Source organism: Vigna umbellata, chromosome 10 (genome assembly GCF_029865625.1).
Source record: "Vigna umbellata cultivar VRB3 chromosome 10, Vumbellata_1.0, whole genome shotgun sequence".
NCBI lineage: Eukaryota > Viridiplantae > Streptophyta > Magnoliopsida > Fabales > Fabaceae > Vigna > Vigna umbellata.
Window position 1 is genome coordinate 13,673,373 of NC_142174.1, and position 72,089 is coordinate 13,745,461.

At 30.7% G+C, this 72,089-nt stretch overlaps 5 protein-coding genes across 7 annotated transcripts; 3 read left to right on the top strand and 2 right to left on the bottom strand.

Moving 5' to 3' along the window:
• The first annotated feature begins 1,689 nt into the window (after window positions 1-1,689).
• Window positions 1,690-8,077, top strand: LOC148191964 (uncharacterized). 3 transcript variants are annotated; one of them, XR_015782691.1, is made up of 9 exons: window positions 1,690-2,011; window positions 2,109-2,249; window positions 3,103-3,201; window positions 3,707-3,783; window positions 3,947-4,055; window positions 4,196-4,524; window positions 4,827-4,933; window positions 7,065-7,198; window positions 7,282-8,077. XR_015782691.1 is itself a non-coding variant. In XM_088100926.1 (8 exons), the coding sequence occupies exons 1-7, from the start codon at window positions 1,942-1,944 to the stop codon at window positions 4,917-4,919; spliced, it is 918 nt and encodes a 305-aa protein (XP_087957052.1). In that variant the 5' UTR covers window positions 1,690-1,941; the 3' UTR covers window positions 4,920-4,933; window positions 7,282-8,077. The 3 variants fall into 3 exon arrangements, 1 of the variants encoding a protein (XP_087957052.1); XR_015782692.1 differs by having other exon boundaries at window positions 7,076-7,198; XM_088100926.1 differs by lacking the exon at window positions 7,065-7,198.
• A 16,564-nt stretch (window positions 8,078-24,641) lies between these two features.
• LOC124833265 (LOB domain-containing protein 37-like) lies at window positions 24,642-26,001 on the top strand. Its single transcript, XM_047307694.2, has 2 exons — window positions 24,642-25,066; window positions 25,153-26,001. The coding sequence occupies exons 1-2, from the start codon at window positions 24,883-24,885 to the stop codon at window positions 25,686-25,688; spliced, it is 720 nt and encodes a 239-aa protein (XP_047163650.1). The 5' UTR covers window positions 24,642-24,882; the 3' UTR covers window positions 25,689-26,001.
• A 15,542-nt stretch (window positions 26,002-41,543) lies between these two features.
• Window positions 41,544-42,979, bottom strand: LOC124822081 (peroxidase 51-like). Its single transcript, XM_088101073.1, has 4 exons — window positions 42,819-42,979; window positions 42,532-42,732; window positions 42,261-42,426; window positions 41,544-42,041 (listed from the first exon to the last, which is right to left on the bottom strand). Exons 2-4 carry the CDS (start codon window positions 42,556-42,558, stop codon window positions 41,638-41,640), a joined length of 597 nt encoding a protein of 198 aa, XP_087957199.1. The 5' UTR covers window positions 42,559-42,732; window positions 42,819-42,979; the 3' UTR covers window positions 41,544-41,637.
• Window positions 42,980-49,897: 6,918 nt separating this feature from the next.
• On the top strand, window positions 49,898-51,815 carry LOC148191965 (glucan endo-1,3-beta-glucosidase 13-like). The gene is made up of 3 exons (XM_088100254.1): window positions 49,898-50,159; window positions 50,268-51,380; window positions 51,496-51,815. Exons 1-3 carry the CDS (start codon window positions 50,039-50,041, stop codon window positions 51,525-51,527), a joined length of 1,266 nt encoding a protein of 421 aa, XP_087956380.1. The 5' UTR covers window positions 49,898-50,038; the 3' UTR covers window positions 51,528-51,815.
• Window positions 51,816-63,469: 11,654 nt separating this feature from the next.
• LOC148191966 (putative N-acetyltransferase HLS1) lies at window positions 63,470-65,672 on the bottom strand. Its single transcript, XM_088100876.1, has 3 exons — window positions 65,173-65,672; window positions 64,852-65,024; window positions 63,470-64,754 (listed from the first exon to the last, which is right to left on the bottom strand). Exons 1-3 carry the CDS (start codon window positions 65,353-65,355, stop codon window positions 63,890-63,892), a joined length of 1,221 nt encoding a protein of 406 aa, XP_087957002.1. The 5' UTR covers window positions 65,356-65,672; the 3' UTR covers window positions 63,470-63,889.
• Between the last annotated feature and the right edge of the window lie 6,417 nt (window positions 65,673-72,089).

The window sequence follows — 72,089 nt, forward strand, 5'->3', positions numbered from 1 at the left end:
TTAGGAATGTATTTTTTTAATTTTGGCTTCATCTGAAATTCGAAACAAGTATTGCGGTATTTGATTTCAGAATGAAAAGTATGTTATTTAAAAAGAAGTTGTTGAAATTGAGTAATAATTATACCGTCAAAACTTGATGAACCTGTATCATTTAATTTATATGCCTTGAAATGTTTTTGTTTATGTTGTATTGAATTGTTTCTTGACTATCTAGTTATGATTGATTACAGTAATTGTTGGTATTTAATAAAATGTTGAAACAAATTATTTAAATCAAACAATTAATTGAGTAACATGGAAGACAAGGTATTATATGAATTGAGAGAAAGTTTATTTTGGTTCAATTAGAAATAAAATTCATTTTTTATTCGAATAGGAAAAAAACAGGATTAAGGTTTTTATTACAAGCATTGAATTTTCGTATGCAAATTTTATACATAATTGGCTCATGAGGTTTTAATTTCATTCAACTTATGAGAAAATTTTGGTTAGAAAAGTAAAATTTGTTTAGTACATATTTCAAAAATGAAAGTCGTTTATTGAATTTTGATTTGGATCTTAACATGTTAACAATTTTTTCATAACAATTTCTTTTACAACGATCACATGTTATTATTTTATTAGTTTGTTTGAATTTATATTTAAAAAAATATTTTAAAAAAACCAATCATAAGTTACCAATTGTATGTTATTAAAATGTTATAAAAAAATTGTTAAAAAAACATTATACTTTTGATTTCAATGAACAAATTCACAAACAAAAGCTATAATTTTATATTTTCAATATTTTACATGTTTTCAAATGTTATATATATATATATATATATATATATATATATATATAATACACCAATGTAATTGATTTATTTGTGAAACCTTAAAGGAAATATTGTTATATGCGTGGTGATGGCTAATAAAGTTTAATAGATTGAGTTTATTAGATATAAGTATATTTTTAGTTCTTAGACTTACATATAAAATTGGATTTTGTTTTAAAGTTGATATACAACTGGAATTTTTAGTTATTAGATATTGCTATAAACAGCTACATGTAAAACAAAACCCTTCGACTACAAACATCCATAAGTTGAGTGTCTCTTCACTTCCTCCTATTTCTAATTAAAAGTTTATTGAATTGATAGTCAATGATATGTCCAAGACAATTAAAAGTTAAAGAAAAAACTAAGAAAACCTCAATAATGTAATTAAAAATAAAAAGGACCCAAATCTCACAATAAAAACAATTAAAAGATTTAAAAGTACAAATATACAATTAAGCCTCAAATCAAAAAAGAAAGAGTCAAAATTTTCACGTGGCAAAGAGGAGAAGAATTTTTATATATATAATTAGGGGAAGGTAGCAGCACACTTCATACGATTTTGTGTGATAAAAGCAAGTATGCTTTTTTCTAACGAAAAAGAAAGTTTGTTTTTTTAAAGAAAAAAGTAAGTGTCCACACATTATGGAATTGATAATAGTATTTTAAAATAATCAATGATTTTATCATTATGATTATATGATTTTTTTTTTATATAATATAAAGTTTGGATACCTGCAGCGGATAGAAAAAAACGTGCAAAAATCCTACGGCTCAGTTTTGGATTGAAAAGGTTGGTGAGTGAGCGATATGATTGGGTGTGTGGTCTGTGGTTGTGGAAGGCATGGAAACTTTATCCTCCGTATACTTAAAATGTGGGGTTTCATGGCCCAAAAACTTTCCAACTAACGCTAAACAAAGTCAGAAAAGCGGGTCAGGTTCAGACTCTGGGCGCCAACACGCACAGGGAAAGCCACCTCTCTACTTCGCCATAAAAACCCGCGAAACATCCAAGCAGGCAACACTCTCACCCGCGCCTACCCTATATACTTATCACTTTTTCAATTCCTTTTCTTAGGGTTCGTTGCAAACGCCGCATTCCGCTCCTCAGCTTCACAGCGCCATGGAGGATGTTAGGGCTACCTCCGCCTGGGTCGCCAGCCGCTCCTCCCACGTCCTCGTCGACTCCGCAGGTTCATTCCCTTCGTTCTCAGCCCTCCTTCTTTACCTTCCTACAATGCTTTCGAAAATGATATGATAATGCGTGTTTGCCTCTGGTATCGTTTTCAGGGATTGAGAAAGTGGTGAGCACCATTGAGTCCATTCCCAAGGTTGAGTGGGATTTCGAAGGGATTCACTACTTCGATAATGGACCACTCACCGTCCAGTACTTGTTTGTTCTAGACGCTTTAAATTTTTGCTTCTGGCCTGGTACGCTGCGTTTATTTTATTTTTTTCCTTTTATATGCACATTTCTTTCTGCCGTTGTTAATGCTTAGAACCTTTTAACATTACGGCGAAGACTGTGACTGGTTAATTGCACGCCTGAAAGTACCTTAATCGTATTGTTAATGGCTCTCTGTTTTGGTATTTTCTTTTAATTGCTATATTTTTTTTGGTCACGCTAAAATGAGTTCATACATAGCAAGAAGATAGCGTGACAGTTGTCATTGATTGTTTGTCTATGTATGTTGATTAGGAAGGCCTTTATTATCGTGTTACAGAATAAGCAAGTCAATTTACCTGCAGAGCGTGTTGTTGAAACTTGATAGATAGGAACATGGTTTGCGAATATGCACGAGGTGGCGAATTTGGATTGTTATTTCTGTTTAACTGTGTCGGGTTTGTGTGTGTTAGCCACTTGTGTGTTACCAATAGTCAGTGGTTCTATTCTTGGAGTGGACTCCACTATTAAATATTGCAGCTTACAAACATATCCATCACCATAGCTTTCAAAATTATAGATCTTATTATTGATATTATCTTACATTTATTCCCCTGTTTATGGTATATTTGAATAAAAAGCCATGATAAACTTCAATTTTTGGTTGTAAATTATAAGAAATGAAGACCATTTAGATAGAATGCCTGTGTTAGTTTCTGATATACGGGAGATTAGAATATTATTGATTTGTTTCCTTGGTTAGCTGATTGGAAACAATTAATTCTCTTAACTGTGCCATAACTGTCTCATAATTTTAGCACATATATTTTTTATCCTTGGTTAACTGTGCCATCTTTTCTATTATTTTTAATGCTCACGTCTCTTCTCTTTTGCTACCAGATGAGGATTTGAATTATGACGATTTGGCATCTGGGTTAAAGGCAGCTCTTCAAAATGATAAATCTGCCTTCGATGCTGATCGCCTGCAAAAGTACACCGGTAGTCTACTCGGACCTCGTACTGTCTGTGTAGAAATTAACTAGAGTATTTAGTTACGTGCACACTTTTGAATGGAAATGACGAAGGTTTCGACAGTTTCGTAACTTCATCATGTTTGTATTATCAACTGAAATTAACGTTTGTCAAAGTTATATTAAAGACATAATAGATACTACATGAATAATTGATATTAATTTGGGTCACTTAAAGGAAATTACGCCCAAATAGTGAACAAATGCTCTTTTTATGCTGACAGGTCGGAGGCAATAATTTTTGTTTGGCACATGTATGCTTGCTTAAGATGGTTCAGCATTGACAGCATTGAAATTATAGCTTTTCATATGATAAAACCAAATAAGAAATTTGTGGTTAAGTTACAGTATTTTCAAAAGGCATCTTTATTTGTCTGCTTGGCCCTATGGTTGATGTGCTTGCTTCAATGCTTCCGATGAAGAAATTTTTTTCTACCAACGTAGCATAATTGAAAATGAGTTCATAATGTTAGGTCCACAATTGCGCGAGCTTTTGAGGTGGCCTAGACCCCTTCCTTTGGAAGATGAACGAGTTAGGTTACTTCATGAGGTAAAACAAATCATTAGCAGTGCTACCTTTAACACAACTACATCCATCTTTTTTTTGGTTACACTGTTTCTGTTGTATTTTCAATCCTGTTAATTTAGTTCTGGTATTAAGCATGTCTTGAAGTTTGATGGCACTGTGTATTACTGTCCGTTTCTTTTTCTAGGTTGGGATTGAATTGGAAAGGAACTTTGAAGGTAAAGCATCTAATCTTGTGCAGTGCTGTGGAAAATCAGCTGTGAATCTTGTCGCTCTAGTTGCACGCCATTTTCCTGGTATAGTTGTTTTTCGCTTAGTTTGTTTCTCAAATTCTGAAATATATATAATGCCCAATTTATGTGTGCTTCTGTTTGAAGTTGCTATGAATTGTATGCAAAGTATTTAATTTGTTGACTCCAATATTAATTGGTTCTAGGTTTTAGAGACCATACAGTGTACAAGGGACGCCAGGTATTTTTATACAAAAGGGCTCAGATATTTGCAGCAGATTTGTGGGGTGCATTTGGGGGACAAGGATATGGTGAGTTTAAAGACATCGGCTCTCTAACTATAATGGCGGACTATATTGTCCCAGCTGTGCTTCGGCAGCTTGGTGTTTTAAAATATAGTCCAGCACTGACCAGTACTATCGAGTCCAGTGGAGAAATAGGTCCAGGGACTGAGGAGGAAGTTGAACTGCGGGCTTGCTCTGTACATGCGGTGGAGAAAATGCGTGAGCTTATAAGTAAAAAGTCAGGAAGACAGGTTAGTCTTTTCTTACCGGAGTATCTCCACCTCATGGGCAATTTCCGATGCATGTAGAGTTGGATTTCTTCTAAGGTTATTTAAACTCAAGTGTCATAAATAAACAATTATTCACTGTTGGTTTGTTGCATGTCCATTTTTTAAAAAATAATTGAATCATTTTGTTAAATTATCTTTCTCCAGAAACATTTACACGCAAAAAGGAAATACTGCGCAATTTGTCTGTTATGGCTCATGTGTATTGTGCGCAAGTTGTTTATCTTATATGAAACTGAAAAGGCCTCTCTGACTTTTATATACAGGTTCTAAGTGTGGAGCTGGATCTTTGGCTCTGGGCTGCTGGTGTTCAGTGCACATCTCTGCAACACCACCGAACACTTTCAATATATTACTGAGCACATCATATATGGTAATTTCTAGTTATTAAAGAAGAAAATTTTGGCTGTTTTAAGGGTAATTATTTAGGATAGTGTGAATAACTACCTCCTTTTGAACTTATGTTTTTGGATCAGCTTTTGTAATTTTGCAAGAGATACGTTGCCTCGTGCCTTCAAATTTAATTTTGAATAGACTTTTTATTGAGATTTTAGGACCTAACTTATGTTTTTGGATCAGCTTTTGTAATTTTGCAAGAGATACGTTGCCTCGTGCCTTCAAATTTAATTTCGAATAGACTTTTTATTGAAATTTTTGGACCTTATAGTTTACCGCAGAAGGTGGTTAATATTTACTGTCAGATACTCAAATATAACTGCTGTGATAACCGAGGTTGCAACAGCAGGTGTCATTTTGACCTGTTTCAGTATATATATATATATATATATATATATATATATATATATATATATATATATATATACACACACACACAGGGATAGAGAGAGAGAGACTTCCTACCTTTTATCTTAGGAGAGTATTGCTTTTTAGTTTGTGGGGACTGTTTCATTCTGAGTGTAATAATCCTATAAGTACCCAAACTTGTATGGGTGGTCAATGTCATTGAGTACAACTCGCTTGCTCTTAGCAAACGCATGCAGGTAGTGTTGCCTCGTTCACCGTCCACTGAGAGAATATCTATTCAATACGGCCTATCTCAAATATTCGGTTGATCGGAATGGGAGTAGGACCCATCGATGCAATATATTCTTTCTTTCTACCCCATTAATATCATGCCTTGCCACTAGAAAAACAATCTTTTCTTTCTAGAATCCGTTTCTATTTACATAGGCATATTTTTGTATAACCCCGGATAACCTCTAAACGGAGGACCCTAGCTGCTTATTTCAACATAGATGTGATCCCATCATTCTACTGAACTCTAATTAACGCCCTAGGAGCATCTTCGGTTGTTTGAAACAAACTCTTCCAGGAAGGAAATTTTATTTCCCACTCCAAAACTTTTTAAAAAAATGTTTGTATATATCGCAATATTCAATATCATTTCCCCCCACCGTTTCCTGGCATTAAATTCTGGGTTCGTGCTGCATCCCATTTTGGTGACCAAGTTTTTATACGGACGTCTTTTTTTAGTCCTTCGCAATTGGAACATTTTCTTGGAACAAATAGGTGTAGCCTTTGTTTGATAAAATTAATTAGTAGTTCATAAGTTAACTTTTAGATAAAATTGATTATTTGATGGCCACTCAAGTCCCTTATCACCAGTGCAAGAGAGTATAAAAATATTTTTTAGAATAGTGAAAAACACGTATTCATTCCGATTTGTAATAGTAGATATGACACTTCGTTATGTGTGAAAGAAATAGTAGTCACTTGTGAGAAGTTTATGTGGCTCGATTGAAACTAACTGGGGTTTGAAATGGCTTCTAATTGTCGATTGGCCAAGACTCGTGAGAAAGTGACAATGTTAATTTTTCCGGTAAAATTATAACTACGCGCGAAACCAACTATGTAAGTCTTTCAGATATAGTATTTTGTTTAGATGATGATTACGAAGTGTGTTCAGTATCAGTCACTGCTGGATAAATTAGATAGTTTCTATGGTTAAACATGCACGACCAATTCAAGTTAGCTTAGGTTGATGACACTAATAGATATGATTCAAAAGGCTTACATGCACACAAAGTCTCCCGTTGAACTAAAACAAACCAATCCAGTAATCGTGTGGCTGTTGGTAGGGGGATTGAAAATTGGACGACAAACAAAATATTTAATCATATAAGTAGTGTTTAATACCTACGTAATGCAATACAGTTTATATTGATTATTTGATTGAAAGATTGCATTGTTTCTGTTAATTATGTTCATGTGGAATCAGAACTGGTGCAACCGAAAACTTTACTCAACCAGAAGGCAGTATTTACAAGAAAGTTGAATTCCCTTACCATTTAAACGCTGATTATTGTTTAGGGTTGACGAATTACTGATTCCTCGTGTTCCATCGAACGATATCTTTTTTTTTTGTCAACAGACATTTTTAATTATCTTCTTACATCGTTATCAGTATCAGTTTGCAGTTATTGTTCTACATTTATGGCTGGAAAAAAAAATTGCAGTTTATATCTAAAAACAATTATAATTAGGAATTCACCAGAAAGAGATCAACCTGCTTGATGCTATAGAGTATGAAGGAGAGTCCGTTCTGTTCCCCGAGGCTTCTCCCCATCCATAAAAGGAATCACTACCTTTAGACCGTACCCAGCGTTTCTCTAAGCGGGTATGGTTGTAGGAAATAAATAGTATGTGTGTGTGTTCAGTGTGAGGATTCTCTTAATGGTGTCCATGTACCTTCACTTTCAGAAATCAGGTGTAAATGCAAAAGGTGATGGTTTTTTACAACTACTAGCAGTGGCGGGTGGCAGCAACTTTGTTTCATCTTTTTTACCTCCCCTGTTCTTTAGTGGGTAGAACCACTCACCATCCTAGTAAGTTTTAAACTTTCATTCACATTTTTCTTTTTCTGTTTTATTTTACTTGGTTAAATGAACAGTCTGATTTCGCTTCTGCCCATGCATAATACTTTTGCTTAGGTAATTTTAGGTAAAGTCTATGCCACTCGTGAGGGAATAATATCTGTATTGCATATCGATCATCCGATTAATCCCACGAAATTTACTCCATCCGTGTCCGTAAGAATCACATTCACATCAATTATATATACACACATTTATATACCTATATCAGACTCAGAGGCAGAATGAATATCTCTGTACACCTAATAAAAAATAGTTCTATCTAAACAGTGAGAATTATATAAACACGAAGTAGTACTGTGAAACTTTGAAAATCTGGTTTTGTTTAAAAACGTCGGATAGAATAGTCCAATTAAACAGAATTTGTGTACTCGAGAATTGAGATGCCGATTGATTTGAAGAGGAAGGACAACCAAGCAAGTTACTTTAGATTAAGAGACATGGGGACCTAGCCATCAACATCATGATTTGTTGGTGGAATCAGACTCAAGCTAATCCAAATGTATGTTGGTAATACAGGGGCCCACATATCGGAATCTTTAGGATATTGCCTACATTTTTACCATGATTTTAGCTCTTTGTTTCTATTGTGGAGATTAATATATTACGCCTCTTTTTTTTTTCTTCTTTCTTTTCTATAATTGATGATGGTCCTCAATTCTGTACATTGTTTATTATTTAACATCTTACCTTCCAATATAAGTTAACTCAGCACCTTTCCCTGGGTAATTCTAACCATTTTATCTCAACAGTTTATACTTCACACGTCGGTCTGCAATAGTGTATAACAGTTCTCTCTCACTTTTGATAGAATCAGATCAAGCTATATCAGTGAATCATGTAAATTCAGACTACTATCTCCTTTACAGACTTACTAAAAAAGTAGTGTTTAACATAAAAATGTCATGTTCAGGCTTACAAAATTTAACTTGATTCATTTTCATCATAGGCCCTTGGTAAAAAAAAAGGACGTATGATGAAGCTAGGAATGTTTATATGCACGTTTTCATAAATCATAGGTAAAATCATGGCATGAAGCATAATTTGAAGGGTTTGGACGGCTCATATGTCAACAAGCAATGCTTGATGTTGATGCGCGGACCCCTTTGGAAAGCTTTTTACAAAAGAATAGTGATTGCAGTTTTCCAAAACATGGTTTTATAATTTACCCCTTTTGTTAGAGGTGAAATTTGAAATCGACGTGTGCGATGGCGAAATTTCTTGTAGAGATTTTATATTTATATGGTAGAGAGAAAAGAATCTCAATATCACATCCAAATAAAGTTACAAAAACCTCCCTGTAAAGTGTCAACCAATAACCCAGCAACCCAAATATATAAGCAATCCTGATGAGGCCCTAAACATTAAGTCTCTGTATTGTAAGAGTATAACACTGTTTTCTTCTATATGCAACCTCACTCAATTTTATATAATATATATTATAATATCAAGATAATTTCTTAAATTTGGCATCTTCTGAAAAAACTCAATAATAAATATCTCATTAATTCAACATCTTATTCATGAAAAACAACATTGGTAACTTAACTTTACTTCTTTACGCCATTGTGGTTTCTTGCACTTACTTTATAAAGTTTGATATAATAATCTCCTCCAACTAGTTAAGTTATAAGTGAAGTTACTACTGATGAGATAAGTTTATGAACTTAGTATATAATTAGCTACCATAGCATTTAGTATGCACTCAATAAACAACATTATGGATATTGTCTCATCATGTGTTTCATATCATCACATACATAAATTTTGTATGCATTTATCCATGTCATTAATAGAAACATTTTTTACCATACATATAAGCATACATTATTAATGTGATGTCATAACGGTTAAGAATTCAAATATAAATTTAAGTGTGTATAAATGCTAAACTTACATAATATAAGGAATAAGTTTCATTGTTTAAAATTTTTGAATTAAATGTAGTATCAATCCGGATTCAACTAAAATTTTATTATTATCGTATCTCTCTCTGGTGAATTTTTTCAAAACACCTTTTAGTGATATGAGAATTTTAAAGTTTTCTTATGAAAATTTAAGCAAACGTGTGTTTCGTTGTAATAACAATACTACAAGTTAAGATCATTAATTAGAGCATTTCTTATAATTTGATAAGAAGTTGAAGTATATACATAGAATATGAAAATTGGAAGGTTAAAAGGTGATACTTTTTTTAATATAAATGCCATCTAGGTAGGTCACCGTCCTTGCATGGATAAGTAGATTAGATGAGAACAACAAAGAAGAAACTTTGTCTCTGTCGCTAAAGTCAACACCGTGACTCAATGATCAGTCATCTGATAGAAGTTGCCTGCAATTCCATCCAATGCAGCCGAGGGGGACAGGATAACAATTCTTCATCATGAAATCAGAGACGTACTTATTAATATTTATAATATTTCGTTTCATTTTTCACTAAAGATATTATTTTCTATTTTGTTTTCTCTTTCTTTTCTTCCATCTATGAATATTTATCATTTCCTATGTAGTAAATTCTAACAAGATGTAATTAGAAAAAAGAAAGTGAAGCAAAATGATAAGGATGCCATGTCTGTCACGACAAGGACATGTTGATGCTTCTGGTTTAGAAGTGCTTCCTCATTCTCTCTCTTCTTCACTCATCGCAATGGACTAATTAACTTTTCATTAATGGTAAGTGTGTTTTCTTTTAGTCTAATTTCGTTGTTAAGGCACGTTCAATGGGAGTTTTATTTCACATCTCATTATCAACTCGCAATATTTATCATTGTCACAACCTCATCACTGCCAATTCCTACTCATTAATGCAATAAACTATTCTTTTATCAATATTATAAGAATACATGTTGAAATTTTAATCTGTAGAGTTTTTACTTACATCCAAACTCAAAAGGAACATGAAAAAGTATAAAAGTGGCATCTGAAACAAAACTAAAATCTCTCTGCAACAACTGCTACAATCGATAACCAGATTGTGTTTTTACATATATTCGAATATTTTAACCAAAATGTTTTATGAAAATAAAATTATTTTAATAATATTATATAAAAGAAACTAATGCTTTGATGTGTACAAATATACAATACAACCAAGAAAAGTAAAATTAACATCTAACTATAATTTTATAACTCACGATGCATATTAATATTTATATTTCGAAAATAATTTATATTAATCAAATTCTTTTAAACAATTATTATAATATCATTCAAAAAGTGCAAAGTATTTCCTTTGCTTTTATGCTTTGTCTTAATGCCAATTATTTTAAAAATATTTTGATTAAAAAATTTAGTAACTGGATTTATATTTATTTCAATCTCACATAATATGTTTTTAAAGTAAATTTTGATCTATTTGTATATTATAATTTGATCATAAATTTAGAACTCTTGAGGGGATAGTGAGTTAAGAATTACTCTTTTACATTTTATTGATTTTTCTTCATCACTTACTATTTTGGTTATTTTTATCTTCCATGTTCCTAGTTTAGTCCTTACAACAGGCGTATATCAAAGTTATTCTTATGCTTAAATTAATTACAAAATCTTGGATCAGTTTTGAAGTATATATTAATTTTACAATTTAATTATCTACCTTCTTACCTTAAGTATCTATAGGTTTCAATACTTTTAATTAAAAATTGATCCAATTATAGTCTAAAAGTTTCTAAACATGTTTTGTCTTGTTAATTATGTAAAATTTATGAAAATAATTTACATATGTTTTTATGATCTGTTTAAAAATATGTAATTTTAAGAGATTGTCTACCCAGTTAACACAGAAAAATAAATTGACCGATTGATTATACAGTACATGAATCATGTAATACAGTAACGGAACAGTCAGAAAAGTTGTAAAATCAACAATTTAAGCAGAATTTCCCTCACACCTCTTCTCTGACTAATTTTACTATCTTAAATGATCTTTAATTGTTTGGCGCATGGATGCACGCCATATTTTATTGCTCTGAGAAAAACAATGTACGAACAATTAATTCACCTGTACACATGCGTATACATTTTTAAACTACTAAAATATGCCCTGGAATTTTTCATTTAACAGCATCTCCCAATGTTTATTGTTAGACTAAAAATTATAACTTACCATTATCACGAGATAAATAATGTCATGTATATCATCTTCTACCGTTTTCACTCATGAAAACGTTCAAAGGTTGTGGTGCAACAGCTCGTTGATGAGGTGGGTGTCACGACCTCAACAAGTTCATGTGCAGAAATTGGAATGTTCAGAGGATGAGACTGAATGAGGTCATCCATATAAATGTGTGGAGGTTTTTCTCCCTGCATTCATCATTACGTGTCAATTATATTGTCTTCAAAAGCGACGTGTCACTTGCAGAGTATCACGGAGTCAATTCATTTAAATCTTCATTATGGCTAAGTTTAAAGATTAGTTTCCTTTAACGCTTTGTTAAGCATGAAAACTTCGAAACAGTCATAATACTCGTATATTGGGTTATCCTTTCTACCTCTATTTAATATTATGTTCCATTTAGAAAACGTGGATTAGAGTTTAAGGGGTTAAAGATCGTTAATTGCATAGTATTAACTTAATCTTAGTTTTAATCGATGCGAAATCTTTGACAGAAAATGTTGTGTTGAAGATGAAGTGTTCAGCGTCAAAGATTTGCTGCTTAATGGCAGTGGCAATCAGAGTGAGGAATTTGAAGCAAATATAAAGTTCCACACGCATCTTTTTATCTTGTTTTCGATGATATTTCTTTTCCCTCACAGAAAAAAAAAAAAAACTTACAATTTCAAGAAAAAAAAAATTCTTCTAACATCGATGTTTTCCTCATCCATTAAAATTGAACACGCGTTAGAAAAAACATAGCAAAATTTATAATAAAATGTGAAAATAATTATATATAAAATTAATTTTTGGTTAACTGATTTTGTCCTTAAACTTTAAAATAATTTTGATTATTATTTTTATCTAAAGCTTTAATTATATTAAATCTTTATACTTAATAAAGAAATGAATAAATATATTTTTTTCATTCAATAATAATAGACGTGACAAATGATAAATCACATTCATTTTTTAAGATGTTAATTAAAAAGAAAATTATAAATCGAATCCAACATGATTTATCTAATGACACATTTAAAAACATAACAATTAACACCATGGATAAAAAAAGGAAAATGACACTTGAACAACCATTTTTGACAACATTTAGACACGCGCACACGTGTCAAAATCTGAGTGGTTCAGTTGGAAAAATTAAATGAAAATGGACCACTCAGATTTTGACACGTGTGCGCGTGTCTAAATGTTGTCAAAAATGATTGTTCAAGTATCATTTTCCATAAAAAAACTATATATATATATATATATGTATTCTTAAATATAAATATCTAGCAAGATTAAAATTTGAGGTAAATACAAAAATCGAAATGGTATTATATTTTATGAAGGATGACATAGTTAAGCTATTAAATTTTACCATTTAATATGTCCCTGTCTAAATATTAGAACCTGACCTTGTTAGCCTATGCTAAAAAAATATTGATATTTATTTGTCCAATGAATGGAATGAATGCGGAAAAGCAACGGAATCGTCATTATTAGAAAAATAGAATAAAGAAAGGAATGAGACGTTGCTTAATCAGCTAGACGTGTCTTGTTTCTTATTTTATGAAAAAAGTGACACGACATCAAATAACCCCACGACAATGCAGGGTCGGTGGTATAGGTTTGCACAAAACACTGATAACAGTACTAATCTAATACTAAACAAATACTATAATGTTTCCCAGAGGCGTAACTAGGGTTTGTTTTTGGGTTCTCTATGAGCTATCCCATTTTTCTATGTTGGTCAACATAGGAAATAAATATTTGATGTGTGTCCGAATAGGATGTTCTTTTGGACATTTTTAACTGTGCTGTAAAATTCAACTTTTTATTTAGAAAAACGAGAATGGTAGCATGGTTTGCATTTTATAAAAGCTGAGGCAAAATCTGTGTGCTGCTTGTTGGGGAGAATAGAAACTAAAGAAAATTTGACTTTGGTGCAATTTAAATGTGTGAACTGCTACGCTAACACTGCTTCTGTTTCCTGATCTTACACCAAACCTTCAATCATTACTGTCTTAAATACAATATATCATTAGGCCCTTCTAATTTTATATATATATTTTTTGTACCCTTTTCCCACGCTCCTCACAGCCTTGCACTTGCTCCGGAATTATTTCTTTACGAGAGTCTTGCATTTGCATGTGCACGTCATTCTGTGCTCATTGGTAAAATACCCCCAATTTTCCAAACCCCAACCTAAACATTTTTACGTTCATTTAACACACGTAAGAAAGATAAAATATCATCAAATTGTAAAATTTTATAAGAAAGTAAAAAGTAAAAGAGATAGTATCAAATAAATATAAAATTTATTTATGTTATCATTAATCTTGAATCCTTAAGTGATATAATAAAATAATTATGGATAGCAAAACTAAATTTACTGTAATAAGACATGCAAAGTAATATTATCAATATTTCTTCTTACTATAATGAATATAACTGATAACTTTTATTGATTATTCTATTTTTCATCTCTTGTTAAGCGATAAGAACTATCTCAGATACTTATGCAATAAATAAGTTATAGGATTCTAATTTCATCAAATAAACGAAGAATGTTTTGTAATGCATCTTAGAAATAGATAATGAAACAAAGATTTGTTTGAAGGTATTATACTTTGTGTAATCTTTTCCACGATTTTAAAAATATCTTTGTTATAAAATAATACTTTTATTCTAAAAAACACAATATTTATTTTGTACGATTAACAATAAGTGATTTTTTATATAATAGATGTTTGACTAAAAAAATTGGATTTTTTTTTATATTTTCATATCTAATTATCAGTGAAAACATACGTGTGTTCATTTTTTTGTGATAATAAAAAATAATAAAAATATTCATATTATTATTTATTGTTATATTTATAAAATTAAATATAAATACTTTTTATTCATTTGTAGGTGATTATATAATTAAAAAACTATTAAACTTAAAAATTCAAAATAATAAAATTGATGAAATAATTATTTTAGTTTAAAAACTTTTATTTAAGGATAAACTTGAAAAAAAGACACAAAATATAAATCTTTTTATATATTAAATATATATTTTTCACGATTATAAATAAAGATTTCCTTCCTAGGTTTATATAAATTACTGAGGTTGCTGCTTATATATATATGTAGAAAAATTAAAGGTTTTATCCTAATATTAATACCAATTATTACACAGGTATATGCAGACGTTTTTAATTGTTGAGTTCTCTAAAATTTAATATTGCTTATTGTAAAAGAAAGATTAAGGGTTTCTAGTATATTTAGACTATATGATATTAAACTGTATGAGCTACCAAAATAATCAATCACAAACATTCATTTTTAATCAAAAACTTAAACGAGAGAGATGTGTTAAACTTTCCCCCTCTTTCACACACATAATTTTGTTATATTAATTCCGTTTAAGATAAATAAACAAATGTATATGTATTTACTAAAAAAAACTTTGTGACTCGTGCACATATTTTAGTGGTTACATTTACTAATGTATTTACTTTTTTAGACGAGAAATGCGTTATAAACCATTTATATATTCATGATCTAATTGTTCGATATTTTTATATATTCTTTTGAGATATAGGGTTTAATATTTCCATAAAACACACTTTTATTTTAATTTATAGGAATCCTTTCAAAAGACATTCTGATGATGTTTAAATCAGTAATTAAATCCATTATAGTTCAGAGTAAAAATTTAAATTCGCACAATGACGTACTTTTTTACCTTAAACTTCTATTTATAGTTTTTTATATGGGTTTGGAATTAGTGAAACCTTGACCCAATCTTAATCCACTGCCTCATAATTAGCACTTACTAATAATCTTACTTTAGAATGGTGTTTAGGGATGTTTGTTGATCAAGAACTTTCAGTCTCTAATCGTGTTCGATCGGACACTTATCTAGATTCTCCGAGTTGACCTATGTGGTCAGTTGTCCTCTCCTCTCCATGATCCTTGTCCGGAGGGCCGTACAGACGTATGGTACATTCATATTTTTTCACCCCAAAATTAAACGATCTCAGAGACATTCCCTTTGTTTACTTTTCATTAATTTTATACTTAAACAAAATATCACAAGTTTTATATAACTGTTTAAATTGCCCCAATCAAGATGGCAAATTTACCTTTAAACCTATATTAGTAACCTGCAACGTTATTTGAAACCTGGGATCAGATAAAAGAAATTTGAGATAAGCAAGCTGTCAATTTTTTAGAACAGAACCTGTAAGACAAAAATATTTAATAAATTTAGATATACATTTTTTAAACTAATTCAATTCTACTTATTTTTATTAATACGAAAATTATTTTATATTTTATATTTTTATGTATGCCATTCCCAATAAATATTCAGAATGATTTAAAGATTATATTTGTATTTTATAAAATAAAAAACCACTAAATAAACTTAACCGATATTTTTAATCTATGAGAAATTACATGATTTTTCTTACACATAAATGTAGATACATTCGATACACATTCATATGGGAAATACCAGTTTAATGTAACGGTTATAAATCAACACATCATATACAGCCGTTTAATCACATTCCCTAAATCAACCACAAAAGACACACGAGTGTGATAAAAAATTTATTCACTGTAATTTAGAATTTCGTTGGTAGATGTGATATTGTGAAGAAATAAAAATAGAGTTGTCTAATTATACATTTACACTAACAATTACAAGACAAAATTAAAAATAACAACAACACAAAAATATATTTATTTGGTTATGTAAAAATGGCATTCACGTCTACATTAAATGGTGTCCGCAATTTTTATTGATAAATTAAGTTTATAATTATATGAGTATTTATAAAAATAAAATAAGTAAATGGGTCAGATTTAATAAAGTCTTCATACTTGACAAACTCAACAATTTCTTACTTGAAGGTTGATCACATCAACTACATTCCAAATTAAATCTAATAAATATAATAAACCTCAAAATTAGAAAACTAGTGTATGTCTTCTCAATACTATCATCAGTAATTAATCTTTTAATGGAGTGATATTTCAACTCAATGTGTTTTGTTTTTACATGAAAAACAACATTTTTTTGCAAGAAAAATGACACTCTAATTATCACAATAGAGAGCACTATCACACTACTTATTGTTCAACCCTCAAGAAATTTTTTTAACCAAACCATTTCCTTACATGCTTCCGAAATAGCCATGTACTTTGCTTCTATGGTCAGCACTTTTTTGAAGTAGGCATGTAGTACTCTTCCTTGTGTCTAAACAACCAATCAAATCCGCATTATACCCTTCCGAAGTTAAATCCTTCTTACTAAAACATAATGTAGTTTTAAAAATACCATTCAAGTAGTATAGCAACCACTTGACAACTTCTGAATGCTTCCTTCCTGAATTAGATATAAATCTATTCATAACTGTCACTACATGAAGAATGTAACATTGTATACATTAAGTAACAACCATAAACACATAAGGTATCTTTATCCATTTTTGCCTTATCTTCATGTGTTATAATTAAAAGTGACTCCTCTTTAGTGAGATTAAAGTGAACTCCCATAGGGGTACTTAGGATCTTGGCATCCTGCACAAAATTCTTCTAACACTGCCTTTTCTTTCTCTATTGGCTTCTTTACATTTTTGGATTTTTTCTAAAGTTTGCTCTTATAGATTTCATTTTCATTAAATGTACATCTTTGCTTCTGACCTTTACTTATCATCCCAAAAGTGAATCACATATCATCAACTTCATATAACCAATGAAAAATGCACATTCTTGATTTCAGATCAAGCTTATCCTTATCACATTAGTACAAATTTTCCTTTTAAACCCGTACTATATACCCCATTTTAAACCTAACCGCTCCCTATCACAAGGCGGTGGCAGTTTCGTAATAAACCAGACCTTATAGGCCTCGGTTGTATGTGAAACCGGTGCAGAACACAGATACGACCTCTGTTGCATGCAGAACCAAAGCCGAAATGGTGCCTAAAAAGTGACAACTTTCTGAAAAGGTGATACGAGCTCAGGCTTTTTGGCTAACAAATTTCTGAGCAGGTGATACTACCTCGGTTTCATACAGAACCGAGGCATAAAGCCTGAGCTACCACCTCGGTGAGCACGGACCCGATGTCCAAACAGTCTTAGGCTTTGATGCTTTCCTAACTGAAGCATATAGACTTCATTTTAAGCATCGATTTTTTCTTCATGACCGAGGTAGTATCGTTTATTAGCTTCAAATTTCAGAGTTTGTTCATTTCTTCTCGTGCTGTGCTTCTTATTTCTCTTCGCGTCGCCGTTGTTCTCCCAAGGGCTGCCTTCACCACCGTCGCCGCTTCGCTTCGTCCGTCGTCGCTGCCGTCCATTGCTTCTTCGGTTCTTCTTCTTTGCGTTGCTGCCGTCCATTTCTTCTTTGATGTTCTTCAGTTTTTCTTTTTTATTTTCTGATTTAAAGTTCATCCTCATCCTTTTCTTTGTTTAGATCCGAAAAGGGTTCGACCCTTATTACTTGTTTAGATCCGGAAAGGGGTGTTCATCCTCATCCTCTTCTTTGTTGAACCAAAAAGGAACCTTCTTCCCTGTTTAGATCTGCGCACAATGGGGCGAGATTATCCATTTTTGCCTTATCTTCATGTGTTATAATTAAAAGTGACTGCTCTTTAGTGAGATTAAAGTGAACTCCCATAGAGGTACTTAGGATCTTGGCATCCTGCACAAAATTCTTCTAACACTGCCTTTTCTTTCTCTATTGGCTTCTTTACATTTTTGGATTTTTTCTAAAGTTTGCTCTTATAGATTTCATTTTCATTAAATGTACATCTTTGCTTCTGACCTTTATTTATCATCCCAAAAGTAATATCACATACCATCAACTCCATAGCCAATGAAAAATGCACATTCTTGATTTCAGATCAAGCTTATCCTTATCAGCATCTCTTACACAACATAAGAAACACAATAAAATACTTTCAAGTGAGAAAGACTTACATCTTTGCATTTCCATTCCTCCTCAAGAATCTTGAATCTTATGGAACTGGGGTGGGGGTCCTCTATTAATGAGGTATGTTGATGTTCTCATTGTTTATGCCCATAATGTCTTTTTTGGTAACCCTACATTAATGCTTATACTTTTTGTCCTCTCATTCAAGGTTTTATTCATTCTTTCAACAACATCATTTTGTTGAGGTGTCTCATTATAATTCCATTCCAAGCACAATAATCAACAAATTCAGAACTACCATATTCACCATCATTACCAAGCTTTAAACATTTAATTTGTAACTCTATCTCATTCTCAACAACAACTTTTCACTTCTTAAAGGTATTAAATCCTCACATCTTGGACTTTGATCTGCTATGCCTAAAACTTTGCCCTCTTTCAAGGCCGTTGCCTCTACTTTCAGTGCTTAATAAGGAACCTGTTGATTCTTTGAAAGTCCTTCTACGAACATCCTGACTAAAGATTAAATCCTTAATCTCTTCAAAGGTTAATTTTGTAGTTTCAAATGTATTAGTTACTGATATGATAGTTCCTGACTAGCTATCAGGCAAAAAAAAATAGCAATAATAAATTCATTCTCAACTAACTAACGAATCAAGAATATCTTGTTTAGTACTACTGATATGGCAGCGGTTGTCTTCGCTTTGAAGATTTGGAGACACTACCTGTATGGCGCGCAATTTCAGGTGTTCAGTGATCATAAGAGCCTGAAGTATCTCTTTGATCAGAAGGAGCTTAATATGAGGCAAAGGAGATGGATGAAGTTTCTTAAAGATTTTGATTTTGATCTCCTCTATCACCCTGGGAAAGCTAATGTGGTGGCAGATGCATTGAGAAGGAAGTCAGTGCATGTTTCAGTATTGATGGTCAGAGAATTAAAGCTGGTCGAAAGCTTAAGAGATTTGAGATTGTAGGTGGAATTTTTGAAGCTGATTCTATCCGATGCAGTAATTTGGTGGTGTCCAATGACTTGTTGAAGCTTGTCAAAGAAGAGCAGTTGAAAGATGTTGAGTTTTAAAAGTCAGCAGGTTTGATTGGGACTGAGCAAGGTAAAGATTTTACCTTGGAGGCTGATGGCATTTTGAGATTCAAAGGCAGGGTTTGTGTACCCAGCAATTCGGAAATGAAGAGGTTAATCCTTGAGGAAGGTCATAAAAGCCATTTTAGCATGCACCCTGCCATGACTAAAATGTATCAAGATCTCAAGGAATCTTTTTGGTGGTCTGGTATGAAGAGAGATGTAACTCAGTTTGTTGTCTCTTATCTAACCTGTCAGAAGGCTAAGATAGAGCATCAGAGACCTGGAGGTTTGTTACAGCAGCTTGAGATACATGAGTGGAAATGGGATAGCATGGCCATGGATTTTGTTACCCATTTGCCACGCACGGTTAGAGGTCATGATGCGATTTTGGTGATTGTGGATAGGTTGACCAAGAGTACCCATTTATTAGCGATTAATTTGAGGATGTCGATGTCGAAGTTGGCGCAGTTGTACATCAAGGAGATAGTGAGACTGCATAGAGTACCTTCTAACATCGTATCAGATAGAGATCCGCGGTTCACATCTCACTTTTGGCAAACACTTCAGAGTGAGATGGGTAGTAGGCTGCAGATGAGTTCAGCGTATCATTCCCAGACCGATGGACAATCAAAAAGGGCGATCCAATCACTTGAGGACTTATTGAGGACATGTATTTTGGATCACTTGGGAGTATGGGATGAGGTGTTGCCATTGGTGGAGTCACCTTCAACAACAGCTATCAGGCCAATATTGGTATGGCTCTGTTTGAAGCCCTGTATGGAAGACGCTGCAGAACACCTTTGTGTTGGTTTCAGGAGGGAGAATATGTATTAACAGGGCCCGAGTTAGTACAACAGACTACAGAGAAAGTGAAGCTGATTCAAGAGCGCATGCGTGCTTCTCAGAGTAGACAGAAATCCTATGCTAACCAGAGACGTAGACCCTTGGAGTTTGAAGTTGGGGATCATGTCTTCCTCCGAGTAACTCCTACTACTGGTGTGGGAAGAGCTATTCATGCTAGAAAGTTGTCTCCTAGGTACCTTGATCCTTATCAGATCCTGAGACGTATAGGATCAGTTGCCTATGAGATAGTCATGCCACCCCGGCTTGCAAACCTTCATCCAGTGTTCCATGTCTCACAGCTTAGGAAATCTGTGCCAAATCTGTCTCATGTACTAGAGGCTGAGAATGTTCAAGTCAGGAAAGATCTGTCGGTGGAGGTGCAGCCTGTCAGAATTGAGGAGAGCTAGAACAAGCAACTCAGAGGCAAAACCATCAATCTAGTCAGGGTTGTCTGGGATAGTAGGATTGATGACTCTACTTGGGAGTTAGAGGGAGTCATGAGGGAGTCCTATCCTCACCTATTCTCAGGTAAGTCTAATTTTCAAGGTCGAAAATTTTTTATGTCTGGGAGAATGTAAGGGCCTGAAAATGTAGGGTTATTGGGCCTTAGGTTGAGGCATCCAGGCCCGTAAAACTAAGGACATCATGACCTTAGAAGGGACCTTTCAAAATCTGAGTTCATTAGCCAACTTTCACTTCTCTCTCTAGAACTCTTATTTTCTCTAACCTTGCTCTGCCTTCTCTCTACCATTCCCTCACATTCAGTCGTTGCATTATTGATTAGGTGGTGCTCAAGTGACCGCGGTGTTGAGACTTTCGCAACCATCCGAATAGATTTTCATTCTTCAGTGGGTAAGTAGCTTTTCACTGTTCTCCGCTGTTTGGGACTTAGGGCAAGTTGCATGTGCCTAGTGTACCCTTCTTTACGTTTTTCCTCTATTCATTCTAGCTCTAAGAGTTGTTTCTATTGCCACTTTGGTGATTTGTAGAGTGGGGTTGTGCCCTTGCTGTGTGAGGTGTTGTACAGAATGGTACTATAAGTTGTGCTGTAGAGTTTTCCAGGTAAGGGGAGCTTGTTTTCAATTTGCTTGCAGTATTTGTATGTATGTTAAATTCCTTAATGGGTGTGCTGTTTGGTTTGCTTGTTTAAGCTCTAAAGTAAGTGGGTCATACATGTTGATCCGTGTGATGTATGAAATTGTAGCGTGAGGTCTGTAAACTGGATTGGTTGAATTTAGCTGCTGTAATTGGGCGTGTTAGAAGTGCTTGGAGTGATAAATCTGTTATAGCTTGAATGAAATAGAAAGTTAAGTGAAATTATGGTGTTTTAGGGCAAATTGAGGGAAGTGAGGTAGTGATTTTTGGCATTTGGGGCCTAAAGCGCAATTGGATTATTGGGGCAGTCTTAGCTAGTGTATTGTGACTTGTTTGAGTAACTAAATTGATCAAAATAGGTGCAAAGTAGTAGGATTGGGTTTTGGATCCCTAAGTTGGGAAAATTGGTGTTTTAGAGTTGAAATTGAATCTTAATCACTTTAGAATGGTAGTAGGAATGTTTAGAATCATTTAGATAAGTTTAATTAAGTATAAAACAAGAATTAAATGTGTTAGAAGTTAGTAAAAATGGTTAGGAATGGTTATGTTAGGTGTTGTTCATATTTCTGCAGAATTATGCAGTTTCACCGAAAGTGAACTGATAATCGTTCGGTCATGCGCTGTTGAGCGTTCGGTCTCTTAGGTAGCGTTCGGTCTTGATAGTGCTCGGTCTCAGGTAGCGTTCGGTCTCTTAGGTAACGTTCGATTTCTTAGGTAGCGTTCGGTCTCTCAAGTAGCGTTCGGTCGTAGTGCATTCGGTCTCTCTTAGTGGGCGGTCCTAAATAGTGTTCGGCCACATCTTCAGTCTAACCTTTTATGTACCGTTCGGTCCTGTCCTTTGGGAAGTGAGATACCGTTCAGTCTCCACCATTCACAGGGTGTTCGATCTTGCTCATTATGTGTTGATGTTTTTCGTTCGACCTATATTCCTATTTATTCCAGTATGCTATTTTACTTAATTGTTCCAATTGCTTTAAGGGCTTATGTGTGCATTATCATGTTGGTGTTAAAGTGAAAAGTATCAGTATTGGATGTAATTCCATGATCCTCAAGGGGGGATACATGGTGGTGCCCTCATTGTTTAGAATGATTTGCATGGTAGCTCAGTTTTGGGGGTTATCCTGAAACTACAATGGTCAATCATTATCAAGTAGAGAGGATTGAATCATGTCGTGAGTAGTAGTAGGAATTCCTGGTCTTGGGTGCTTCCAGTATGGCCCAAGGTGAGTGATAACGGACTAACCTCGTGAGTGTGGTAGGGTGAAACCCATTAGCAATGACTTTGCAAAGCAGTAGAGGCCACCATGAGTGCATGACCCGCCATAGCTCGACAATCATTCTAAGTCCGGACGAGTCAAGTTTAAGTGCAACAAGTCATGTGGGTGTAGTGTATTGTATCTGTCTTTGCTTGCATATTGTCTGTGACTGCTATAACATGATTTTTATATCTAGCTCACCCTTGCTTGTGTGTTTTTGTTTGCTTGGGTATGCTTTCTTTTGCAATGATCATCCACTTGGATGTGAGCAAAGATGGATGACGTGCCTCTGGAGCAAACTTTGGAGGAAGATGATGTTGTTGCTTAGTCTCCTTAGGATTCTATCAGTTATTCCTTATCTTTTGGAATACTCTATTATGTTTAAGTTTTAAATTAGGACTCAATTTGGGATGACTGTAAGCTTAAAACTTTCTTTACAGTCTACTCTAACTGTTCTCTTTTATATAAATGTGGACTTACTATGTTATATGATTCTATATAATCTGGAATGTTACATTTATGGTATCAGAGCCTAGCCTCTCCTAGTACGGTGTGGTTCGAGGACGAACCAAGCGGAAGCTGGTGGGCATGTGACACCCGGGCACTAACGAGGGCAGGGAGTGATCGCCGGTACAAGAGGCACGAAGTGCAAAGGGCACAAACAAAGACCGGCTCCTGACAGGCTTCCAATGAAAGGGACACATGGATGAATCGAACATACACTGGAATGAGAGGGATCTAGAGACTGTATAGGTATGAGACTATACAGTTGAAGGATAGCTTAAAGGGATTGATTTGACTACTCATATCACCAAAATGCATTTGTTTTTCGGTCACCTAATCCATTAGAACTTCATGATTAAACGTGCTTAATCCGGAGTCCTCGTGTTGATGTGTGAAAGCGGTGAATATTTCCTGTAAACTAATGATTGAGTGAAAAGAAACTTATATTCATAACTACATTATTGACATTTTTATTCATAAATTAGTTCAACACTTACCAAAATATTTATAAAAATTAAGAAAGTAAATTGGGAACCAAAAAATCCTTCAAACAACATGTTATAAAGGATATAAACATAGGATTCACACGTATCAATTTCCACACAAAAATACGTACAAATAAGATCAGTGATTGAATCGACAACTATTTAACACTGATTATTTTAATAAAGACAAAATTATATATTTCGTAACTGTTAAAAAAGCAAAAGTGCATCTTCTAAAAAGTTATTCTATTTTTTAAACACAAAACGAAAAAATAGTAATGATAGAAATTGTTTTCTTTTATGTATAATTTCTTTCACTTGAAGCGAATAAAGTTTATCACTATTTTATTTCTGAGCTATTATTTTTTTATCTATTTTTTTTCTCCATGTATCAAGCAGACCGCTCATAATTTTCTAGAAATACTTATGCACCAGAATTATTACATAAACTGTAGTGAAGCTAAATCCGTAAGTTTTTACCAAAAATACCATCTACAGGGAACACATATTCCACTCCCTCAGTGCCAAAAGTGAAGCATTCCGAATTCTGTGTTCTTTATTTTAATGATAAAAAGAATATAAATAGTAGTGTGGTGTAGAAATATTATTATTGTCTGAATTAGAAAAAAAAGGAAGATTAGGAAGAGTTGCATGAGGAAAAATGGAGGGCAAGTAACAGTAGATTCATTCCATTGGTGAAAAGGACAGGCACCCATCAATATCTGAAAATTGTGTGAATGCCAAAGAAAATGTAAAGAATCCAACGGTGGAGGAACATCCATCCGCGGAGACACGGAGCCGCTCACGCCCAACTCCTTGGAATCTCACCCTTCCATACAACCCACCGCACGCAGACATAAACACACACTACCACTAACACTAACTCACTCCAACTTAACCTAACCATGGTTAATTCCCAACCCTCTTCTATCTCGCTCCTCCCGTCACGTTAACGTTTATTTATACCCCAACTGCACCCCGACTCAACTTCCATTATCCGCCTCTCCGTCTTTCTTTCCCGTTAATCCTTGTCTTCCTCTGCTTTGCCTTCCATGTGAGGCTGATTCTGCAGAGTTCACAAAGCAAAAACACAAACAAACACACACACCACTCTCTTTCTTTCCATAGGGAGGCATGAGTTGCAACGGTTGCCGCGTCCTTCGAAAGGGTTGCAGCGAGTCTTGTATCCTGCGGCCGTGTCTACAGTGGATCGATACTCCCGAGGCCCAAGGTCATGCCACTGTCTTTGTTGCCAAATTCTTCGGTCGTGCTGACCTCATGTCTTTCATTTCCAACGTCCCTGAGGCCCAAAGGCCCGGTAACTAAATTTTACTTTCACTTCGCTTACAGACCTCACTTTTTTTTTCTTCTTTTTTCATGTCTGATGCCGCTTTTTTTATGCAGCTCTGTTTCAGTCTCTGCTGTTTGAAGCTTGCGGACGAACGGTGAATCCCGTCAACGGTGCCGTTGGCCTTTTATGGACTGGAAACTGGCACGTGTGTCAGGCGGCGGTTGAGACGGTGCTGCGTGGCGGTACTGTCAGGCCGGTGCCGGAGCTTCTTGGCCTTGACGCTCCCACTCCTGACGACGCCTCCGAAGGTGAAGTTACCTGTAACGACAAATGGAGGGTCCGAGATCCGAACCCGAGTTTCCGGTTGCCTGGTTCGATGTCCGATAAGGCTGCTTCTGGTGGTAAACGCAAGCGATTGGAAGAGCTTGCAAAGCTGCAGACGGCCACCACTGATCTCAATCTCCGTTTGACACCGAGTTTCCTGCAGAACGCGGCGAGCTTCGGTTGCCGACAGGAAATTCGATGGCCGAGATCGCCGTCGATCAACTCGGAGGAGTCCGGGACCACTACGGCGGCTTGCTTGGAAGGCGGGATCGGAGATCACTACGCTCCCGACGGAGGCCGGAAAGTGTTAAACCTCTTCATTTGAGAGTTTTCTCTCTCCTCTCTCTATGAGATTCGTGTTTGAGGGTTCTCGCTGCTGCGTCCTTTTTCCCTCTTTTTATCGCTTTTATTTAGAGAAGAGGTTTTTCCGGAATTGAATCCGGTGAGATTTTGTTAGAACACCGGCACAGGATTTTTCTCTCTGTCGTTCTTTGTAGATGGACAGACAGGGTGAGAAAGATGAGGGTTCGTCGGTGATAAATTTTCCTTATCTCTTTTTCCTTCTTTTTTTTGTTTTGTTCTATCAAAAGTGTTATGAAGAATATTAATTATTAAATAATTAAATACATATTTCGTGATGCTTCTACCGAAAAAAAAAAAAACATCGAGACTATACATTTGTGACCTGTACATTTTTGGATACAGTTTTAGCGGTAAAAAAATCGGTTAATTCCTTGATTTAAAGGAATTAAAAAGGATGATGAATATTCAGGTTTTGATTATTTGCGTCCAGGTTTTCCAGCTGCGTTTAAAGAATTTGACCTGATCCATTCATAAACGGCATGTGGGAGCTGTCTGATGACTCAGACTCAATCCATATGACGTTGTTATTTATTTACCTGACCTTTCAACCTTTCAAAGCTTCAACGTTGTGCAATATTGAATTGCATCCCCTTGAATTTGTGCTTTTATTTAATGATAAATAAATAAACAAGCATATGCAGTTGAAGAGACAGGATCATTTAGACTCCATCTCCTTCAGTATAATCGATTTTAATATTTAATACTTTCAAACGAATTCTTAAGTATGATTTATAGGCCTCTAATCAAAGGCTTGTGGATCACACATAATAATTTTGACCAGTGATATACTTAAGGAATACAAGAATAATGCTGAGATAATAAAACGTTCGAGAAGGCAGTCAGAGAGAGATAGTTTGAACAACTTTATGGACAGTGGAAAAAGAACTTTGTTGGCAAAAAGATCACTTTTGTGAAATCCTAGACTTTATGAACTCTTCAAATTACTTACAGAACTCGCATTTACATGAACTTTAGCAGATGTTGTTTGGTTTGGAATCATCTTAGGAGTCCAATTCCCCGGCTTTGATGGGGGAGTTTGATAAAAAAAAATATATGTATTTGGATCTATTTTACCTGTTACTAATTATGCAACCATTAGCAATGAATAAATTAACAAAGTGAAAGGGTGGGAAAGAGAAAAAAGCATAAGTTGGTGGATAAGTTGGTGGGTGGCCTTTGGAGTATGCAAGGAGGCATATAAATTTACAATGACAGTAGGAATCGAGCTGCAACAAAACTGCTGATCGCGTCAGTGTCTAGTTTTGCGTTCTTCTTGTGTTGTCCAATTCTTACTAATTATAACATCTCTCATCTTTACTGAATTAAGGTCTTAGTATAATATATTAAACACTTAGTTTTACTAATTATCTTTCCTTATGAACAATTTTTTTTTTTTAAGAAATTCTTGATTTTTTTTTTCTGTAAAACACCTCTTAAATCAAATAGGTTTACCTTTTGGTCCTCCAAGTCAGTAAATGGGAAAGGGAGTGGGAGCCACTTCAGTAAACAAATTATAATTACAATATTTTGGTAAATCCCATATGATCCAATAAGAGTGTAAAGGGAAGAAGAGCATTTGATTTCATTTGAATTGAAGAAGTGAATGAAAAGTTAGTGCAAGGAAAGAAATGGATTTATTATTTGTTTTTACAATGCTGCGTCTCGCCGCATTCGTGCATGGAGCCCACGGAAACTTCCTTAGGAAGAAGCAGCTCTATGTTGAAGTTGTATAAGGTAATGTATTGATGTCACTCCAAATTCTATCCACTTTGAATGCTCCTCACCTAGACTGCTCTATACAGCTACGTTGAAAATACATGGATTTTCTTCTTCACTAATCTACTCCTGTTTATCACATCATCTACCCACTTATTCTTATTATCTACTTTTTCTATTCTTCACACTTTACTGCAAAATTTCTCTTTACATTTTCGATAGAGATCTGTCATATTTTAAACCATATTATCATGTAATATGAGTGATAATTCACAAGCAGTCCATATTGGACTAAAAATATAAAAATATTATTCATTTCCACCAAAAAAAAAGTTTGTCAATAAATATACATTTAAAGAAAAAGTTGATAGGTTTATAAGAGGTACGTAGACAACGAGAAAAAAAAAAAGATTGTGAAATAGACGTTCATAAAATAAAGATGTACAAGTATCATTACTAAAAAATTTATTACCTTCTTTTAGTTTGATTTCATAGTTTTGGTCTCTATGTTTACACAGTTTTAATTTTTAGTTATACACTTTGTTTCGGCAAGATTTAGAACCCTAATCCAAAACATCCAAAGTTGTCTTCTCCGATGTCCAGTTGTGATGTCTTCACTCTTCTCCTTGTCCGAGCCGTGGAGGAGGGTGCCTGCAAAAGACACTCCGACGCTCAAGTCAGTGACTTTGCGTAATAATCTTGTAATCAAGATTTAGTTATCAAAGCTCTAAGTTTCAATTCCAGTTCAAGTTACTTGTCTCCTTTGTCAGACAAATATTTATAAATTATAATAAGGTTACCATTAGGTCTGACTCATTAATCACCCATAAATGAGATTATTAATTGTCAATAAATGACAATTATTTTCATTAACTCCCCGGCAGTTATTACTATTGATTACCTTAACGGCTCTTTTTATTGGTCGGTTCACTGACCTGAGAGATATCATCGGTCGGCCGATTCTTCTGCACCTCTACGGACCGTTCGATCGGCTACGAGCCCATTTTACCGAGCGGTTAACTGTTTGTCCGCTCGGTTCATTTGCCTAAGTGGTATCATCGGTCGGCCACGAGGTCAATAGCTTAGAGACTCCTTTACATCTTTACCGTTCGGTCGGTTATGAGCCCATAGTAACACACTTTTTATCATTCAAGTTTTCTATTTCTAGATATTTTACATTTCTTTTAGAGTGAGGAATACATTTTCAATTTTAAAAAGTTTAGTTTTTTTTTTACAAATGGTAATAGTTGTTCTTGATTAAAGTTAAAGTTAATCTTAATCTTAATTAATGTATCTTAACTTAATGTCACGTCCTCAGTTAGAAAATCTTTAATTTAATCTTGACTTAAATGTGTTTACTTCAACATTGATCAAAGTGGTATAAACTTAATTATAATGAAGACACATTTGTCTTGATTTAATTCATTTGACCTATTTAGCTTAATTAAGTAAGATCACCTTTAATATGATAAATTTTATAACATCTTTTTGGTAGTTAGCATTTGAACATTTCCAACTTACTTTAACATGGTTATGTACAAGACAATTTTGGTGTAGTCTAAGCAAAAATATCTTTAGAGTGGTTCGAGGCTTCTTCGAATAAATTGAAGTGTATAGAAATTGATTTGACATAATCTGAACTATATACCATTTGAATTAAAGAAAGAGAAAATAACATGTAAAAATTTGTAATTAATTTGAAAGAACAAACTTTTGTTGGTAAATTGTTGTTAAATTCAACATAGATCAAAATTATTAACATAAAAGCTATTGTGAGAACATTAATATGATTGTTTATTAATGGATGACAGTAGATTATGTCTTTCTCTTTAAAAAAATAATTTCAAACGCGGATAAAAAAAATCAAAGAAGTTGTTCTCTATTAATATTTATGATGGAAAAGTCAAACTTTTTCAAAAACCTTCTACAACTGGAAAATGAACAATATAATAGAAAACATTGTAATAATTTGTAACGTACTCAAAAGCAAGGACAAAAGTAGTAAATTATATATGAATCAATGCATCTCTCATGATTTAAGCCTGAAAATCATTCATTTCTCTGACTTGCACAAGTATAATGAATTAGCTTAAACAAGGAAAAAAATTGAATACTTTTTAACTGATTTCAATCAATATACTTTAGACTTGGTTTAAATCCAAATATCTTTAACTTAATCTTAACCAACATATATGTAATCCAATCTCAATCAATTTTTTGTGTTAAACTTTTATTTTGTTTCTTTTATCAGCAAATAACTCAACTTTAATTAATAATTTTAAGTTTATTTAGTTCATAGCATATTTTGTCCAAGGATAGGTTGAGCAAATATCCTTTCAAGCCTTTAAACTTTTTTAAAAGTAATATCTAATTGATAGATCTTCACAATCTTTCACTTTTAAAAATTAGTTAATTTTTTTTTTAACTTTTTAATTTTTAAAATTATTTATTACTGAACCTACAAGATGAGTTGGAACTAAATGAGTTAGGTCTGTTAATCCAAAAACACTAATTTTGAAACAATTGACAAGAAATAAAAAAAAAAAAACTGTAGAGCGAAGTACAGAGTGATATTATTCTACAAAAATCTTGTGTGTTGTGAAACTAGGTAGAGAATAAAGAATAGGTGCATAGAGAAAGTTGACACGTGGATAAAAACATGGAATATGAAAAAATGGATGTGGCAAGCAAAATTATTCGAAGGAGAAAAATGTAAGCTAGCAAAGGTGTGACGCGGATTTCACCATCGTTCCCTTTCAATAATTGGACAACACGACAAATTCCAAGCTTCTTGGTGCGGATGCAGTCTCGCTATTCAACATAAACATATCTTCTCCTCATCTTAAATATCTTTCTCTATCCACACTCTGATTAAATATTAAATTATATATTTTTCTAATATTACATCTCATTACTATATCATAAACCCAAAATTAATAAAATGTTTTAGCTAATAATTTCTCTTTCTCTTTCCCTTAACAACATAACTTTTTAATTCAATGTTTACATAATTACTCTCTTAAAAAGAATCTCTTGAGACTTTTATTGAAAATATACATGTATGATAGTATGGACCGAAGGTTAACACTCAGCACTGTTCGGTCAATCCGTTTATGGTGCTCGGTCTATCTGCTATATTAAGGGTGTGCCATAATTGGGTCAATGTTTAAGTTATTATGGTTTAAATCATTATAGGGCCAAAGACTCAACAAACGGTGAAATAACCAAAGATATCTCATTAGAGATATTGATAAGTCGTTTATGAGTAACTAACCGAATCTCAAGGTAAGTTTATTTTTATTTGGTCTATAAAACGCTTATAAATAAAATGACAAGGCCAAAAGCGAGGTACCTCCCCTTCCGATCAAGAGTACAATCGACCGGAGCAAGAGTACAACTGAGCGGAGGAGGAACAACCGAGTGGAGCAATAATACAACTAAGCTGAGCAGGAACAACCGAGCGGTCCAAACGGTTCAGGCATTCGGAAGGAAAGAGAACACGTCAGAAAGGAGACCCAAGTGTTCGGAATCAGGAAGAACGTGTCGGAAAGGTTAGTCTCTCGGTCCTGCACAAATTCCTATCGAAGCAATTATATATATATATATATATATATATATATATATATATATATATATATATATATATATATATATATATATATATATGTGTGTGTGTGTGTGTGTGTGTGTGTGTGGGTTTGCTAATTTACGTAAAAGCTTTTTTTAGTTGGTACATTTTAGCAAAGTGTAGTTGTAAGTATTTTAATAATTTTAATATTTAATTTAAAATAAATAAATAAAAGTTAGTTATTCTTAATAACTACGTAGGTAATAACTACTAATACAGGTAGACCAATCAGGATGATAAATACCTTTTATTTTTTTTATTTTAAATTAAATTTTAAAATTATTAAAATACCCTTGTTTTTTTTAATAGGAACTTTTTTTTAACCTAAAACTACTCATATTCCCCAAAAAGTAGATCTAGTTCTAATAGCTCCAAATAAATTCTATACATGCGTTAAGATACCATGGCTTTTTATGCCCCAACAACGAAAACACTTTTTCAGTCTTTCATATACTAGAGGATTTCAATTGGAAAAGAAAATTTCTCACTAATGGATTTGGATCCACAACAATGGATTCAAATATATGAGATCTTTGTAGCAGTACATTTTGCTAAAATATACCAACTAAAAAAATCCTTACCTAAATTAGCAAACCTATATATATATATATTTAATATATATATATATATATATATATATATAATATATATATATATATATATATATATATATATATATATATATATATAATTATATATACTTATTTAAAAAAGTTAACTTCTTTTACCGTGCAAGAAAGGGAAAATTCAAAATTTATTAAAATATACTTTCGGTGGATAGATATTTTGTAGTAGGTATAACCAAATATGAAATTTTAATATGTTTTTGGTTATTTGATTTTTATTGAAAATTAAAATTATTTTTTTTCAAAATCTTTTATTAGTTTAGTCTCTTGTATTTATAATGGTGTAAAATTACTTTTTTTAATTTTAGTTTATTAAATGTATCTTGTATTTATAATGGTGTAAATTTAGTTTTTTAAATTTTATTTTATTAAATGTATTTGAGGTCTCGAACATATTTTTCAATTAATAATAATATTGAAACATATTTTTCAATTAATAATAATATTGAAAAAAAAAAGTTAGACGGTTTAAACAACTCAAATATTATAAAATACATTTGAAATATTAAATAAATTTAACAAAATTTAGTTAAAAGAACATATACATTTTTTAAATTGAGGAACCAAAATTGAATTAAAATTTTGAAGAAATATTAATTTGAGTTTTTTTTTTGAAAAATAAGAAACTAAAAAAGAACTGAAAATTGAAATATAACTTTTATGTTAATTATTTTAAAAAATTATTTAAAATTGTTTTGATTAATTAATAGCGTATATATTTCTACTCTTTTATATTTTTGTATAAACAAAATGATGATATGAGAAGTCATAGTATATAATAAAATTCTTTCGTTTTATTTAAATATGTGATATTTTTATTTTATCTTTTATGATATTTTTAAGTAAAAATAAACTTGAATAATTTATCTATTAAACGCTTCAAGTACTTTATAATATTCTTGGTTTTTTTCTTCTTTCCTACAAATTTGTAATTTACATTACTTTTATACAAATTGTTTATTTAAGATATAAATTACTTATTATAACATATAAAAATAATACACATGATGTATTTAAATAATTTTCTAAATTAAATAAGTTATACATTTTAAAACATTAAAATAAAATATTGTAATAAAAATGTGCACTATAGACTTGTTATTTCTAGTTAGAATTAAGAACATCAGATAATAACATTAAATTCATCCTAAAATTATATATTTTTAAACATTATTCAGTAATAAGTATCAATGAGATTTTTTTTTTCAAATATAATTATTGAACGGGAGAATTTGATTTTTTACTATGAAGGCTTTTTTGTTTATATTCAGACTATTAAGAGTGAGTTGGTTTGAGAGAGTGTGAAGTAAGATAATAAAACTGGTTTAGAAACAAATAATTTAAAATTTATAAATTTTCATCTAAATTAGGTAATATATATTGCTATATAAATTAATTAATAGAAACTAATTAGTTTTAATCTCTATGATTGATTACTAATTAAGGATTTTTCATAACACGTATTTACCTTTTTTTAGCAGCGGTAACGGTAACTATTGTTTTAATATAATTTAGCGCAAGCGATCTTCACAAATTTTCATTATTTAGATAAACTATAAATCTAATTATTGCTCTAAATAATAATTACATTAAATTTTCTTTCTATCCACATATGTTATAGGTGAATAAAAATAGAATACAAATTTAATTTGTGATATCAATTGAGTTATAACGATAATTACAATGAAACAAAAAGAACTTCAATCATAATATATGAATTATGTTTAAAAAAATGAATTTTTTTATAAGATTAATTTTTAACTGGTTCACTTAGATTTTAGCTTACTCGGGTTGAATTTACTGTGAATCTCATCAACCTACATAGTTTAATTTATTTATTTATTATTTTATGTTTCAATATTATTAGTTAACATTTTTTTATTATATTGTAAATAGGAATAAAGGAAAAGATGTTTCAAAAAAGTAAAATATTATAAATTTAGTTAACATTCAAGACTCTCTAATTTTATAAATAGATAAGTCACACAAAAGTTATCAATATTATAAGCTTATTTATTTGCTTTCTGAGTTTGCTTTTAGATTGTATTTGAGCTATGTTAAATTTATTTTTATTTTGAATTGTCTATTAGAATTTAACATCATCTTAGAGAATTAAATTATTTAAATTTGAGTTAAAAAAAATTGTAATTTCTTTTGGATTTAAAAAAAAATTGTGTACCGTAGGACCACTTGGTCAGCCAAAGGACCGGGTGACTGACTGTCCAGCAAGAAAATGACCGACCGATCTGGAAATTAATAATAGTCATCGATGGGAAGTTAATGAAAATAATTGTCATTTATTGACAAACAGTCATTTAATGGTAATTAATGAGTCAGACCTAATGGTAAGTTCATTATACTAATTTATAAATATTTGTCATTTGTCTGACAGAAAAGACAGGTAATTTTACACTAATTACTAATCTTTACTACAAGATTATTACGCAAAGTAACTGACTTGTGCGTCATGTCTTGACACCCTCCCCGTGGCTAGGACAAGAAGAAGAGAAAGAATAGCGCAACTTGAGGATGGAGCAGACAACTTTAATCATACCGAAACAACTTGTAATTAAGCGAGTAAGTGAGTCAACTCATTTAATCCACCAACTTATGGTGGATCGGATCGAGTTCGAATTTTTTTGACTTACTAATAAATAAGTTAGGTTAGATTGACTCAAATGACTAACTCGCGATGGACCAAGTCGGATTGAACGAGATGTCCGATTTTAATCGCACTGTAAATAAAATATAATTTATGAAGTAAAAGCTCTTCATTAGTTATTGTATTTATTTCTCTTTTTATTTTGTTGACTTCATTGGAGCGCGTAGAACCCATATCAATTCTGTAAAGACATTTATATCATTGGAAGATATATGACAATATTAACTTTTATATTATATATACTAAATAATACATTTTAAAAAAACTTCAATTAATTTTATGCCAGTGATCCCTCAAATTTTGAGAATATTTCAATAAAGCTTAAAAACATTTTTAAAGTTATACTAAATATTTGTTTAAATAAAGTAGTTAAACGTCACAATATACATATAATTAAACATTAAATAAACAGAAAATATATAATTGATAAGATAGTGATTAGTTAATGCTTCGTTGAACTCTAAAAAATATATAAATAAAAATAAAGATTTTTAAAAAATGTATCCAGAAAAAGAAAAGAGAAAGTACGTTTCCAGTGCACATTTTTAATCTTATTTTTTTCTTTTAATAGTTGCAGACACGTTAATGTTCATAAGACAATTATGTAAATCATATTATATCATATGAAATATGGATTGAGTGGTTACTAAATAAGGTCGATTGGTCTATTTGTTATTGGTCAACCTGGTCAAATAGTTTGGGCGTAATTGGATCAGCATTTAAATTGTTACTGAGCCAACAGTCCAGTATATGATAAAATAATTAAAGAATATTTAATTAAAGATATTGATAAGCAGGTTATAAACAATCAACTGAATTTTCAGATAATTATTTTATTGGGCTTATATCAGCTAAGGATCCATGAAGTAAATTATAAATACAAAGTCAGGGCCGAAAACTAGTTACGTTCCACTTACGCATTATTCACTCTACTCTCAAATACTCAATACTGATAATCATTCACTAAATATTCAACCAAGAGCCTCTTCAAATCACACGCCTAAGTATCTTTTGCAAGTGTCTCCCCTGGAACACAAAGACAACCGATCGGCTAAGACTGACGTGACCGAACGGCCCAGAAAGAAGAAAGTCGAACGACTCAGGCGACCCATCAAAACGAGGTCTATATTGTAAAAGAACGAACGTTCGGTCTATATATCGAGTCATCCAGAAGCGACAAAGTCACGTGTCTCGATCCAACAAAAATATACACCGAAACACGTATGATTGAAATAAAGTAAAAATAGATAAAATAAATAAGTATACATAGTTAAAAAGATTATACAAGAGCGATAATGTTTGAAATTTGTTGGGGACCATGGGTCTACCTCAAAGCGAGATAATGCGGATGACGTTGTCACACTATAACTTGCTGCTCTAAGATTCCCTTCTTCGATGTGCTACATAAGTGACCAATTAATTTAATTATTTATTCTTTTTAAGCACAGAATTGCTTCTCTTGAATTTCTGTTTGCGCGCAAGGCCACATACTATGATTTTTTTTTCTCTGGCCCTTGGTATGTTTTCAAGGGTGCTCCTTTCCAACTCCACCACAGGGTTACAATTCCCAATTTCCATTTTCATTGGCTCCATAAAAAGGTACAAGTTCCTTACATCCAAATTGCGACCACCACCACAAGGACAACTTCATTTTCATCAGTTTAACATACATCGTAGGTTCAATTCCTCGATAACGATGGAACCAGACCGAGAAAAACTATAGTACGTACCCAACAAACACCCACCACAAAATTTAAACACAGATACGCATCTATGTCTATATATGTATGGGTTCTCGGATTGGTCCCATTTCATTATAATTTCTAACCATGCTTAAAAGTTACGAAATTTTATACTTTTCTTTTTCTCTTTTCCCGCTTCTTATCATCATATCATGGTACGAGGGAGTTGTACTTTTTTTTTCTCTTTTTTACATTATTGGTTTTGTCATATTTTTCTATGTTCCTTTCGTCTTTGTTAAAGCACTTCAAAAGTTAAAAGATAACACGATAGAGTAATGTTCAACGTATACTTCTGCTGTACAAATTATTGATATTAATAATGGAGACAAGAAATCAGAAGGATCGATTTTCTGCGTCCAGGCCACGTTTGTTTGATTATTTTAATTACGAACAAATTATTTTTTCTAATAAAGGATTTTGATGCATTTGATGAATTTCAAAACAAAAACAAATATGATTTTTCTTTGTGACGTTTTTTTTAAAATAAACATCGTCTTAAAAACTTTGTATTTTTGTGTGGTTGTGATTGTGCTGTTTATATTAATTAAATAAGTTTTTTTTTTATGATTGTAAATCAATACATTTGAGTTTATAGTTAAATAATAATCACGTAACATAAGAATTTGCGTTTATGTAATAAATATGTGAATGAAATCACTTCCTCTATTCTTATATAATTGTCATTTTCCCGATAAAAATTTGTTATGTGTTATATTTTAAATTTTAAGAATACAAAACTTTTTCAAATATATTTTTATATATATATTTATTATGTGTGGAGAATTGTTTGAATATAATGGAGAGAGAAAATTGAAAAAATATAATATGTAATTTATTTAAAGCTAAATTGAAAATAAAAAAATTAAGTTTTTTTAGTGAAAAAAATAAATAATTAAGGAATAAGTATAATAATTAATAACTTCAAAGTTTTTCATGGTTAGGTTTAGAATTTGAATGTAAAGTGAAGTGCTTCGACTCTTAGATTATCTAGAGCTTAAAGGTAAGAAATTTTGTTTTTTGAAATAATTTTTTTTAGTTGTCCTTTAATAATTAGGGATTTACATGTTTAATCCTGTCAGTGAACGAATACTGTAATTAATTGGCTATCACGATAAAATCATGGAAGTAATTATAGATTTCACGTTTAGAATAAGTGTTACAGTTTGCATCTGTAAGTAGAAAAAAGAACGAAACAAGAATTCTATACATGAAATTGTTTTGGCAAGTCAAATTGGTTCTTTCGCCATGACTTGCTACAATATGTTACAAAATGTGGAAAATATTGAATGGTTGCTTGAAAAGTGCTGTTATTGAAATTCGTAAAAGAGTGCATAATATGGAGTTTTTACTCTTCAATGCTGAATGTAACTTTGGAGTAGTTTGACCAAATTTTGAGTGTAATTAGAGAGGATATTTAACTTGATGATAAAAACAAATTAACTTAATGTTAGGTTAAGTTTTACTTTGTTTATTCTATTTATATAAACAAGTTTATAGTTTATGATTTTAATTATTTTGCTCAGTAAAAAGTATTATGTAATGAATTTACCTGATATGTAATAAATGGGTGGTTATGGAATGGTATTTTGCATATAGATAAAACCTTTATGTTTTAATACAATAGTATTTGGAGAGTTAATTCATTTTATTTATAAATGGTATCATTAGTTTTTGGAATGGAGTAGCAATTCAGTTTATTTAAGTAATTATGAAATTTCATTTAATTTCTCTTTAGTTACTGGACTCACGAAAAACCCATAAAGGAACAGTCTCATATTATCTTGATTTTTCTTCAAATCCAACATTGAATTAAAAATTATGGTGTAGCAACAAAGATATATCGAGAATAAAATCAGCTTAATTAAATGTAAAATTTTATTATTGTTTTCATTTAAATTATCCTAAAATTGAAAAAAAAAATTAATTTAAATTTTAACAATTATAAAAAAAAACATCACTTTTTAAAGCACTCTGTGGAATTGATTAAGGTAATATACTTTGTAGTGAGATTTTTTTTAGGATATCTCATGTACATTTCATAATTGTTAAGATCAATATATGGAATAAAACCGTGGTATTATAATTAATTATAGGTTTACATTACATAATGTATCAATCTTATCATCATACATGTTTAAATTGTGAAAAATAAAATATAAAACAAAATTAATGTATACTCTGAAATTTCTTAAAACAAACAAGATCAAACAAAAATAAATCTGTTATACAAAATATTTGTATTAAATAAAATTATTATTATAAAAATAACTATATTCATTATTTCTTGTTTGAAAGGAAACTCTTTCTCAAAAATCAGATCTTATTTATAAAACTCAAGTCCTCAAGACTAACTTTAGGTTAAAACAATTAATGCGACAACAACGCCAGTCATAAATATCTCTAATATTCTGGTCAAGTTTTGTAGGAAGGAGTATTAAAAATGGCAGGATATTTTTTTCAACGCTTAGGTGTGGGGGAATTTTTTAGGAGTAGTTGGTGAATATTCTTTAGTAAAGTTCAAAATTAATTTGGTGAATGCTTTTACCAACTTTAAAATGAGCGAAACTGAATTAAAGATATCAAAAAGTTTCAACAAAAAAAAGGAACAATTATTAAATTAATTAATTGATATTTAATAAAACTAGTCATTAAGTATTAATATATATTTTGTATTTATGATAATTATTAAAATACTCTTAATCTTAAAACTTAGAATCATGATATATAAGGATATTTTTGTTACTAAAACTCCATACACATTACTAAAATGTACCAATTAAAAAACAGACAACTATATATATATATATATATATATATATATATATATATATATATATATATATATATATATATATATATATATATATATATATATATATAACACATGTGGCCAACTTTTTTATATTAGAAAATCAAGCTTGTTTAATACTTTTTCTAATTCACTGTACTAAAACTGAATCATAATTTTTGCATTGCTAATTAAAATGGTTTACAGCTTCTAATTGTTATTTGCTTTGAGTTCTACGTGGTCATTCTTAAATGGGCAAATCCCCACAGCTGGTAACATCATCATGGGTCAGAACATTAACCTCAAATCTCACGAAAAAAGTTCAATCATAAACACTCAAATTTTCCAGAATTTGTTTATTTAATTAAAAATACATCAAAAAATTCTAAGGCTCATTATACCCACACACACACAAAAAAAAAACTTTAGGACTAATGGGATTGGTAGACCCGAGTCATTGGGCTTGGCCACCTTAGTCTGAAACACACTAATTGACGTTTACTGAAAAACACTTTGTTTTTTTTGCATAAAGTCTTGTATTATTTTTGTTAATATACACTTCTCCTAATTGTTTATGTTTCAATGTGAATTATTTTAGGTCAAAATAATGCCAAATAATGACGACTATTACGTTTAATTTTGCTAAAATTCATAAAGTATGAGAAAAGTTTATAATTTATTTTATATTAAGGCTCATCTAAACTTAAACTTACCTTATTTGAAACTATATCAATATTAAGAACAAATTTATCTCAAGAACGTGGCAATTGGATTATACATAAGCCTAAACAAACTGTTATAAATATCTCCTACTACCTCATTTGAAATATTGGCTACATCACAAAGGAGCGTTCTTTTATGTAATGAGCTTTACTTGTTTAAAACTCCATGGGCCATTATTTTATCCTTTCAAATGAGGCCGTTTCCTACTATATCTCTAAATGTTTCTTTATGCACCTCTAATCTCTAAAAATAGCCCCTATTTTTCTTCATGAAAAAGTGGTGCATGAAATCTATATTTCAATTTGCATAGAATTTTAAAATTTATTAAGGAATGAACGAATTTTAAAATCTAATTAAATTTGTTTAGATCTTTAACAAATTTCAAAATTAGTTGAAGAAAAATTCAACGGATTTTAAAAATTTGTTAAAGAAAAAATCATTTAACAAATTTCAAAATCCTTAAAAATTTTCAAAATTTGTTGAAATTTTTTTTTAACAAATTTTGAAACCCATTGAATAAAATATTCTTGAACGAATTTTGAATTATGTTTAAACCTTTGAAAAATTTGTTGAAATTCTTTTTAATAAATTTCAAAATCCGTTGTTGAAGTATTCGAAATAGAAACAATCGTCGTAATAGAAACATTTTGCGAGAATCTCTGAACGCGGGTTCTGAGATGAATATTTAGATCGACCAACAATAGGAAACCATCATCATAATAGAAACATTTTCTAACATATCTTAAGTCGAAGTCTGCATCTATGTCTACCCATATCAGTCAGAGAATAATAGATCATACGTGAAATAGAGACCAATATTTCACTCACATTTCAAGATATTTTTTTTCCTAATTTAATCATACATACATACCTTCATTACAGAAAAAGGTTATGAGAATACTGTAATGTTGCCGAAAATGGTTAGGACAATAACAGTAAGGAATTAATTGACCTTTACCAATCAAAAGCACATGAGTTGCAAAAGTATCTCCTTTTTGAGGTATGAGTTCGTCATTCTATCATGTGTTAATGGTTTCATAGTTTAACAGGTTATAAAGTCCCAAACTAATAAAATAGTAACGTGGAAGAAATTTAGTGAAGCCATTTATGACCCATCATCTTTAAGAAGTTAGGAATATATGGGTGTGAATTCACATGGAAACTTATTCTAACTTCTCACATTATGTTGTTAACAAAGGGGTCTAGAATAGGGGTTTCAATTTTGTCCATGTTAGAGCTTTGCATGTTTTGATCATTAAGTTATAAACAGTCCGTGGGTCAGGCTCTTTTTGCCTCCGCTTGAAAATTCTCCTAAAGTTGAAATGCATGCATGTGCCTTTTGAATGGTACAAGACTTTAATGTGCCAACTAAAGCATTTTTGTTAACTATTTCGAGCAATAATTTCTGGACTTTTGCATTTCCCTTTTGATTTGAATTTATAACTGTAGTTTGGCCTTTGGGTACAATGGACTGTATATGTATATGATGATAATAATAATAGTAAAATATCTCACGGAGAAGATTGAACAGTAAATTTGTCGGCATGGGAAGAAACCACGTGATAATAATAATAGTAAAAAATGAAATAATATTATGTAAACTAAAAAACAAAAAGTTATATAAATTAAAAATAATAGAACTCTTTAACTAATTAAGTTATATATAAACTAATTTAATTTGTTTAGTGAATAATCTAATGCAAAAGTGTTTCATAAGAAAAGGATTTATGATCATGCCGAAACGTCTATGCAATTCCCAGTACTATCTTAGTTGATTAAGAATATGCAATTCCGAGATAAGGTAAGCTGCAACCTATGTGAATTCGAAAAAAACACTATTCTGATGTTTCATCCACACTAATATGTTAATGTTTCTGGAAAAAATCTGATAATATAAGAGGAAGAACGAAAACAAAACAAAACAGAGGAAGGTGATAAATTAAATTCTTTCAATACTTGTTATTTTAAACATAAAGGAAACCTAATATACACAACGAATCCCTGAGGATGTGTTGTTTGTGGAAAATTAGATGACTGAACAATCTGTACGAATGTTGCCATTCTGTGCATTTTTTACTCCGACTCGACCCAATTTGGTCATGGCAGCGGCGAAATTGGCACGGAAGATTTTGCTGCTACTGGCAAAAGCATTGACGGTGGCCTTGGACCTTGAATCCGTGAAGAGAACTTGGTCAGAGGTGAAGAGGCCCTTCCCTTGCTGAAGATTTCTGTAGTAAACATTGTCGAATGCTCGTGGTGTGGTCGGGTCCATATCGATGGCAATCCTTGGATCCACATTCCTTGGGCACATTGACTTTAGCTGTGATGCGTATTTCTCGTTCAGTGCAGGGTCCACTCCACTTTTGCTCTTGAAATTATACACTCTCTTTGAGAACTTGTTGCAATGGGAGAATCCCACAGTGTGCGCACCTGTGTAGACCCACATGAATTATCAAAAAAATCCTAACTTTGACGACGCAGCCTCTTCTTAACTATGATTGTCTTCACTCTTCTCTTATTTGCAAGACACGAAATTTAAATCCGTAAAATTTTCCCATTGCTTTGGATCTCAACAATGGGATTGAAAAGTGAAGACACGTGTATAGAGTTCAATAACTTGAAGAGTCTTTTTGGGAGCACGCGCGTTACCTGAAAGGGCTACCATTTCTGTCTGGGTGAGACCGTTCGCCGCAAACAGTGAATTGAGCTGGTTCAAGGTGAACTCTGGCTGAGGCAGCCTCCCGTTTACGTCTGAAGCTTTAGATCTTAGCCCGTCAAATCTTCCCAATTCAACTTCGTAGAAAGGCCCACCAGCCTGAACAACCATTTTCATTATAATTCAATAAACCTTATAATTACTCATTGGATCAACATGTTTCTCACGGTAATCATAGTCACAAAAGGTAATCAATGAACAAACCAGTGCAATAACATCTCGTGTTGCCATGGCTAAAATATCAGCACACGAAACTTTGTTCCTACACAGCGGAACTGCATCCACTGCTGCTTTTGCCTTAATCACCGTGTCAAACCCATCTCCGGCAAGTGAAAGATTATCAGGGTGATCCTTCTCTGCTTTGTTGTTTCCCGTGGACGCAACCAAAACCGAAGCATCACAACCCTGCAGTAATATTGCAGACACAACACTAATAGTATTATTATTATTTAGACGGTGAATGAAAGAATGAAATGCATGCGATTGATTACCTGCACGAAGCAATCATGGAAGAAGAGACGGAGGGTAGCAGGGACCGTGACGAATGTTTGATGAAATTTCTTTTTAACTGCTTCTCTGACGATGTTTTCGACATTGGGGCATGTTTTTGCGTAGTGGTGTCGACTGAGCTGGGCAGAGGAAGGACAATAATAAAGACAGAGAGTGGAGAAAAAAACCAGACAAGGATGAGGTTAAGCCGAGCCATTTGCTGCTATTTGCAGATAAAGGAGAAAGAAAATGCAGAGAGGGAGATCGATTGTGAATGATGGTTTGAGTTGAGTGCAAAAGTGGAAGGGGAGTGAGGGGAATANAAAAAAAACATACCAGTCACAAATGAAAATACATATTTTAACAAACAAACCTCATCTAAAGATGAATACTTAATCATAAATAAATCCCAAACCCACAACATTTTGACATAAAAAATAAATATTAACTCAAATTAATGTTTTCCTCGTGTTTTCACACAAAACAAACTTTAAGTTTGTTCTTTTAATATTTGACATAAATTATATATTTTATATTAGTCAATAAAAAAATTGATGTTAATATCTTCGCTCATTTAATAAGTGTCATTTTTATTAATTTTAAAATTTTAAATTTTATTTATATATTTATAGTAACTATCCTCTTATGTATTGACATATATTAATTTAATACATATAATAAAAGAAATTAGAGAATACCATAATTATTTTATTTTTAATTAGAACCTTTACAATCATAAAATGAAAAGATAAAATGTATTTAAAAAAAATTGCATCAAATTTATATATCTGCTCATAAATAAAGAAGAGGGACATCCCCTTAATATTTTTTTAAAGTAAAAACATGATTATTTTTTTAAATAAAATACAGAATAAACTGTTATTATCTTAATTAATTTTTTCAAATAATTACTTATTTAATAGTGATACATACCCAGTGTTTTAAGATGAAGATGTAGTGCACGCATATTTGTTCCCTAAAGAACAAACCATTCACGCCACTCTTTCTACATGTTTCTTCAGTAGCAAGTGAAATTATTAAGCCCATCAAGGACCTCCATGAAAATTAAAGGTAAGAATCTATTATTAATAACATTTCCTTTTGCTTCTCTTACTCTCCATTCAATTCATCAACAAAACCATTATAAGTTTACAAATGAATGATATTGTTCATATTAATACCATTTATCATATAACTTCAATATTAATTGAATATTTATACTCACTATATATATATATATTATGATTTAGTTATATTGTATGAGATTTTTAATATTTTATATTTTTACTTAAAAAAAACAACTTGTATAAAATTTTAGTTTCGGACATTAAACTATGTACTCTTCTATCTAACATTAAACACTTTTTTATTATTTTTCTTCTTATCGTATTATATATTTTACAAATCTATTATTTAATTTTTTTAAGAAGTATCTACTATGAATATGAATATTTTGGATATGTATGAATATTTTTTTCTTTATTTTAATTAGCTTACAATTGACACAACATGTAAACAGGGAGAGTAGTCAATTTATATTTGGAAGTATATCACCCTGTTTTATAAAGAAGCACATAAGCTTAAGATTCCAAAGGTGGAAAAAGAAATTCTAAAAAAAGTCAGAGATATGGTTTGTGTGGACCAACCATCATGGATTCAAGCTAGGGTTCCAGCTGGAATATGGTGTTCTGAACTCACACCGAACAATCTTTTTTCACACTGAAATAGTGAGTAACGTCTTTCTTAGCTTATAACATAGAAAAAAAAAGAACACTAACATCTCAAAGTTTACATGGATGTTGATTAACATGATTCAAGTGTTTCAGATCATATGGTGAAACAAGAGTTTTTTTTTTTTCCTTTTTGTTTAATATTTCAGTTAATTTAAATATTATATATGTTCCTGGATAAAAAGCATTTTTAGTTATTATCAAGATATTTAAATTCGATTTTAATCTTCTAAAAACTAACCCATTTTCTACTGGCCTAATTTTGAAGTATTTTACTTTTATAGTTCTTAAAATAATCATAATTTATATTTAATAACGAGAATAGACCACCACAAAATAAGTATTGACATATAAGGGAAATACTTTTAGATTAGAAGGAAAAAATCTATTGAGAAAACTAAAATCGAATTTGATAAGTTTTAAAATGAAAACATATTTTATATTTTTAATCAACTAAAACATGTCGGTAGATATTTTAAAACACTTTTCATTATTGGTTGTAATTTATAAACAAAAAATTTACAAAAAAAATAAAAATTAAACAAAATTCATGAAATGTCAAGTTTTCTTACAATTTTTAATTAATCAAGTGTGTGTTTTCAGTGTATTTTATCTAATATTAAACTAATAATCACTTTGATGATTTTTCTCTTCTTTTTTTCTCTCTATGTAAATATATTTTTTTCCTCAATCATATAATAAAAAAAATATAGTTTTTTTTCTTTATATTTTTCTTTTCCATTTAATTTTCTTTCACACGAATACCTAAGAATGTATTTTAGGCAAATAATGATACCCAAATGATTTATTTTACATACTCATTTAACACTTATTATTACTCTATATATAAATTGAATATTCGGGTTGAGTAGTTGGAAGCAAATATAAATGGACCAACATCTTTTTTCCATAGAGTTGAAAAACAAACAAATAGAAGAGTTCAATACATAGAAATATGATTGATGGGAAATTCTCATTCCTATTTTCTAATCAAATGTGACATATTAACTACTAATTAACAATTTATTTATAATAATCATTATACAAACAAGACGTATTTTTCAACATTAACTAGAAATAACTTTTATAAAAAAAAAATAGTTAATCATTTAAAGAACAGGTATTCTAGAACCTATTATTTTTGTTTAAGAAAAACATATTTAACACAAGTGATATCAACTACTTAAAATACAAGTAGCCACTGGCTATTTATGTCAAGTGACTCATTTTAATTGATGTCTCTTGGGCCTAGTTCTGTCCAATGCTGCTATTTTTTTTAATTGGTCCAGTTGCTCCCTTTCAATATATTTGTTTAGTAGCACCTTTCAAACGTGAAAAAAAAATTACAGAGTGTAACAAGCTTATGAACTCGATTTATGGAATAATTAATTAAACTGTTTTCTTCAGGTAAATAATAAATAATTTTAAACCTAGTTGTAAGTTTATTATATAAATAATTAATCTGAAAATTTACTGTCATAGACATGATAAAACATAATGTTTTACTATGACAGCCATGAACGGAAAACAATATTGTTTAAGTTGTTTGGTGGAATTTTGATTCAGTAGTTGTACGTTAGGGGTAGGAACCGTCAATGAGGCTATTGTCCCTTGACAGTCTCTTCCAGCAAGGTACTGAGAATTGGGCCATTGGGTCTGTGGTGGGCTCATTGTAACGTCTTGATTCCTTTTCTGTGCTCGTTCAGTGTGGGTCTTTTTCTTCAATTCACGAGTTTCACGTCTTTTTTGTTTCACGTGTTACGTTCCTTTCGACAAATTGACATTGAAAATGATTGATTTAGGTTATTTTAAAAAATAATTATAAATAAAATCAAATTGGGTTAAGTAGATATGACTTTATTATAAATAAGTTGTCATTAAATTATAAAATTTTAAATTTTGAAATTAAAATCATGTTTACAAAACATCATTTTTGTGTTAGTGATGAAGATTAAATATAACTTTATTTAAAATTAATCCCGTTTAAATAAAGTTGTGTAATATATACCACTGCAAAATAAAGCTTCAAAGTCTCACGTTCAACTTCATAAAACAAAAAATTAACGCTAAAAAATTATTGTTGATATTTTTGTAAATAGAAGTTCAATTAAGACGTCAGAATTTGGACTTTTTTTTACGCAAATTGGTTATAAGATGTCAGAAATTTAGAATTCTGGCATCATATTAGATAAATTTTTAGCGCAAAAGTGAAAATGTATTTACATATGACCTCAAAGGCCCTAGTTTTTATAAGACATCAAAATATCACTTTTCAAATGTTATATGTTAGTGAATTCAATAAAAATTTGGGCGAAAGATTTTTATTTTTGCACGAGACTTTCTTTTCTGCTTAAACTTTTAACCCACAAAGTTTGTCGACCAACACATGTAATCTCTCTTTCATTTTATACAAATGTATGTTGATTAACTACTTTAGGTATGATTTTTGTTCGTTTTGACTTATTGGTTTCATGTTCTCTATCATTAGCGTGTTCTCCTTTCTCTTTCACTGGTGACAACACTTTATTTCGACTAATCTTTCTTCAAAAATGTTAGTTTTTGTTTTCGTTTTGAAGAAGGTTGAACCTATTGGTATTAATATTGATATTGATATTGATATTGTTGAACTTGTTTGCTGTATTGTTGAATTTGTTTGTTGTATTGTTAAACTTGTTTGTTGTTCATACTAAATGTTGTACATCACAACTTGGGGTAAAACTGAAAGTATATTCAAAACAACTCCAAATGACTTGAAAATTTGTTCAAGCACCAAAATATCATGAGAAGCTCTCACAAAGAAAAAATTAGATCAAGATTCAAAGTTTAAGTATGTGAAATATTTTTGCAAAGTTTGTAAAAAAATTAACAAAAATAGAAAACAACCTTTTTTTAAACCTAGAAGGAACAACCGTCTACATGAGCTATCACGTGATTGAAAATTTTGTTCTACCCTAAATCAACATATAATAACGACAAATCGGTCAATCGAAACTAATGATATGGTTGTTTAAAGATATATTACAATTGACTTTCTAAATAATTTTTATATTTCATGTAGACTCAAAGTAAAGACTTTTGGTGTTTTTTTTATTCTGAAACACGAGTTCTAAAGAGTGGTAAAAAAAATCTAACAGAAAACAATAACCATAACTATCAAAACAATTTCAAGTTCATACTACTATTCACCATAACACTATTTACTTGTGACAATTTTTTTTTATAGTTCATAGCTTATAATCAGTGCTTTATAAAATGCCAAAAATTAGACTACATCTTTTTAATTTTCTTCTTTTCATATCTTGTAGAATTGTAAAAATAAATCACTTTTAGTTAAAAAAATAAAAAAAATTGACAATGACAAAAAAATAAACATAAAAAATTTTCATTTTTTAACATTAATTAACACATTATCTTATTTTCAATGTCAATTAACGTCCTAATTTTTTTATCTCTGACATCTGATAACCGTCTTCTTATACAGCGTTAATTTTTTTTTTTTTACTTTAAAAACTAAAGAAAACACATGTCAGTACATTTTTTTGCATTAGTTATTCTCTGCTATACTTTTTTTAAATACGATTAATTTTAAGTGAGTTTTTTCACAACATCACCGCTATGAAAGTATGTTTTATAAACATAATTTCAATTTAAAAAATAAAAAATTATTTGATTTAATAATGATTATTTTTGTAGTATTTATTTAGGACGCATCTATAATTTTTATAAAAAGTAACTTAAATATGTAACTTTCCCATCAACTAACCTAAATTAGTCAATTTGGCGCACTTTTTCCTAGGTCTATTTTCTAGTACGAGTTGACACAAATTTTAGAATGATTTATTGTTTTTGTCTTTTAAAATTTCATCACAATCATTCAAGTTGCAATGAACACATTTCAATTTAAAAATCACCATTGTATTGATAACACCATGCTTAAGGCAGTTGTTCTTTTTGAATGAATTTGAGGGAGTGAATTGGAGGGGATTTGAAGATAAATTTTTTTATCATTTATTTGAGTGAATTTAAAGGTAAATAAGAGTGAATTTGGAAATAAAATTTGTGAGAATTAATATAGAATTGTATTGACGTGACAAATTAAAAAAATTTATTTTCAAATTCACTCTTATTTACCTTCAAATTCACTCAAATAAACGACAAAAAAATTTATCTTCAAATCCTCTCAAATCTACTCAAAAGAATAAGGTCTAAATGAATTAAATAAGTTGGATACAACGCAAATATTAATATTTTGAGTGTTCAATAAATTTTAAATTTACAAAATATTCCTATTTATAAGTGGTTGGATTGTATACTTGGAGTTGCATCTACTATTTATGGGTGTATATAGGTTCGATTTAAGTGAATTAATTACTGAACTTGGAAAGTAGAGATTAATATTTACATTTTTATTAAATTTAATCTAACTTAATTAATCTTTAATAGTACTAGTTTGAATCACAAATTAATTTTTTTTTTCGTAAAATTTGTAGTTTTAAAATGTTAATTTTCAAACTGTTTAAGTTTTTTTTTTTTAAAAAGGATATATTGTCCAACATGTAAGGAATGGAATTATTTAATATTAAAAATACACGTTTAGTTCATAAAGTACATTAAATAACTTATATTATTATTTAATAATTTTAATCAAATAAAATTTTATACTTAAATATTAAATAGGATTGGATTTAATCAAATAAAATTTTATACAAAAATATTAATTTTTATACAATAAATATTAAATTTTATACTAAAATTTTAATCAAACAAAATATAAAATAGATTGTGATTTAATTTTGGTAAAGCATTACAAAATATAGAATGTTTAATTATATGGTAATTTTAATGGTGTGATTTTGTTGACATTGTTAACATATAACAATTAATTTCTTTAACTTTACATTTTAAAATTTTATTTTATTTTACTTATTTAAATTTTAGGAAAAATGTTAGTTAATAAAAAAAATAAAAATATTAATATTGTTTCGTTAAAAATATAAAAAAGGTGAGTATTTATTTATTTACTTTTAAAATAGTATGATTATTATTTAAAATACTAGGAAAAAGTATATAGTGTAACAATTTACCTGAAACAATGTAAATACTAGCTTTAATATTATATTGTAAGTGAAGTCTTTCACTGTATTATTATTACCTTTGGGTATTTATCATTATAAATATATATTCAGTTGGTCACTTTTTCTTTAATTCTCAATATTGCATGACCATTAATTATGTGTACTGATGTTATTTCTCCATTTCTCTTTGTAAGAATTTGTTAGCATGTTTGTCCTTTTTGTGTATTTATTTATTTTCTCGTACTGTTATTACACGACGAGTCTTATTTTCTATTTTTCCCCCAAATGGTTCAAACTTTGGATGTGGAACTGCAGATGTAGGCATTGTGGAGAAAGAGAAACTCATAAACATCGCAACACGAGTTAAGTGTTCTTCTGCGCTATTAAAAAAGGTCACATTTCCAATATAAGAAGTGCATGAGCCCGAGAACTTCCCAGCAAGTTCGAGTTTGTTTAAAAAGTGTGCTTCATACAAAAGCTCTGAAGAAAATGGGGTGGCTATGTCCTATTTTCTTTCTTTGTTTTCTGGGTCTTACTGGTAATGTGTTTTGTTTTCATAAAGTTCTCAACTTTGAATGTTGTGCAGTGTGTTTTTTTTTACTTCTTCTGAATCTAATATTTGTTTTTTGTTGGTTTAAATTTGCAGTAACTGGTCAAGAATCCATTGAGTTCCTAAACCTATGTGAGACGAGTGATGACATTTTACAAGCCTCATCACAAGCTGATGAGCTTCCCTTGGCTGTTTCAGTGAGCGCTGAAGACCTCAATGAGGTCTCTTTCAGTATTCTATTGGCTGAAAGATGGCTCAGACACAACGTTCTTGCACACTACCCTGCCTCCAATATCACCACCATAGTTGTGGGAACCACTGCTTTCTGCCAACAGCACCAACACAACCACCTCTCTGAGGTTCTGTCTTCCCTGAAAAATGTCTACCACTCACTCAAGAGGTGGGGTTTGGAGAAAGACATAAAAGTTTCTGTTGCTTTTACTCTGGAGTGTTTGTCTCTAAACAGAGTTTATTCTAACAATGATTTGAAAATGGTCAAACCCCTATTAGAGTTTCTCCAAGAGGTAAACTCCACATACTCTGTGATCCCACATAATGGCTTCTCCCATTTCTCTGATAAAAGTTTGAGCTTGGTGTCTTCCCACTTTGAGTCCTTGAAAAAGCTTGGATTTTTCTGTCTCGGCAACATAAATGTCATCGCCATTGTTACAAAAGGGAGAAAAAGCACGGCAAGAAAGCTTTCAGTTGTTGATTTTAGCCCAATAGGTTCTTTACCAGTAAGGCCAGCTCCAACACCAGAAATAGCCAAGGCACCAATGACCCCTTCCAATGTACCTTTGCCTCCTTTAGCACAAGTAGTTTCTTCACCCCCACCAATTCTTTCTCCCGCTTTTGCCCCTGAAGAGCCACCATTTGGTGTTCCAGCTAGTTCACCTCATGGTTTCACACTCCCTCCTTGTGATCCACTACACAATGGCTCACCTTACCCCCAGATATTCCCTGTCCAGAAGGTGTGGTGTGTGGCTAAGCCCAGTGTTCCTGAAGAAACCCTGCAACAGGCTATGGATTATGCTTGTGGAGAGGGTGGTGCTGATTGCATGGAGATTACGCCACAGGGAAACTGCTATTATCCTGATACTGTGGTTGCTCACGCTTCCTATGCTTTCAACAGTTACTGGCAGAAGCACAAGAGAAATGGCGGAACATGCAACTTTGGAGGCACTGCCATGTTGATCAATGCTGACCCAAGTAAGCATGCATTGTCCATATTGTCTTTGTTTTCTCAAATCTGTTTTAGCTTGGTTGGTGCTATTGTTTTCTTCTCTTGTTCCCTTCATTATGAAAGAGTGGTATTGATTTGCAGGTTTTCTTCACTGTCGGTTTATTCTTAGCTAAGCGAAATCAAAGTGGTGCTGGCGACCTTCTTTTTCTTGCAGTTAGTGTTGAGGATTTTATGTTAAGGTGACATTGCTTTTGATTTCCTTGCAATCTGTTTATTTATAATGTATGGACCTAGGCAGCTTCTATATTGGGAATAGAACAAGGACTAACTTAGATACGTTCCAGCATAATCGTCATGTTGTTTGTTTTCCCATGGTTTATGGATATATGTAGTAACTAAGTTGTAGTTCTGTTCTGAATTACTTTTCCGATCTATATGTCTATTTTTCCTTCAATTTTCTACTAGAATTGTCTTTTGTTGTTTTAGCTGTAAGAATACAAATTTTATCAGATGTACCAACACATTTTTGTTTCTTGCATACCATTTAAATCAGTTAGAAATTTGCGTATGGAAATAGAACATCTTGAATGGTTAGTTTTCAAAACAGGATTACAATTTGTCGTTTTGAATCCAGTCATTGTTGATTATCTTCCCCAATTCAAACATCCTTGCTCTGTTTGTCCGAAGGGTCTTTTCTTTTTTGATCTACAATGTTTTTTTCTTGCTCTGTATGACAGAAATGTCTTTCCTTTTGTCATCTAAAATGTTTTTTTCCTCAAAAATCTAAGCCGGAACTACGCTAATCATCTAGCACATAAACAAAATCGAGGTATGTCAGCATTATAGTTTTATTAGAATTTCATGTAAGAGTAATTTGGATTGAATATTGGGCAGTGCTGTACTCAGATGTCCATTTTTCCTTATAAACTGATAATAAAGTGTAAAATATTCTATTGGAGTCAGGTTAGAATGATTTGAGTTTTATACAATGATGTTTGATTTGGGTTATACAATCGAAAATTTTGTGCAAGGTAGTTTGATATTTGTGGAACGTTTTAGTCCTTAATTTGAATTTTTCTTCTGTAGCATTTGATTTTACTTTTTCTGTAAAAGGTTAAGCATTATAACGCATTTATGAATTTTGTGTAGCTATCATTTAAGAAGGGTTTTTAAATTTTACTGAAAGGATAAAATGTTTGATTATACAGTTCTGATGAGTGATTTAAAAGATGTGGGGGGCAGTGTTAAGTGTTGTCCTCTCAACTTTTTGGGTTTCATGGCCCACCTGCTGCAGCTTTTTACAGTTTGTTTTATATTTTGGTGTTTCCGAAAGAAGGTGAAACAAAATTCAAGAAAATGCTTCTGCCTAAAAAGCATTATTGGATGGGTTACAGTAGGATGAAAAAGGAGCAACGGTCAGCCACAGTGTGTATTCAACGCACTTGTTTGTATTTGAAGAGATCTAAAAGGTTTTGAAGAGGATATAGGTGAAAAAAAGGGTAATTTTGGGTAAAACCTAAGCACCTCAAGCTGCACCTTTTATTCTCTTTCTTAATCATAAGATCAAGACTAATTTAGACAAAAAAAAATTTATGTACACCTCTCAATTTTTATACCTCTTTCCAACACTCAATAAAACAATATTTTTACTTTCCTAGACTATTCATTCTAAATGATTTTATTTTGTATTTTAAAGTACAAATATTATTTTATTGGTGTTGGATAGGTGTTGAATGAAAAATGAAATATCAGTCTTACTATGCTTAATTTTTTTTTCTTAAATAAATTTAGTGTTTCGGAGTAATTGAGATGCATAACTACATTCCTAAAAAGCTTTCACTGAATTGATTGCTCTGGTTCATATCACATCTCTCGAATTTGATGACCTTGTTTGTTGTCCCTGATTAGGTAATCTGGTTTGTTATCTTAGATATGATAAGTTAAACTGGAATGGGGATTTCGGTGCACTGAATGTTGCCCGAATTTCGTAATCTGCTTCGTTATGGACGGATTGGTTATTATAGAAATGATTTTTGCATGCAATCCCGTGGATGTGCAATTATGTAGAGAATTTTGTAGTCGTATTAGTTTATGTTGTTTGTAGGTGGCTATAATTTTAATATTGGAGACGGAAGCTTATTCTTTAGACTTGAGAGACTTCATGAAAGATGAAGATTATACTAGGCCTTTTACAACTTATTAGGTATTTTCTATACATGATGGTTTACTTAAGTGAGTGAAAGGTATCGCTTTTCAGCTTGGGTTTGTTTATGTTATTATGAGATTTGATAGAGCTAATAAGCAACCTGCAAGGAAAACATGTGTTGTTAGTATAGGAAATATAAATATGACCTTCAACCTAGTATAATAGCACAAGAAAAATGTCATTATCCCTTTTAATTGAGACATAAACCAATTGATAATAGATAAATACTCAAGAAATAAGAGTACAGTGAATTAAAATTGATTACATCTAACTTCAACGTGAGAAAGTTCAACTATCCATAGAATATTGTTATACAATTTCAACATCATCTACATATAAGATTTACAATAAGAACATTTCTCTAGCTTTACATACCTATTTCTACTCCACCATTACTTATTTAATCCTCTACTCAATGTCTAAAATGAGAACATGAGGTCTTTATTCATAAAATTTTTTGGACTGTGCTAAGCCCAACTTTTAAACTCAGTCACAAAGGTTTCCTTCCATGGAGGGATTTTTTTTTTCTGTCTCTACAACCTATGTGGATGAGCACCACTTTCTTGTGCTTCAGTCATGCATCACCTTAAGTGTTCAACATCATTTTCTTGTGGCTTACCTGCAAAAGTAACGTTCCAAATTTTTGCTTGGCCACCTTATTTGATGTTCAATTGCGAATTTTTGGGCTCAATTACATCATTTTTGAATTCTTCAAAAAATTGTTGCAAATCATAAATATTCATCCAATTCCTATTTTTCTTCTTCTTAGTACCTTATGTGGTAATTATAAAGTAAAAGGGATTATTTTATACATAAATAGAACCATTTGATACATGATAAGTGTCAATTTCATATGAAAAATTTACTTATTCTTGACACTACAATAGAGCAATTGTGTAATGCAATATATACTTCCAAATGATCTTTAAGATGACACAAAATTGAATTACATCAATTAATGATCTTGTTAGAGTGTGATAAATCCATTCATTAAAGTAGATGTGTAGAAGATTCTGATGTGGTAAGTGACTTTTTTTGGACACAACTTGATTTTAATGCATTTAGCATTTTTTATTGATAAATGACACCTACAAAACCAACTGATATCTCATATCACATAATAATAACAAACTCAAATTGAAAAACAATATCTCACCCACTCAAGTAGCTTTCACATGTAGAAAATACTTCATAATTTGAAAAAGGTCTAGTATAACTCATTTCACTTTCATTGACTAAAATGAAAGAATATTCCATGTTGAAGCTTTGATTTATTTCATGTGAGTATTAAAGCCTAAAGAATAAGCTTTCATCTCAAATATGAAAATTTAACCGCGTACAAACTAATAGAACTACAAAATTCTATGCATAATTGCACATCCACTAGAGTGCATAAATCTTTTGTAGAATAACCAACCTGTGCATAATGAAAATGATTACAAAATTTAGGAAACATTTTGTGCACCTGATTAGAAAATCGGGTCAACATTCTATGCATCAGATTGTCCATTCCGGTTTGACTTATTGGATTCGGGATAACAAACTGGATTACCTAATTTGAGAGGACAAACTGAATCATCAAATTTAGGAGATGTGATATAAACCAAAACAATCAATAAAGTGTAATCTTTTGAGGGTTGTAGCTAATGAACTGGACAATCGGGTGTACAATTGCGATAAAAGGTAACTGGATTGATTGATTCGGTTCACATCCTTCACATTTGGTAATCCGATTAGTTCTTCCGGATCCGGTGACTCAAACTGGATTGCCCATTTCAATGCACAAAAACGTTGCCCAAATTATGTAATTTGGTTCCTTATAGGAGAACTCAAATCATCACATTAGAGAATCCATCGCTACTGTTTACCTCTTCAAAATAAAATATTATCTCGATTCAATCAATGAAATTGCATGACACTTTGTTGGGTAGTCCATCACCAAAGCTAAGCATGGATCCGGCGGATGCTTGGTTCTTTAGTGTCAAACCCAAAAAGGATTAATATGCAGGAAGAATAGTTTGAGTTTTGGGGAGGGAGGAAGAAGATGACAGTTTTATTCATTTATTAGTATATAATTTGGAGGGAGCAAAATATGAATCAATTCAAAATCTAGAGGTGCAGGATGAAAATAATTATGGGGTGCATGAAGAAGCCCCCTCCTTAATTAGACCTAGCTAAGCCCAATCACAAGGTCATGTTGGGCCTTTATGTTGTTACAGGCCTAGTTCCTTCTTGGGTGTTGCTCCCTCCACCACCACCACTTCTCCCTCCACCTCCCTAATCTTCTGAAAAAAAATTTAATTATAAAAATAACATTTTTTATTTTTAACCCTATTTATTTACTTTAAACTCAATCCCTATCTTTCTGTCAATTTTTACTTTTCACTCAGTCTCACCTCCCAACTGTCCTTCTCTCTCTGTTTGTTTTAATTACAAAAATATTAATATAATAAAATTATATATTTCATATAATTAAACTAATAAATAATTTTTTATATAATTATAAATTTATTAAAGAATACAAAAACCATATATAAAAAATATATATTATACAAAAACATTAAAACAAAAAACTAATTATATATAACTGCAAAATACAAAAAAATATAAATATAAACTAATAACAATAAAGATCTTCAAAAATGCGTTATTAAAATACATCAAAAATATATTAAAAAATAATACATCAAAACATAAATTATATTATTAAAATATCTCCAAAATTAATATAAAAAAATAAATTGGAAAATAAACATGTAACTTTAAACGGATGTGAGCATCCGTCAATGGATGTCAACATTCATTTAAGACAAAACGGATATCGACATTCGTTTTTCCTTAAACGAATGTTGACATCCGCTCAGGGATGCTCACATCCGTTTAAAGATTATACGTTTATTTTTTTAGGGTTTATTATGCACCTTCACAACGAATCCTTCAAGCACCACCACCACCGCCACCACACACCGATCTTGGCACGGCTGATCAATTGCTTCCACCATCACTTGCAATCTTTCACTAAGCACACCAGCTAATGAAAGTCCTATCACAATTAAAGAATGAGAGGAAGAAGTGAAACGTGAAAAAGAGGAAGAAGAGCACAATGAAACAATGAGGAGACGAACAATAAAAAGGAAGAAGAGTTGCCGCGACATACATGTATAAGATTGGAGTGGGTAGAGATTAAAAAATTTTAACCCTAAAATTTTACTAAAGATAAAATAGGAATGAAAAAATAAAAAAGAGGGATAAAACATTAATGGAATAGTACATGAAGGAAGGAGTGGTGGTGGAAGGAGCAACACTTCCTTCTTTCAACCTCATCACAATAATTTTGCGTCCAAAAGGTTCTATTCGTTAACGTGGTACTCCTTTTCAATTTTAGTACTATGCACTCTGGTTAATATTGAATAAGAGAAATATTTATTCTAGTAATACTCTTTTAACCCCTTTGTTAGAAATCTGGACTGACATAGAACTGTTTTCTTCTGGATATGTTGAAACAGAAGAAAATACAATTAGGAGAAATAGAATATTTTGTTCATTTAAATAGGCTAAAAATATTAAATAAAAAAGGAGAAAAATGGTTTATGTTTTCTTTTGCTTTGTTTTGAGTTTATAAAAAGAAAACATTTTTGTGTGACGTAAGAATGCTATTTAAAATAGTAAGCTAACTTACAAATTTTTTTAGGATATACATTTTTTCCTTTTCATTTAATTTGACACTTTATTTCTCCTATAAACAAGCCTTTTTTTTTTTACCATAATAAGAAGCATGGAGTTTATCAATCAAATTAAATATACACTTTTCCCCTCTTTGATTTCCTTCTGTTCATGTGGTGTCAAACAAATAAATTTTTATGTAATCTCATTCAATTAGTACATAATTGTGACATTATCTTTCCGACAGCAGTTGCCACCTTTGTCCTATCTCTCCTTAATTTAGACATGAAAAAAAAGTAAAAATAGAGCCACTTCACAAATGATACGTAGTGCTATTTAACAGATAAGTTTTACACTAGTCCTTGACTTGAAAATGGCTAAACGAATCTACACAAAGTTAACGGAAAATTCATGTATAACAAGTTTACCTTTCTATGAATGCTTTTGTTCAATCAAACCTATAAATTATCATAATAACTACTATTATTTGATGAATGAATTTATTTTTGTCAATAATTATACAAATTATGTGATGAAATTTATATTTACTTATATATTTTGAATTAGTTTTATTTTTAATTAATGTAATATTTTAATAAATTCTCTCGTATTGATATGTATAAATGTGAACTAAAATATTAATAAATGATTTGATAACAACTCAATATGAATCTGAATGGAATAATAAACATATTTTGTGAGAATAAAATTTAATTTATAGTTTTAATATTATGTTAAAAATTGAATTTTAAACCTAATTCAATTTTTTAAATGATTTGTAAGTTCATTAATTCAATTAACATTGAATTGATCTAAACTAACTTAGTTATTTGATTAAAATAACATAGTTATCATATATTTCAAATTTAAGCATAAAATGAGAATTGTTAAATACTGAGGCTATAAAAAAAAAAATACTATCGTCCAATCTTGACTTCAACTTTATAACAAACCATTTGTCATTTTGTGCTTAAATCCAAACCAGTGAATTGGTCCATTAAACTAAGATGGGGGAAAAGAAAATGGAAAACAGGCACGGTGAGTAGCTTATAATCGAGCTTTTTTAAATTCTATAGTGGAAAAGAAAAACGTTTCAATCTTCTACGTCTCTCTCTTTTCTTGGCAAACTGGGAATCACTTTTGTGTCTTTGACCTGATCCGTCGAAGTATCCATGGTCTGTCTTATGAAGCTCTAAAATAGAAAATTCTGACTCGAGAAACGAGCTTCTACACCTAAATTATGTTTAATTAGTGACCATTAGGCAAAAGTCGGCATGTTCCATTCGCATAATTGACTAATACCAATAATAATTTACGCAGTTTGCTTGCAGAATATAATTAATTAAACTTAGGTCGTTTTATTGACCTAATTAATCAAGACTAATTTGTTTAAGAGATTAGTTAGTCAAATCATTACTTTTATTCTTTCGGGCTTAAGACGCGGAAGACACTGATCCGTGATCACTTCACTTCACTTCACTCGTGCATGTTTCTCCTTCCTTCTTCTTTTTATATGATTGCTAATCTTTTTTTCTGCTTATTTTAATGTTTCAGATAATTACAATTACAGGTAGGCCTTTGAATCTATCTATCACTTCACAATTTAAAAATCGGAACCTTTGTATGCATTCAGTGGCGGGAGTACCTAATGTTTATGTTTTTTATTTGCGAATGTCACAAATAATTGAGTAATAGATTAACGAGAGATTTTTACTAATAGTATATTTCATCTATTCTACAATTATTTAGTTAATCAATCTAACTCGGCTCATTTATTAGTAAATTGAAAAAATTCGAATTCGGTCCGAGTTATCACAAGTTAGTGGGTTAAACGTGTTGGCTCACTTACTCATTAACTCACTTAATTATAAATTTTTTTAAAATAAAAAAAATTATAATTTTTTTAATTCAAATCTAAATAAATTTCACTCTAAAATGATGTTAAACTCCAAAGACAATTCAAAATAAAAAAAATATTATATAATCTAAGCATAATCCAAAAACAAACACAAAATACGAACAAATAAGTTTTTAATATTCATAATTTTTGTATCACTTATCTATTTATAATATCTCTTGAATAGATAAATCTATAATATTTTTCTTCTTTGAAACATTTTTTTTTATCCCCATCTACGATATAATTAAAAAATTTTAACTAATAATACTGAAACATAAAATAATAAATAATTAAGTTAAATTAGGTGAATTGGTGAGCCAACGAGTTCAACCTAGGTGAGCCAGTTTCTAAGTGAGTCGGGTTGAAAAGTAACCCGCATAAAAAAATTAAATTTTTTTTTCAAACACAATCCGACTCAAACTTGTAGTAGGTTGAGTTGGCTCGCGGGTTAGAAGAAATTTTGACACGACTATTATATATATTGCATAAGAGAAGACATGTGATTAGAAACTATTCAAGATAAATGTAATATTTAAAATAAAATATGAGGTGTGAAAGTTAAGCAAATTCTATTCACTATTGTTTATTTTGAGTCATTAAATTAGGTGCATTGATAAGCCAACTCAGCTCACCACGGATTTGACCTAGGTGAGCGGTTTCTAAGTCAGTCAGGTTAAAAAGTAATTCGTATAAAAAAATTACATTTTTTTTAAATCTATCTCGGTTCAAACTCGTAGTAGATCAAGTTGACTATTTTGACACTGACATATATATTGCATGAGAAAAGACATGTGATTGGAAACTATTCTAAGATAAATGTAATATTTAAAACAAAATATGAGGTGTGAAAGTTAAACAAACTCTATTCAGTATTATTTATTTTGAGTCATTAAATAATCAGAAGGTAAACGAACGCAACCAACTTCTCAATTATGTAAATAATTGTTGTTGAAGTTGAATGTGTTTTCTTTTTCTCTGTATTTTTTTATTGTTAACAATATTTTACTCTTATGAATGTTCACACTAACATTCTTGACTAGGGTGTTTCCGCGTGCTACATTCGTTGAAGGTATCCCTTGGATTTTTACGGAATTTTCGAACCCCTATTCTCGATAGGCTCCTCACAAAAGGACAAATGTTATTATGTTTGAAAATATGAATTTAGTCACATAAACAACTACATGCACGTATGATCATAAACCTAATTTTGAGAACGAGAAGGTTATTAAAAATTAGATTTTAAACTTAATTCAAATTTACAAAATCAATTTACAAGTTAAAATTTATATTTACCTATATACTCTAAACTAATTTTATTTCTAAGACTTTCAACCATTGCAAATTATGTTTGTTTTATATATAAATTAATGATTATGGTATGTTAACAATTTTCTTATTCTATATAATTATTTTATAACTTTTTTTACTTTTTATTAAATATTACACTCAACTGTTTGTTTAGGCAAAAAAAAAACGAGTATAGCACAGGAGATAATCACGTTTTCCCTAAAGAAAGAGAAATACATGACCCTGCTCTTGAATTCAACGATCAAAATATCATAATACGAAAAAAAAATTGAAAATCATTGTCAGTTCAATTATCTATTTTTGCCAGCAATATACCAACTAACTTGTATAGAGAACACATGGGTGCTTATTAAATGTGGAGTTTACAATAAAAAAAAGAATTTTTGGTAATAAAAAATATATAAATATTTTTTTTCTTAAAATTAAGTTGGAGCAAGTCGTCCATTTAAAATTTTATTATGAAAAAAAAAAATCAGTGTGAGAGTGCAGTAACGTATTCATGCAAATAACAATGATAAAATATGTTTTTAACTTTTTTGTAATGCGTGACAGTGAAAAAACTTAAACGTGTAGAATAAAATGAATATATGACTAGTTATAAATAAGTTTGTCTAATGACTTATTTATTGTTGAGTCAATAGATTAATGATGAAAAATGAACTGATAATTTGATTCAATTTTTTTTATTAAATCCCTTATTAAAAAGGAATTTTGAGGTTAATTTATTATCATAAACTTACATGTTTATAAGGTGATAGTTGTTTTTACTTATAATGTATAATTAACACTCTTATCACTTCTATATTTGTAAGTTATCTAATACCAATCCAATAAAACAGACTTTCTTATCATGTTAAAAAGTGAAATTAAATTTAACTTATTTTTAGAAAACCAATTTGTAGAATAATTTACTAATAGAATATAAATTAATTTGTATCTAGTATAAAACCTGCAATTTCTTTTATGGTATAACCAATTTATTAATCTATTTATATTTATTCCATATGTTATAAAAGTAAACATATAACAATAACATAGTAAAATAAACCCAATAGTTTACAATTTTTTTTTTTAAATTCCATTTAACGTGGTTAAGCCGTTGGATGTGGATTAGATGAAATTGATTCAATTCTTTTTAAATTGATTTTTTTAACCCATCATGTTACTCCATCGAGTTAACAAGATAACATATTTTGTACTGCTCAAATTCAACATAATAAAATAAAGTAAAGAGTACAATTTATCTAGTTCGTAAAATAGGATGAAAATGTTATATTTAAATTTGAAAAAAAAATGTTTTTATTTTAAAAGTTAATTATATTAAATTGAATAATTTATATAATCAAAAATAATAAGAGTGATTATGATAATCATATTCGAGACGAACAATTGTAACCATTCGGTCATTTTAAAAAATAATTAGTTCTGATAATGATTCATTTAGGACAAAACATAATTAATATCAATCGAATCATGTTAGACAGTTGATAATTCAAAGTTTATTTTAAAATCTATACATACTAATTTGAAGTGAAAATATATTTGATTATATTTTCAATATACATAATTTTCAAAACAACTTTTTTATTAATTTTCAGTCATATTGTCTTTTATAAGTAATTTTAGACCAAACAAAATTTTAAAACAAACAATAATGAAAACAAACATCCAAAATATAATAAACAAATTACATCAATCCCGTAAACAAAACACTACTAATATACATTTAACTTAGAAAGTTAATTAGAGTTTTTTGAAGAATGAAATATCCTTGAATGGGGAAAGACATATATGGAAAACGACAAGGAGTGAGTGAAGGATAAGAGCAAAGTTGATAGCACTACGATACTTTTGAAGGAATTAGGTAATGCTAGGTACGTGGTCAACTCCATGTAGTTCGATTGACTTGCAAAATGACTAAGTTATCCTTTCCAGACCGCAGGTACAGTTTTGTAGCTATCTCTTTTGGAACGAGGAGTCATGTGTCAAAGAAAATGAATGGCATGTCCATCACCCAAAAAAGATGGGGGTGAAGGATATTATGAATGGGGGTGGCAAACCCCAAAAAGATACTATGATTAGAAGGAAAATGAATCACAAAGAAAAGATAACACCACTAAGTCCCACACTTCCAACAAGTTAGTACTCATCACTTTAGTGCAATCCTAAGGCCACACACACTCTTCACTCTCCATCCGCCACCTCATCATCACCTCTCCCCATTACTTTCATGCCTTCCACACTTTACTTCTTCCCCACACAAACATTACTAAATAACACAAACAAAAAACCATTACAACACTCTGACATTATACATTCCATTAACATAAATACTAATCAAATTACCATACAAAACGGTGTCAAATATATGTTGACCGTTTTAATACAACATATTTAATCATCTTAACTGTCTTTTATTCTTACTCTCTATCTTTATAACATTTTTTAGACGTTTTCTCACTTTAAAAATTCCATTTTAATCCTTCGATGAAAAAATAATCATCAGAGAGAAAGGAAGTTAAATAAAAAAAAAAGGACAAAGTAGTTTAGAAATAAATTTTTATGGGGAGAATAAAAGCCATCGCTATTGAGTGAATAAGAGAAAAAAGTTAAGAAAAACTGCGAATATAATGAGGCCTAAATAAATTTCATGGGTGTGCTTACAATTGGGAGCTTTTGACTCGTACTAGCACCATTAAGACATAAATGTATATTATATTCTTTAAATTTAAATAACAGGGTTTTTATCGTATCACACTTATAATCTTATCTCACATTCTTTGTTCTGTTGTAATCTGTTTGCATAAAAAAATTATGCAAATGCATCCTGCAACTACAATTTATCTAAGAAATATGCGAGGAACTCAATAATCAAATAAAGTTAGGCAAAGATAAGATCCTGAGCTGCGGGCATATTATCAAAGGACAGAAGACATTGGCGTCAAAAAGGTTCTTTAAGAAAAGATTAGAAACAAGACATGTCCAAACAAAAAAGTATATTGGGATTCACCCACGAGTTCATATCCCCCTCTCTCAAAAGCCATATCCCATTATTGATATAAAAGCGTAGCATAGTCATAGATTCCGATACTTATATTTAGTAAAATAACTATATTATAAAAAACAATAAAAAAAAGAAGCAAAGTCCAAATTGCTAAAGAGGATAGGTAAATAAGAGCGGAAACTAAAAGGGTCCTAAGAAAAAGCTAATTCGTAACAACAAAAGGTGAAGGGATATGGTGGATATAACTTACAAGGATATTCCTTCAACATAGCAAAAACGACAATAAAATCACATATACCTCAACTATCTGCATTTCCACCCCCAACTCGTTACCCTAACTAGATAATATAGTTTGAGAAAGTATGCACAAAAGGAGAGAGAAAAGGAAATAGGAGGAACCGAAAAAGAAAGAAAAAGACAAGAGAACCAAAAAGTGGAGATGGACGTTGACTCGTTAGACCTCTCTCGGGTCAACAAAAATGGACATTCCGGGTTGAGATTTGGTCCAGTCACCAACGGAACCGTCACTGTAATCTTCACCCAACCGCTTCATACACCATAAATCTTCGTCACAAGACAGCATCTTCCAGTGGGGTATACCGGACCGTAAGGGCTCGTTTGGTGATACTTCCGTGGCCACCACCCTGCAACCTTTTTCCATCGCGAGGTTGTGAGCGAACCCACAGAGGGCCTTCACCATCTTCGCTGCATCTGGGCCTTCACCTCCAAGCCCGTACATGAAGTGAAACCCGAATGGCCTGAACAAGTCTGGGATCGACGGTACCCGCAGCCACGGCAGGGCCCGGTCCACCACCCTCGTCGTCTTCGCGAGCGTGCGCTTCACGCGCGACGCGCCTCGCACCTCGAGCGTGAACACCTCCTTAGAGTTCCACACGCTCACCAAGGCCCACGACTTGGGTGGGTCCGACAGGAAAAGATCTGGCCCAGGCCATGTCTCGGCACTGTAGGACCCGCCCGGGACCGCCAGAAACGTCCCCAGACTCAGCTTGTTCTTCAGGACGGAGTCAATGTCGCGCGGGAAGAACTCCGTCGTGGCGAAACGGCGACGGTAGAGAACCTCCGCGTCGGAAGGGGAAAGGCTAATGATTGTGACCTTGGGGGACACCCTTGCTCTGTGGGCGAAAACGGGGTTGACAAGAATGGACGGGGTACGGAACTTTGAATACCCGCATTTGTCGGTGAAGAGTTTAACGGAAGCTAAATTGTCGTTTTCCGTTGCCATGTAGGAATACTCGGCACCATTATCCCTGAACCACGCCTCCATCCTGTGCACCAGCTTCAACCCTATTCCCATTCTCCTGCATCATCACAGCACAAGCAAATAATCAATTAACATCTCATCAACATCTTCATCAGTATATCATTAACACAATCATCTATCTAATTTATTCTTACCGTTGATTGGGCGAAACGCGAAGGCCTAGTATGTAGGCGACTTTAGTGTACACCGGAACATGCTTAGTGTTATTGGCATTGTGTTTTCCGTTCCTGGATAGTCTTTTTCCGCATGTCACCGTTTTTATGCATCCTCTTATCATTCCTACTACCTCTTCACCAATCTCCGCCACCTGTTGATCCACATGAGAAAATAATTATGTACACAGAACATCTTATTATCTCGTTGAAACTTTACAGTAGCATAATCGTCTCTCATTGAGTTGGTGAGAAAAGTGTCTGTGTAGATACATTGATTGAAGTTGGTCAGTTGATATATACCAGCATGAGAAAAGCAGGCGAATGGCGAACCCTGCAAATTGGGTCACCGAGCATGTCCGTGAAGAGAGAAAGCTTGCCACTGGGTCCAACTTCGCATATCCTTTCAACAGCTTCTACTCTCTCTCTATCTCGATCAGGATCGAACTCTCTCACAGACAGCATAGGTTTTAACTCTTCATCCATCAGAAGAAAGGTAGGATATTCCTGTGGTGGTGAGAAATAAGATAGAAGAGATAGACGGCAGAAGGAAGTGCGAAGAACTATAGCAAGGGAAGGATAGAGTTTTATAGAGGAGTCTGAGAGTGAGGAAATTGCAGCTTTTTCAAGACTGATTAATAGTTACACTGTGCCATAAGCAAAAAACCTAAACTACCAAGTTCGAAATTTGAGAACCCAAACAGAGGCTGAAAAATGATTTGTATAGGTATGAATGAATTTGGAAAGTCAATAAATAAAAAAAAGAAAGAGAAGAGAAGGGGCTGTTTATTTAGATATTTCAGCTTCTATTATTCCTCCGCAGTTGCCAGGTACAACTCTTGTGGCCTTTAAATACTGAACTTTTGAGTTCTTCTCTGTTAGTTTATATTTTTCTTGGTTTTGTTCATTTTCAATACATGATTATTTTTTAGTTTCTCTCTCTAGAATCTACCACTTCCTTTTGCTTTCATTTCCTATTATTCAATTATATATACTATAACTTTAAAATAATTTGGAATATGTCTTTATCTATTCTTCCTTCCTCCATCTATTGTTTTTTCTATATTGGGGAGACTTTTTTTTCTTCTGTTTTTGGACTTAACATTTTTAATTTTCTTCTTTATGAGTAGCAATAATAATGACGGAAATGAATGAATAATATTGATTGCCAGAGGCAGGAGAAAAGGCAATGGGACGAATAAGTGGCGGCTATGACTGCGCAGTATTGTGGTGATGTTCTTAATTTAATTTTTAATCATTTATTTTATACGGAAGGATGCGTTGCCATCATGACCCCATTTGTAATCATTACCTTTAATACTACTACATACTCTCACTTTCCTTACTATGTATGCATTACATAGAAGAACATACCTGTTTTATTTTTTTAATTTATAGAAAACATTAAAAATATTTTTAAAATATAAAATCAGTTGTATTTATTTTCCATCTGTTTTTTTTATTTATCTCTTTATTTTGCATCAGATAATTTGATCATGTATTCTAAGACATTTTTATTCATCAACAATAAAATGTTTATTTTTATTTTCATCTTTTTATTTTGTTTTTTCAAATTAAACACGAGAAAAATTCTTATATACCTTGAATTATACGTATATTTTAACCTACGGTACATACACATTAGTGTGTGTGGAATGTTGTGAACTGTTTGCATCCATAGGATGCCAGCGATAATATCAATGTTGTATTCCCTTTCTACCAAACTATAGTGAAACCCCAACCAGCAACCTATTTAGTTTGTATTTTCCATCAACTTTTTCGATGAAATTGAATTTAATATATATTTTTTAAAATTTATGTTTTAAATTGTAAAATTCAAAAGCGACATATCAGTACGTGATCTCTTCCTTTTCTACACATATTATATGACGTAATCATGGTAAATAAAATTGTAATTTTAATATACTAAATATTATGATTTTCTTATATATTGTTTAATTATTAATAGAATTAAATTCTAATTTATTTTTGTTTATTTATGTATTGTCGCAGTGACCATTGAACTGCAAAATCGATTCCTCTTACACTGCTCTGCTGTTAGTTGATTTTCTGAACACGATCGTGGCCGTTGATATCATTGTCGCTGAACCGACTGCTAGGATTTCTTTGCTCGTGAGCAGCAAAGATTCTCCTTACTTTTATCATACCACTGATTAAAGCCTATGAGCCAAAATTTTCACTACTCCTATGGGAGGCTCGTACATACTGCCACAAGATTAGAAGATGTCGTGTCCTAAAGTAATGATTAAAAATTCACTTTTAATTAATTATGCAAAAAAATAATACTAATAAAATCAACATCATTATAACATGGTACATGACAAAAAAAATCTATTTACAACATTAGATGTCATGCTTTCAAAAAATCCTTCTTAAGATTATTTTATTCATTTGCAGATAATATGTTAATAAATATCGTTAGTGTTATTACCATGAGACAAGATAAAAAAAAATACATTACAAATATTTGCATTGTAAATGCAATAGTGATAATAAATTAATTGTCTCAAAGATGTTAATGCAATAGTGATATAATTATAATAAAAATATCTATTTTGTTGTGACCTATTTAATATTTTTTAACTATACTCTTAACATTATTCCCAATATATACGATGAGAGCATCTAGCATAACTATTCTTATCTTAACAATTCACAAGATAGCTTTTAATTTTAAAATGATCAATCCTATCATTATTGAAAAAAAATATGATAAAAATAAGTATATTATATTCTTAAACAATTCTATTAACATAATTTATTCCTTTCAATAAATATAAATTTTTTTAATTAAAAATGATTTTTTAAATTAAATAATATTTCATTAGAACACCTCGAAAAAATATAAATATAAGGCAAATTCTATAATGAAAAAAAGGACTTGACTAAGGCTAAACCGTGTTTGATTGACATTTATGTACGTGTCCTATTGTTTAATGCACCAATTTGGCATATTTAAGGTAGTGCAAACCAAAAGGTTTATTTTGAAAACCACCTTAATCATCATTAGTAATGAAAGAAGTTAATACGTTACCATAGTTTTGGGTTTTAATTAATAATTAATGACTCAATCATTTTCTATTACTTTTATTCTTGTATGACGCAACTGCCACATTAGAAGGGATGTGATAAGAATCTAAGGGAACTTTTTTTAATATTTTTTCCTCTATTTTCTTAAAGTAGTTGTATTATAATAAACAAAAAGTTTATATTATTAATTAAAATATTGTTATAAGTATTAAATTTAATTAATTTGCTTTTTTTTCATTGAGTTAGTGAACAACATTCTACAACCACCCTAACTTATGTTTATAATTTCTGAAGTTTCGCTCACAGGTAATTTCTTACCTAGAAAAGACTATTCTTAATATTTATATTTACTTTAATAATGTTAATATGTAATTTCATAGATTTCAAAGGCATGACTCAATTCTCTATAATGTATATTTATGCTTTTAGATAATAATACATATCGATATGAAAGTATTATAGATATTATATCTAGAGAAGATAAAATGACCCTATTTTATAAAATATGAAGGAATGAAGGTCTTTATCCTACTAAGAGATGCTAATAATATAAGTCATTCTTAAAATGGGTTTGAATTTGCAGATATATATATATATATATATATATATATATATATATATATATATATATATATATATATATATATATATATATATATATATATATTTAAATTAGTGTAATTTTCTACCTAGTAAGATATGCGTACCATTACAGATGATACATTTAGAAAAAAAATGATGGCATAATGCTGAGTACAATCATAAGTTTTAGTATAAAATTATAACTATATTTTTATTTATATGCAAAATTTATTATTTGTATTATTTTAATATAAAATAAGAAACAATTTATTTCAAAATAAAAACACTAAAGAATTGTTAATATTAGTTTATTTTCTATTTAAATGATTGATCCTCTCTCTAAAAAATCACTGCCATCATTATTTTTTTAACTCTTATATAATATTAACATGTCAACATCTAGTAGATAAGTCGAGGAAGCATTTAAGTATTAATATTTAATATTTTAAGTATGCATACTAAAATAATTATAGGTCAGATGTTAAGTATTAATATTTAATATTTTAAAAATTATAACATATGTTATAATTTTTAACTTATTGGTTAAGAAATAGGGTACAATGTTTACTAAAATAATAAGGATTTAAAGTTTAATATAGGTCAGATGCTCTTTTATTTAATTGCTTGAGTTACATCTGTCTCCCTTCTTTCTTCTCTTCTTTTTATTAATTTGTTTTTTCTACATAAACAATCTCTTAATTCTAACTTGAGTAACAAGAACGATAGTGACACATTTTTTGAACACGCTTTGTCCATTTGATTAAAACTTATAAAAACATAATTTCATTGTAGGGCAGATTTTATCGATAAAATCACAAAATATAACAAGCACAAATATAATTTTTTTTCTCATTTTAATACCAAAAATTAAAATAATAAAATATGTATAGAAACCCCTTTAATTTTAATATTTTAGAAGTAGTCTGACTCTATCACTCTGAAGAATTTCTTTTTTTTAAAATTTTAGAAAAAAAAAACACTCTCTACTCTGTGTGATTGAAATTTATTGAATATTTTATGCCATCTTTGTCCGGAAAAAGGTTGAGCAAAACTTCACCATTTCCTGCAAATTTGACATATTGTCTTATTGTGGTTTGCTGGTTATTTGAAACCGTTTCTATAAAGTTAAAATTATTTGATTCCCATGTCCAAACTTTTCTTCCACACCGTGTAGGTGACGAATTGAAGTAAAACAGAGGCAGAAATGATCCTCAATTCATATAATAAAGCTGAAAAACTGATAATATACAACTTTCTACTTGCACAAGAATATTCAATCAACAAGAATTAAATCTATATAATGTATACATCATGCATGCATAGGGGTCATGTCAAATGGTTCCTCCCTCTGATTTATATAAAGAAATATTCCCTAATATTTAATTTCTTTTGTGATAATAACTAATGACAACGACATTAACTACAAGAAATGCAAAGTGTAAAAGAATACAACCAAAATAATTTCGATTTTTAATAATGGTATTTTATTTAATATATATAATCATTAATAAAAAATAATTGAATATTGTTTTCATATTTAAATTTAAATTTATTTATGACGAACTAACCTCTATTATGTTATATTATATAAATGTATTTATACAGCGTGACAATAAGTGTACATCACCACTTAGTTTGCTTTGCCAAAAGATAATAAAAAGGAACGCATATAACAATAAAAAATTAATTTGACTTTTTCATCAAAATAGTATAATTTATTTTTTAAATTAGAATATGGTTATCTCACAACAATATTGATCTTAGTTAATAATACAAGTTTCTTTACTTTCTTCGTATCTAAGTAACTTTTTTTTACCATTCACAGCATTAGTTAATAATACAAGTTAGTTTACTTTCTTTGTATCTAAGTTACTTTTTTTATCATTCACAACAATTTGAGAAATTCTAAAATGTTTTGTATTATTTTATTTTTAATAATTTTTCATGATGATAAAATAGATGAGTTTTAGATATTCAATATATGGGATTTCAAAATTCACTTAATATATGACTTTATGTGGAAATATTAACATTATTATAATATTTTTAATTGAAAATAAAATAAATTATTATGTATTATTTTTTCTTCCTGTAAAATAAATATTAATTTAAAACATAAAAGAAGTCTTCAACCGGTATTATATTGAGATGAATATTACTAAAAAAAGAAAGAAAATAAACTGTTTAATTTTTTACGGACGTAATTAGTTGATTTTTATAAGTTTTAATGTGAATAGAATTTGATAAATTGAAATACTGCTCTCTATACTACAATAAAAATTATAAAAACATGGAATCAAACTATATTCACTAAAAATAAATAACCATTATCTCACAAATCATACAACTAAACAAAACAAAAATACTACGTAGTTGATATCTAATACAAAAATGAGAAAGGACAGTTAAACTACTTAAAATCTAATATATTATCAATTTCATAGTTTTTTTTAATAGTGGCAATAACTTATATGAGATGGTAAGACTAGGAGTTAAAAGACAAATATACACAAAAGTGCGAAAAGGAAAAAAGAACACTTAGGTTAATTTGTTATAATTTACTTATGATATATTCTGTGTTGTAAAGTCTTTCATTATTTCCTTAATGAAAATAAGTAAGTTAAATTAATTTCTATTTATAATAAGTGGTTTAATATTTTATTTTTGTAAATTTATTTATATTTTTTTATAATAAGTATAGTTTGTTAATGTTTTATGAAGTTTATTATTACGGTACTAAAAGAGTTTTGACACCAATTATTTTAAATATTGAATTTCGGTTTTATAATTGAAACATATCTAAGCAAGGTGAAAAAATATTGACTTTTTGTGTTCATTAATTTATCAAACGAATCATTAAGGTATCTATTATGCTTCAATTATCTTGGAATTGAAATATGCAACTATAAATAAATAATAACAAATATAACAAAATGTGGATTAGTCTTCGGTTCAAATAATAACCGAAACAAATTATTTTTGATTTTAAGACTATTTCATATCAATTCTTACAAGAACAAAGACAAAATAAGGTATTTGACATCGGAAGAATTGATGTAAAATATCCTTAAAATTAAATAATATTTTTAATTAGAAAGGATATTAGATTTCGGTTTTTCAAGAATTGAAACTAAATATCACTCTATATTTGAGTTATGATTATAACCAAACCTAATGAAAGTGTTTTTTATATAATATTTTTTTGTTTTTAATTTCTTTTTACATATTATACATGTATAAAATATTACAAAACTAGCATAGAAACAATACATTATATTTATCATACCCATAATATGCAAAAATTTAAATATAAGAATAAGTTATCTTTACAACAAGTAAATGTGTTAAATACTAATTTAACATATACAAAAAATACAAAAAAGTACATCAAACATAAAAGAAAATACTTTAACGTAAATATACAAAAAAAAATATTAAAAACATATTTATAAAAAATTAAAATTTTTCATGAACTTGGGAATACAAAACAAGTTAAAATTGGAAGCCACATAAATTTTCTGAGATAATGTGAAAAACCTCAACAAAAGTTAGTTACATTAGCCTTACAAATAAAAATATATAAAAAA

What these genes read in the sequence shown, in the direction of transcription:
- LOC124822081 (XM_088101073.1), bottom strand. Translation starts at nt 42,558, where the DNA reads ATGGCAACACGAGATGTTATTGCACTG. An exon ending in CACGAGATGTTATTGCACTG is followed by an intron (nt 42,427 to 42,531) that starts GTTTGTTCATTG and finishes ATGGTTGTTCAG; the next exon opens with GCTGGTGGGCCTTTCTACGA. An exon ending in AGAAATGGTAGCCCTTTCAG is followed by an intron (nt 42,042 to 42,260) that starts GTAACGCGCGTG and finishes GGGTCTACACAG; the next exon opens with GTGCGCACACTGTGGGATTC.
- LOC148191965 (XM_088100254.1), top strand. Translation starts at nt 50,039, where the DNA reads ATGAGCCCGAGAACTTCCCAGCAAGTTCGAGTTTGTTTAAAAAGTGTG. An exon ending in TTGTTTTCTGGGTCTTACTG is followed by an intron (nt 50,160 to 50,267) that starts GTAATGTGTTTT and finishes TTAAATTTGCAG; the next exon opens with TAACTGGTCAAGAATCCATT. An exon ending in GTTGATCAATGCTGACCCAA is followed by an intron (nt 51,381 to 51,495) that starts GTAAGCATGCAT and finishes ATTGATTTGCAG; the next exon opens with GTTTTCTTCACTGTCGGTTT.
- LOC124833265 (XM_047307694.2), top strand. Translation starts at nt 24,883, where the DNA reads ATGAGTTGCAACGGTTGCCGCGTCCTTCGAAAGGGTTGCAGCGAGTCT. An exon ending in CCCTGAGGCCCAAAGGCCCG is followed by an intron (nt 25,067 to 25,152) that starts GTAACTAAATTT and finishes TTTTTTATGCAG; the next exon opens with CTCTGTTTCAGTCTCTGCTG.
- LOC148191964 (XM_088100926.1), top strand. Translation starts at nt 1,942, where the DNA reads ATGGAGGATGTTAGGGCTACCTCCGCCTGGGTCGCCAGCCGCTCCTCC. An exon ending in CGTCCTCGTCGACTCCGCAG is followed by an intron (nt 2,012 to 2,108) that starts GTTCATTCCCTT and finishes TATCGTTTTCAG; the next exon opens with GGATTGAGAAAGTGGTGAGC. An exon ending in AAATTTTTGCTTCTGGCCTG is followed by an intron (nt 2,250 to 3,102) that starts GTACGCTGCGTT and finishes TTTTGCTACCAG; the next exon opens with ATGAGGATTTGAATTATGAC.
- LOC148191966 (XM_088100876.1), bottom strand. Translation starts at nt 65,355, where the DNA reads ATGGATGAAGAGTTAAAACCTATGCTGTCTGTGAGAGAGTTCGATCCT. An exon ending in CGCCTGCTTTTCTCATGCTG is followed by an intron (nt 65,025 to 65,172) that starts GTATATATCAAC and finishes GTGGATCAACAG; the next exon opens with GTGGCGGAGATTGGTGAAGA. An exon ending in CGCGTTTCGCCCAATCAACG is followed by an intron (nt 64,755 to 64,851) that starts GTAAGAATAAAT and finishes GTGATGATGCAG; the next exon opens with GAGAATGGGAATAGGGTTGA.